Source organism: Blastomyces dermatitidis (genome assembly GCF_000003525.1).
Source record: "Blastomyces dermatitidis ER-3 genomic scaffold supercont1.1, whole genome shotgun sequence".
Taxonomy (NCBI): Eukaryota; Fungi; Ascomycota; class Eurotiomycetes; order Onygenales; family Ajellomycetaceae; genus Blastomyces; species Blastomyces dermatitidis.
In genome coordinates this window covers 8,728,365-8,789,509 of record NW_025544774.1, presented here as the reverse complement: position 1 = coordinate 8,789,509, position 61,145 = coordinate 8,728,365, and the positions used below count along the sequence as shown (strand labels likewise).

Here is a 61,145-nt window from a genome sequence, read left to right as displayed (position 1 = left end):
CATAGAAAAAACCCTGAGAACTAAAGTTCTCAGGTAGATGTCATAGTCTCTGACTGCATACATCTATAATTGAAGAATAATAATAATAATAAATCATGAAATCATTTCTCACTTACATAATATCATAACATAGTGCTCATTTATTGAAAATTCAACAGAAAGTGTTATTAAATATCATTACTTTTCTGAACATAGATTATAATTAATATCATTTTAATTAAAAAAAAATGTAAAATACAAAAAATAACAAAAAAACAAAAAATAAAACAACAAGAAAAAATCACAATAAAAAAAAAAAAAAAAAAAAAAAAAAAAGAGAAAGAAAAAAAGAAGAGAAAGAAAAAGACAGAAAGAGAAAGAAAAATAAAAAATAAAAAATAAAAGAAAAAGAAAAAAATAAAAAATAAAAATAAAAAAAAATCAAGATCACAGAGTCACAGTACTCTTAAAATACTCACTCTTCAGAGTCTTTACAATGTTTATCATCAACTATGTATCTCTCACAGTGAGAATAACACAGCTGTGATAAGTTATTATCTTAACATTATCTAATAAATAATCAGTATATATCTATATAAATGTGAATAATTAGAAAATATACACTTAAAAAGTGTGACTAGAATGAACTCTGCTATCACTTGAATAATATCAAGAACAGAACACTGAAATCAATGATTTCTCTTATCAATTTCACAGACAAGGCATGTGAAGATGATCTTGAGAAATATAAGATTCTCTAACTTCTGATAGAAATGAATCTCACAGAGAGACTCTATTTTCATCATATCAGAGACTGAGTGTTATCAAAAAGCATTACTTCAATACATATACACTTACTGTAGTAATTCACTCTCTGTGTATGTGACTGAGAGTTGCAGCTTTCTCACATCACACAGCTCTCTCTGAAATACTGTCATCAGTTTGCAACTCACACAGTCTCTCAGTTCAGTATACACTGTGTATATACAGTTCTGCATGCTGAGACTGTGTTGATCATTATGATCTGATATGATACTTGCTTTTCACAGGTCATGTTTCATTTGATTGAGAGAGAAAAGAGAATATAACTGCTGTTTTATTTGAGAGAGAATGAGTAATTGAATCTGTAGAAGATAATTTAATTTCTTCTGCATTTGAAATTTGATTAGTTTATACTCTTCAATTTGAGAATTTCTGAGAGTGTTTTAATAGTTTTCATACCAGCTTGAAATTAGTGATTGATTGAAGAAGAGAAAAGAGAGAAGAAAGAAATAAGAATAACTTATCTTTATAATATAAAAACAGAGAATTACTGCAATCATTTATTCTAGTAATAAAGATCTGTTTTCTGCATGTATCTCTGATACAGATTATATAATAACTGTATATAAAGAATATCAACAGTGCATGTATTGAATGAAGATGATACTGCTATATAACACTGTAGCTGTTTCTGTACATTGCTGAAAGCTGTTAATATTTTCTTTAAGTCTCTTTATATTTGATAAGTTAGTAATATATTTCAATGCACTCTCTCTTTCATTATCATCATTATTATTATCATCATCATCATCATTATTATCATTATTATTATCACTATTATTACTATTATTATCATTATTATTATCATCATCATCATCATCATTATTATTATTATTATTATATCATTTCTGACTGTCTCTTCTGTCTTCACCTCTTTTCAATACTCACTGAAATTAATTATGTCATCTCTCTTCAAATATTCTGCAGTTCTGTGAACCATCAAGGCACGTGAACACTGTCACAGATTGAAGAGAGAGAAGAAGAAGATATTCAAGTGAGAAGAGACAGATTGCAAGACATATTATAATGCCTTGAAGAGACTTTATAAGAGAGTAGAATAATAATGATTTTAAGTAATACTTCTGATAGATTTAGACTGAACTAAGTATAGAAATAATACAGATAACATCATCTGTAAGAGATTGAAGAAGAAGATAGTGAAGAGTCTCATACAGCAGCAGTGAGATCAGAAGAAGTCTCAAGAATAATTTAAAACTAAGATGAAGAGAGAGAGAGAGAAGAAGAGTATTACTATAAATAAGCAGCAGCAGAAGAAGATTGAGAGAATGTTGAAGTGAGAGATAAAGAAGTTAAAACTGATAAGTTTTTTATTTATTAAGAGATAACAATTTTTGATAATACTTCTGTTCTCTAATTGATTAGCAGAAGCTGACAGAGAAGAAGAGAATTGAGGCCTTGTTCAGGTCTCAAATGCACTTCATAATTCAGAATATTGAGAAGACAGCTCTGCTCTCTGAGCATGTTAATCTGCTTATCACTGAGATGGAACCTGAGATAGCAGATCAGAAAATGCGGGATTTTGAGACACAGGTTAATCTGGCTAAGAGAGAGCAGTGAGAACTCTTCTCTGAGAAGGCAGTGAAGAGAGATTTTGAGATGATTATCATCTCAGATGAGAAGAAGAAGAAGAAGAAGAAGAAGAATAAGAAATGAATTGTGAAGAATGATAAGAAGAATGAGAAAGAGAAGAAAGATAATAAGTAGAAAAAGTTTTTTTCTTTTTATATTAGTTAGTTTAGTTGTAAGTTCATAATTATTAATAATTGAAATTAATTTTGAGTTTTTAAAAATTATTGTACAAGTTGTAATCAAGTCAGAAATAATATATATATATATATATATATTTAACTATTATGATTCACAAATCACTATAATGTATAAGTATCAACATTTTTTCAACATTGATATTTATAATATTAATATATTTTTAATAATATTATCTGATAATATAATTTAGTAACACTCTCTTTTATAATATTAATATATTTCAAGAAATATGACAGAGATTAATCAAGATTGTTTATTTACTTTTATATATTGATAATATTCAATCTGAGTTAGTACTAAAATTATAACTAAGCTAAGAAATAAGATTATTTTCTCTTATATTAATTCTTCATACACACATCAGTAATCAGTTATTGAAAATAAATTATTATCTTTCTTAAATTATTATCATATCTTCTGAATTCACTTCTTTTACTTCTATTGAAGATTCATAAACTCTTTAAGAAATCACTGTGAATTACAAAGTCTATGTTATTTACAATTTAACACAGAATACTCTCTTTCAATTATAATGAATAATTACTTCATTCTTCATATCTGATTTCAGATCATGAAATTTATGAAAAACTCAACATAAACATTGAGATGAACTATGAAATAATTATTAACAGATTGTATTATAGATTACTGAAGAGTCATCTCTCTGCTATAATAACTGTAACTTTATTCTGAAATATTTATCATAAACTGATCATGACTCTGAAGAAATTTTCTGACATCTAAAGTCATTAGAATACAGACAATAAAAGAAAAATAATCAGAAAATTACTACTAAGCTGATAAGTTACTCTATCAGATAATAATTTTTAATAATACTAACTTTCTAATTTGAAGAAAATCATGTAAAAACAACTCTGTATCAGTACTCTGATTTTATAACTCTTATCTAATAACTTCTGTGAATAATTACTTTGTATGTATATATCTCTGAATCTTTCTCTTTAATTAATTGAAAACTCTGAATTCTGAACACTTCTTTAAATGCTTAATTTAAATCTTCATATTCTACATCAATTCTGTCTTTGATTCAATCTTGAGATACACTACAAAGTCAATATGTAATATCTAGAATCAGAGTTAAAGAATCATTGAAGAGTGTCTCTCACAGTGAATATATAAACTAGTACAAATAATCTTACATTTATAGAAGTTATATATTATTACATTAATAAGAACTGAAATTATTAAGAGATATTAATTGAATTTGAATCATTGATCAGTAGTCATACTGAGAATTATATAGCAGAAATATTAATAACTGTGATTAAAAATGACTATTAAGATATTAGTCTCAGTTTTCTTACAATTACAACTGATAATGCTGCAAATAACTATACTATGATGAAGAGCTTAAAGTAAAAATTGACTTTACATTTCTGAAATAGTAAACAAGATTATATTCTCTGCATTACTCATGTGATTCAACTTGTAATATAAACACTGATAAAGAATCTTAACATTGAGATAAAGAATAATGAGATAACTGATTCTTGAGATGAGAATGAGATGAAAGTAATTACTCAAGTAACTTTTATATTCACTTTGTAAAAGATAATATTTTTTAATAACACTTTTTAATATTACTTTTTAATAATGCTTTTTAATAATGCTACTATTAATTTTGAATAGATTGACTAATAATTTAAATATTATAGATTTGAAACATTGTTAATATAATTTATATCTTTTTTAAACAATAACAACAATTCTATAATATTTAATAAATAAATAAATCAGTCACATCACTGAATATGATACAGAATATTAAAATATAATAAAGTTCAATATATAAGATAACTATTCAGACTCTTCAATTATATCAGATGATTGATTATTAAGTGTAATACTCTGATTGAGAAAAGATTCAGATATTGAAACTTTCTGATATGAAGTGAACTCAGTTAAAATATATGATTGATTTACTGTTTCAGTTTTATAAGATAATAAAGACAGTCTTAATCACTTATACATCAATACTGTAGTCAGTCTGATAAGTATATAACAGTTTATTTACTCATCTTAAGAAGCAGTTGAATCACTTAAAAAGAAATTCAGTCTGAGATAATACTATAGCACAGACTATTATTACTGTAAGAAATAAACTGATATATTACTGCAGTAAAATGAAACAATCTTTTACAGAGTACTATGCTATAGCAGCTCTACTAGATTTCTTTCATTAAGTTAATATCTACACTTCTCAAGATTGAACAGAGAAGAAATGAGACTTATATATTAAATTAATCTGAGACTACTACAATGTCAACTATCAGAGATTTGAACAAGTAGATATTCAAGATATGAAGACAGTGAAATATAATTCTCTAATAAGTAACAATCTTTGATAACACTTCATATTATATAGAACTATAATACTAACTTTGAAATAGAACTTATATACATTAATTGCAACTGAAAATCAGACAAAACTACAGACTTATAAAACTGAATTTAACTGCTATCTTTAAGATAATCTGATGAATTTACATACTAAATCAATTCTAGAGTTATAAAAAATTATTGAGAGTATATATTCAACTGTTACACTGATAATATATAATATTCTAACAATTTCATTGACAGAGGTGAGAATGAAGTGAAAGTTCAACTCAAGTCAAGATATTTATTACTATTACTGAGAACAATTATAAGAAGAAATAATCAAGAAACTCATGATTATAAAACATAAAATTATCAGACAGTTTAATACCTCTAATCACAGTATATCAGAGAAGTATAGTTATCATAAGAAAGTAAAGAATAAACTTATACAAGAATGTATTTAGTTGTTTCATAAGTGTTATTAATAATTATTATCAAATTCTGATTATATAAGTAATCACTGAATAAACTGAATAAGACTGATTTTAATCTTCAGTCTCAGTCTTATTCTGATTTTGAAAGAATAATTATCTTTCACAGTTTATTCTGAAAAATTACTCTCATTTCACTGTTCTTAAATTAAATCTAGTCATTTTTCACATCATTTCTCTCAGAAATGATTCATTTTCAGATTTTTTTAAGACTTGATTCTGATGAGACTTATATCAAGAAATGTATAGAATCAGATCAAATGAGATCAAATGTGAAATTCATGGTCCCAGCGGCCAGTCTATGTGTGATGTTAAATACAGGCCAAGTGTTGATTATACAGGAGGAAATACAGGTGTTGAGACCATGCCAAGATAACAAGAACATAGGAAATACAAAGGAGTGACAATTAGATACATGCGATAATAACTTCCCAGCCCAGGAACATAGAGCGATTTATTGAAGTGATTTATACACCTCTGTATGTATTAGAAACCTGAGGTGCTTGAGTTCTGGATTTAATGTATCCCCTGCGGGTTTCAAACTCACATGCCTTGGTTTCTCATGCCAAGGCGCTACCGGGTGGCCGCATTAACCATTCGGCTACCGGGGCTCTTTTTTTTTAAAAAAAAAGGATGGTATTTCGCATCACTCAGTGGTAGTGTAAGACCGAGGACACGGTGCGAACAGCCATGCGCAAGCACAGAGGGCCGAAGGCGGGATTCAAAAATGAGATTAATCAATGTTGTTATTATTATTATTATTCTTCCATTATACTCATATGCAAGCGGAGCTTATGATGAGTCCTTGCGTGATGTTAAATACAGGCCAAGTGTTGGTTATACAGGAGGAAATACAGGTGTTGAGACCACACCAAGATAACAAGAACATAGGAAATACAAAGGAGTGACAATTAGATACATGCAATAATAACTTCCAGCCCAGGAACATAGAGCGATTTATTGAAGTGATTTGTACACCTCTGTATGTATTAGAAACCTGAGGTGCTTGAGTTCTGGATTTAATGTATCCCCTGCGGGTTTCAAACTCACATGCCTTGGTTTCTCATGCCAAGGCACTACCGGGTGGCCGCATTAACCATTCGGCCACCGGGGCTAAACAATGTTGTATTCCTTAGAATACTTTCAGAGATTAAACTGAAAAGAACAGATACTACACTTAATCTTAGCCTTACGGCAAAGAGAGCTGTTATGTCTAAGAAACTAAGTTCTGCTGAATACAATTATAAGATCTGTGATAAGAAACTTCTTATAATTATATACTATCTAGAAGAATGAGACTCTGAACTCTGAAGTATCTTTAAATTTAAGATAATCACAGATTATAAAAATCTTAAATACTTCACTATCACTTATAAGCTTACTGAATAATAAATGTGATAATCTGAGCTATTAAGCTGTTTTTATTTTATAATATACTACTGTTCTGACAGTCAGAACTTAATAACACATACTCTCTTATAATAAGAGTAAGATATACTATTTAATATAATAGATACTCACTGAATAAACTGAGAGCACTGACTCTTAAATCTGAAGATATTAGTTTATTAAGATGAAATAACTTATAATATTATACACACTTTTCTGATTAGAATTATTACTGATATCTTAACTTCTTTCAAATCTATACTGAATAAAATGTAATATATAATAGTCTGAACTGATAAACTTCTTTAAACACTCACTGAAGTAGTATATCAAGAAGTATTCTAATTCTTCTCAGAACTATGTATAAGAACTGATATCTCAGAGTGCTTAATTAATAATAATAATACTTTGTAATTCTGTGAATAATACTAAGTCTCTCACTCTGAACTCTTATACATCTGAATAATATAAGAAATATATAATTTATATATAACTAAATATCTGAGTTATGAATAACTATACTGAATAATCTCTTGAGAATTCTACTGCTCTGAGATATTGAACAGTATTAAACACTTTATCTGAAACTGTAATCACTATTTCTCTATCATCTTATAAAAGAACTGTAGAAAAGATTGACTAAAACTGCTTAATATCTTTAATAGAATCTGATAAGATATGATAATTAACTTCACTATCAATCTCTTTAAAATTAAGAATTATAAGAACATTCTGATTATTATTAACTGATTAAGTAAAGATATAATATTAAAATCTTATAATAAGATAAATACTGAATAAGTTACTAAAGTCTTTCTATAAAGTTTATTTTATCAGATATATGAATTACTGAGATCTATAGTATCAGATTAAAACTGTTGATTTATAAGTACTCTCTAAATAAGAATCTATTAAGTTTTTAAGACTATACACTGTTTATCAACTATCTATTACTCTGAGACTGATAATGTATTAGAATGAATAATTCAGATAATGAAGAATTATCTTTATAAGTTCTGTAACTATTTATAAGATGACTGATATAATTATCTTCTATATACTGAAGTTACTTATCAATAACTGAGATGCTATTTTAACAGATATAAGTCTGTTCTTTCTTATATATAATTAATATATGAAGATATTGAATCTTCTAGAGACTATACATTTTATACTAAATCTCTACAGTTTAATTCAGATCACTGATAATATAGTAATAAAGTTTTAAGATATCTATAACTGAGTAAAAGTCTTTATAGTGAATACTAAACAGAATTAAGAAGATTAAACTAATATTCACTGAGATTCTACTCAGTAATATAAGATAGAAGATCTGATATAATTGCATCTTAAAAATATATAAATTACATACTTATCTCATACACTGAATTATTATTATGTTAAATATAAAATAATAGAAGTTCTAGATAGTTATAATTACTATTTTAACATATTATCAGAGATTTATAATATCTTTTATATAAGCTTACTCTACTATGTTATCACTGATCTATTCTCTTCTCAACTAAGTTTCAACTGATAGTTATTAGAAATTATAGAAGAAGATAATAAACTTAAGTAAGAGATTAAAGATATTCTTGATAAGATACTATATAATTATAACTAATAATATCTTATAAAATAAGTTAGTTATAATTATTTATTCTAAACTCTGAGCTGTGTGTTATTTAAAACAGCAGCTCTTGATTAATAAGAACTATATATAATCTTATTTCTGAAAAGAGAGAGTTAATATAACAGGCTGCATCTGATTAATTATATAGATTATTTTATTACACTTTATAGATTTTATTAAAAGCTTTAATTCTCAGTCTACTAAAAAGCTCTGATTCTCAGTTATTAATTCTCAGCTGAAAAACTCATGAAATTTCTATTCTTCTGTTTTAAAGCTTTATTATGTATATAAAGTCTCTATTCTTTCACTCTGAAACTTTATTATATATATATATAAATATTTACTCTAATTATTAATTTTCATACTTTCTCTTTCTTTTTTTCTCTAATATTTTTCACTTTTATATTATAAAATCTATATATTATATTACTCTATTTAGTATAGATCTTTTATAATATTAAATTTAATTTTCATATTTATATTAATTTATATTAAAATAAATAAATAATATTGAAAATTAAAAATTTATATTAAAATATTTAATAAAATTAATAAAAACTTTTATTATTTAATAACTTTTAAAATAAACTATTATTAATTTAAATTAAATTAATTATTAAAATTATAAATTTTATATTTAATTTTATTTAATTTAATTATATTTTTTAAAACAAGTTTTTATTAGAAGTAAAATATTAAAAATATATAAAAAATAATCAGATTTTTACATTTTAAAATAAAATTACTATTTTTAATACTTTTTTAAAAAAATAATTTTTAATAATATTTAAATAATATTTCAAATTATTTAAAGTAATGAAAAATATGTTATAATTTTATTTAATAAATAGAATTAAATATATAAAGTATAATTAGAATTAAATAAAATTATTACTTTTATAATATATTTAATATTAATATTAATATTTTATAATATTAAATTATATTAAATTTTAATTTTGATTTTAAATATAGTTATATATAATATAATTAATTTATTTTAAATACAATTAAAATAAAATATATTTTTATAAATAAAAATTTTAAAATAATTATTTAATTTTATAAATTTTTAATATATTTTAAATTATACTTTTAAATTATATTTTATTTAATTTCAATTATATTTATAATTTCTTTTTTTTATATATTACTTTAAATAATTGTATTTTAATAATATTAATTGAAATTAAATTAAATTAATATACTAATTAGTAATGTATATGTTAAAAAATACATTAATTGTATTTTTAGATAAGAGAATTAACTTCTGTACTAATAATAGTTACTCTTTATTCAATTAACCTGTATATATTGTTTTCTCAGCCATGTTTCCTACTTCACAAAACATGCATGTACCTTGCTTATTACCTGATGAAGAACCATGAATATGAATGAACATGATATGAAGTATGAATAAAAATGCCAGTGTATCTTCACCCTCTGAAGAATTCAGTTAATTCATCATGTCACTGAGATAAAGTGTCTCTATCTCTATCTCTGTTTCAATCAGTTTACATTCAATATACTCACATCAAAAATGTCTGAAATGGCCCCCCCACTCTGAGGTCTATTATGACACGCTCTACATAGCGGCAAGGGACAGCACCTGTCCCACCTGCTACCCAGCCTATTCACACCTTCTACCATGGATAAACCAAGTTCAAGTGAAAGGGAAAGGCTGCGAGCTCCTATGTCTAGCTGCCGGTATACAAGGAAAGGGAAACACCTCAAAGCCAACTGAATAAGTTGACGCGTCAACTGTGTTGCTGTTACCCTTCACTACCATTTCATCAGCAATCATGATCAGCATATAAAGAAGGAGAGAGAGTGTGTGTGGGGTTTCAACATCACTCACAGGAAAGGGGAAAGTCCTATTGAAAACCAATTTCTATTTTGTACAGTGTTCTTCTCGATCGTCAACCTTGTCTTCATATATTTCTACTTCTTCTGCCCTTTCATTTTCACCCTCTCTTGTTTTATGGACCTGATTCTCCATAGATTTGGCTCGTTGCGTCAAAATACAACCCAACGCCTCTCCCGCGTGTGCGTCACCTTCTTTTTCTCACATTTTCTTTCTTTTTCCTCCTTTTTCCTCCTTTTTCCTTTTTTTTTTTTCCTTTTTTCTTTTCCTCAGTACCTGCTGTAAAGCTCAATTGCAGCAGGGAGAGTCATGGGACCCTATCACCAGGAATTCCAAAATGACAAGGATGGCGATAAACAGGAATCTGCACGGTCTGAGCATGACAAAATGACCCAGCTACCGCTACCACTCCATTTGCCACGCGTAGAGGAGCAGGAGGACGGCCTCCACGCTGGCAGCCGCCGCAGATGTTTATATATGAAACATCGCGCACACTGCCACTCAATGCTTTGCTTCTACCTTGGCGTGTTGCTGTTCAGTGCTGTTGGTGCAGTTTACTACGAACCCGCCGAACCTGCTCCTGAATCCCATCAGATTTACCTCGACCCGACTACCGTTTGGAAAACATCCATGATAACTGTTTCTGTTCCTGCCGCTCCTACTGCTACTCCTGGTTCTGGTGGTGCCGATTCTTCTGTCTTCGAGACTAGCATTTTGCCATCCTCGGGGAGTATAAATCCCTCCTTCTACAAAAGCACTTGCCCCCCTCCACCGGATCCTAGCCCATCTAGCCCCAGCCCGCCCAGCCCAGAACCACCCGGTCCCAGCCCACCAGGTAACATGTCGAATCCGGATGGGTTTAGGTCTATTGTGTACTTTGTCAATTGGGTATGTGATTGCCAAAAAATGGTTTCAAACTTTTGATTAGTTGTTTTTCATTATGTGAAACCTCTCGCAAGAAGTTTGAGGTTGATATTGGTTTGTATAACGACAATTGGTTTGTATAACGGAACCCAGGGATCTCAACTTAGCGCCATTGTTTAAACGGGTTATATGGGGAGAATTATACCCCCAACGAAAACACGGAACGTTTTATCTTTTTATATCTTGTTGATTGATTGTTTATTGTATCTTTGATATACTGTAATTTTCTTTTACTGTTTTGGCTTCCAACTGACTTCATGGTATAGGCAATCTATGGGCGTAATTACAACCCCCAAGATTTGCCAGCAGCAAAGCTGACGCATGTTATCTATGCATTTGCCAACGTTCACCCCGAAACCGGAGAAGTGTACGTTTTCTTCATCATGGTTACTCGTGTATCCTTTCGTTGCGTAAAGTTATATCTTACCTGACATCCGATCGACTTTTCCTTTAGCTATCTGTCCGATCCCTGGTCTGATACCGACAAGCATTACCCAGATGATTCCTGGGACGAAGTGGGAAACAACGTCTATGGTTGTGTCAAGCAACTTTTCTTGCTCAAAAAGAAGCATCGACATATGAAGGTCCTACTTTCCATTGGTGGATGGACCTATTCTTCTAATTTGGCCAAACCCGCGAGTACGCCAGGTGGCAGGACCAAATTTGCTGACACTGCCACAAAGTTGATGCTTGATATGGGTTTTGATGGTAAGTTGCCACTGTTATGCACAGGGGAGAAGATACCAAGGGGAACTCATGTGCAGGGGCTAACCTGGCTTCTTGGGGCCGACAGGGCTTGACGTTGACTGGGAATATCCTAAAAGTATGTAACCCATGTCCCATTTCTCAGAACTGGGTAGTGTTCGCTAATCGCTATTATTAGATGACGACGAAGCGAAGAACTTTGTCGAGCTTCTTAAGATTACGAGAGAGGTAGGATTGTTCGATGTTTCTGACCTCAGCCACCCCATTGCCATACTAATAATAATATTGTTTCTCTAGAAGCTTGATGCAGTAGCCAAGGATCGCAGGTTCTTTCTAACCGTCGCTTCCCCAGCGGGTATGTATTATTTACTCAGTTACTAAAAAATCTCCACTTGACTTATTATTGTTGGGTACATTATTTAGGTCCGCAAAATTTTGAGAAGCTCCGCCTCCAAGAAATGACCACCCTTGTGGACTTCTACAATTTAATGGCATATGACTACTCTGGAAGCTGGGACGAGATAGCTGGTCATCAATCAAACATTGACGGTTCCAAGTCCAATCCTAAATCCACCCCTTTCTCCACCGAGGCAGCCTTAGAGTATTACACTGGTGTTGGTGGAGTACCACCCTCTAAAATAGTTTTGGGCATGCCATTATATGGGCGCGCATTCGCCAACACCGATGGCCCTGGAACTCCCTTCCATGGAAATGGGGGTGGCGGCAGCTTTGAGCCAGGGATTTGGGACTACAAAGTGCTCCCAAAGTCGGGAGCAGTGGAATATTTGGACTCCCTTGAGAAAGACGGCTGCGGTGCATCATGGAGCTATGATTTATCTACTCGCACGATGATTTCGTACGATACCGTGGCGATGGTGGAGGAGAAGACGAAATATATCATTAAAAAGGGGCTCGGTGGCGGCATGTGGTGGGAGGCGAGCGGTGATCGGGATCCCAGGAGCGCGGAGAAGGACAAAGGAAGTCTTATAGGCACTTTTGTCGAAGGGGTTAGCGGGAATTTGGATACACAGGAAAATGCTCTATCATATCCGGAGAGTCAGTATGACAACCTAAGGGCCCAGTTCCCACATGATTAGACGGAGGCGTGTTATATGACCATTGAGAGATATCCTTCACTCTATCTAGAGGAACATGTTACGAATGGCTTTGTATTTTCCCCTAATGTTAGGCATTTATTAACTTTCCTTTCAGGTTCTGCGAGCATTTTGTGAAGATTTCTTGAGGGGTTGTGATGACCAAGGATGATGAGATATTGTGTTGGAGCATGTTCCTTACGTTTTATTCATGAGACCTCATGCCTATTTTTTTGTGTATAGCGATAAATCGGGGAGAAAACAAGACCCGGAGTGTATGATAGCAATGATATATATACGTTTGCGATTACTTACACTTTGTTCGATGGATAGGTGCAGCTGAAACAAGCAAAAACATAGAAGTAGTTAAAAGTATCTGAATTCGATTGTTCAATAATCTTAAATACAGGGCCAGGTAAAATTATTATTCCCCAGTCTTAGCTCCCAAAATCCCCATCGATTTATTTGGACTCGTCAAAGACGTAGGTGAGATGGCACTTTCCGCAGTACTGGCGGTTGTGCATGGCAGCCATGAAAACACCGGCTCCGCACTATTTGTTACAACAACAGATCAGCAAAACTGCAAAGGAGGAAAACTTTTCAAATATAGCCCATGTAGGAAAATATAAAAAAACATACCTCAGGAGTAGGGCACTCGCGGCGCAGACGCTCGATCTTCCCATCGCCATCGACCTTGTAGTATTTGAGAACAGCAAGCTTGGTCTTCTTGCGCTTGTGCTTGATTTTCTTCGGGGTGGTGTAGACCTTCTTCTTGCGCTTCTTGGCACCACCGCGCAGACGCAGGACGAGGTGAAGGGTCGACTCCTTCTGGATGTTGTAGTCAGAAAGGGTACGGCCATCCTCGAGCTGCTTGCCGGCGAAGATCAGGCGTTGCTGGTCGGGGGGGATTCCCTCTTTGTCTGTTCGGGGTGGTGAGGTGTTAGTGGTTTTACGATTTGGTTAGACGGAGGGGGTGGTGTATGCTGAACTTACCCTGGATTTTACTCTTGACATTGTCGATGGTGTCGGACGACTCCACTTCAAGGGTAATAGTCTTGCCCGTAAGGGTCTTTACGAAGATCTGCATTTTGACGGAGGCCTGTGGTTGGGAGGTGGTTAGTTGTTGAACGTTTTTGTGGTATTCTTTTGGGGGGGGATGAAGTGGGTTTTGTGAGCACTGCTGCAACTCAGGGCAGTGATGTGTGAATGCTAGGAAGTATGAGAGCACTAATAATGACTCGGTTCAACATACCTCGACAAGTTGTCTTCCTCAACCTTCCTGTGCAAATCGTTGCTTGATGATGTTCTTCTCCCAAAGTACTGGACTGGATTTGTTCAACTTGGAGATATGGATCGAAGCGAGGGTTGTGTGGCTCACGTGATATTCTTTCGGGACGGAGCGAAATATCACGTGATTAATAACCCACAGGGCTGAAGTACGCTAAACCCCGATCAGGCGTTGCTAGGCCAACAATCTTTTGTTTTGGAGTAGCACCGATCTCAGATCTCAGATCGCTCTGTACGGCGACACCCAGACAACGACATTGCTCAATGGCAACGGAGCTGTTCAATTCAATTCCCATTGTCAGTCTCCTGCATTTTTAATCCGTTTTTTTTTTCTTTTCCATTTTCATACACTATTACCGAATTACACCAATACTACTCTACCACCTCGTATAGTCTGCTTCATCGCGCTCCAGTATACTACTACAGCTTGTGAGTACTTGGAAGGGTGAACCTCTCTTGCATCCCCGTTTGGTCCCGTCCTAGAGACCCATTTATATTCTCCCCATCTCGATTCAGAGTTTGTGGGTGGGATATTCGATATATTAAGTATTATGATTATGGATAATCGCGCCCTAACATTGTTAACTCTCTCAGCTTAAACTTCTTCAAATCTTTCTCAGGTCATGGTTGTTCAAACCTACTCCCTCCCCGTTTGCCTCTGTATGTTGTTTAATTGAAAGGTTGTATGCAAAAGCATTTGGGCCCACTGAATACCTTGAATTCATCAGTCGGTACAATAGATATCCTGCTGCAATCTGGAAATAACTATAAATCGAGCAGGGCGGAGAGGCAGCATATACAAAACACAGAAAAGTCGGGATTTCTAGCATTTCTAGCTTTCATGCGGTCGAGACAAATATGCGGGAATATCACTCACATCGAAGAGGCTCAAGTATCGACGCCGGTGTGTTAGGACGACGTCATTATGCACCTCCATCTAGACAGCTTGTAATGAGCCCTAGCCTGCCGCAGTTAGATATCGCCCATCAGCATCACGAACGCCCTGCAGCCCAACGACCAAGCACTCCAAAGAAGCAGACAGGGCCAGGTGAGCCTTCTTGCTTGTTTTATACTATAAAGTAAGGGAATAAGGCTAACATCAGAAAGATTCACTTCCATTGACGCCGGCAACTACGCCCTTTCGGCGATCAAAAGATTTTTTCCAAAATGCCAAGAGTGCTCAGCTATCGCCAACTAGAAGACATGCCAGGCGCAGTGTAGACTTGGGCGGTTCCTCGTCTATGCAACGTACGAGGTCACTGCAAGGGGTCGTTGGAAGCAATTTCACCCAGCAGAGAGACCATGCTCCCTGTACAACCAATCCTGTATTCTTCAACTCCTTCGATAGCTTTACCACTCCTTTACCAGACTTTGGAGATGACGTATTCTCCGATTTCACTTTCCACCATAATGAGGATTCAAAAAGCTCCGCGGTCACTTTTAACTTACCGTCTTCTCCTGTCCACTCCTCTTTTAGCTCACAGAATCAGGCTACCGGCGGCACGCAGTGCGAAGGAGCCGACAAAAGCTCCGCTCGGCCAAAAGTGCCAATTATGCCAGCTATTCCTCTCATTCCCGCATATAATCAAACTGCCAACTCAAGTCCACGTTCATCACCACTGAAGGCGCCTTTGTCGCCGAGACCCGTATCGATTGCTGATTTGAATTTGGATGCCAACATTGACGCTTCAATTGAGGAGACCGGTATCACCCTTGACGACATTGCTGCGTTTATTGAGGGTCCAGATGTCGACAAAAAGTGGGTGTGTACGTATGGAGGTTGTAACAAAAGGTTTGGCAGGAAAGAAAACATTAAATCTCATGTCCAGACCCATCTCGGGGATAGACAGTTCAAGTGCAACCACTGCAACAAATGTTTTGTCCGCGGCCACGATCTAAAACGACATGCCAAAATCCATACGGGAATTAAGCCCTACCCGTGCGAGTGTGGTAATAGCTTTGCCCGTCAGGATGCCCTAACAAGACATAAACAACGAGGCATGTGCAGCGGTGCGTTTAAGGGTGCTATAAGAAAAGTGGTCAAACGTGGGAGACCACGAAAGCACAGACCAGGGCAGGACGAAGCTACCAGGTCGCGCATTGCGGCAAGCGAGAAGTCCTATGCCAACTCGATTTCCGAATCTTGCCTTTCGTTAGCTTCTCCCCCAAGTGAAAGCAACGATACAGGAAGTGTACGTGAGTCGAGTATCGGTGATGACATGCAATACCTACACAGTGATGGATTCGGCTTACCTCCCGACGTCTTCACTTTCACACCTCCTGCCTCTCCCGGATTCAGTACCGGAAATGTTCCATCGCCCACTAGAAGCTTCCGTTCAATGACGCCTACCATGGACCGTAACTTTCTGTCTCTGTCCCCAACGAAAAGACCCCTCGATGATATCCCAGAAGAAATCCCAGATATCTCGCTTCTTTGCCCAGGCTCTCCAACTCCAGTTAAAAAAGAACGCCCAATCTCTTCCCAGTTTTTGCTTCTGTCGCCGGCAGAACCCACTTTCGCCGCTGCTCACGGTTTAGAATTTGACGTCTTCACCTGCAGCCAGGATACCACCCCTCCTTCTCTGTCCACAACCTTTGAAGAGAATGACCTTGCTTCACTCCAAATTCCGTCCATGATCGGAAGTCTTCCAATGGAGCCAGGGAACTCTACCTCCTCGGGATATGAATCTGACCTCTTCCTCGCTACTACTCCTACCCAATGTGATAACGTTGCCGATCTTGGCCTTAGTAACCAATTTTTCTCAGGATCATTCTCACAGTATTCTGAGGATTTTTTTAGCAGTTTTTCTTCGGAGGTGGATAATGAACTGTGATACGTTTTATGATATGGTAAGAACTAGTCCTATTCTTCCCACTCGCCGATATGGTGGTGCTAGCTTATTAGGGTGCTGACTAGTTCGTTTTCGTGGGGAAAGCTTGAAATGACTTTTAACACGGTCCACGGGTAATGTGTAAAACTTACTATAATTGGGTGGGAACGCTTGTTACGATAGATAATGATTGATTAAGCCTCCTTTTCGCTGGGTTTTCTGGACGTTGGAATTTGCAAACTTGATTTTACTTGATCCTCAAAATATTTTGGCACCTGACCCCGCTGCCTACATGCTTTCTCCATTTGGGCTTTTTATGTTTGTCCCTCGCTTTTTGTTTTTTTTATTTACTTTTCATATGTTTCTAGGATGAAGCTTTGGGATATGATTTCTTTTGTCCTATTTTTCCTACTTTTTCCCTTATCTCATATTTCTCTAGTTTCACTATTTTCCATCTTTAGGGACCATTTTATAATGACCTTGTACAACACAACAATAGCGTGTGAGCTTTGCAATTCTGCTTTCTTGTTTTTTTGGTTTGTTTTTAAAAATGCAATGTATTTGGAAAAGGTCTTGCAAGATTGAATGATTTTTATTTTTGTTGCTTTCGATAGTTACAAGTTTGGTGGCAAAGAAAATTTCCCCTTTTTCGGATGATGTTCAACTTGGTGGTTTTAATTTTCATTTATTGGTGTTTTTTGTTCAATTCAGCTCTGTTTTTCTTTTAATGTTTTGATTTGTGCATGACAGTGTCATCATCTGTACTCCAGCATCTGGCTACTAAAGGCCTAATTATCCATGTTGGAAGAAGAATTCGCACAAATTCATATCTTGTAGCAAAGGTGCATCAAGCTAAATAAAAATGAGAAGATAGCCACAACAATAAAATCAAGCGCTCCCATATATTACCTAATATAAAATTACGTTAACTAGGTTAACTAACTTATTCTAATCTATATCGATTATCTCTATAGAGCCAACACACTGAAGGCACCGAAACGCCGTTCCTACCTGGCGACATGTAAAACACAAACGCTGTAGGAAAAAAGGTAAGCCATCATGGATGGCTTATCTGTAAAACGCCGCAGCAAAATCGCCTAGCATTAAACGAAACGGGGCTGGCAGAAGTAAATGACGGCTTAAACGCCGCGCCAGTGAATTTCCAACGATAATGGATGTCCACGTGAAGATTCGTATATTATGCTCTGGCCTCGGCGTCTCGGGACGGCATCTGAGTAAAATACAGTTTGTTCGTTGAGGGATAATTTTTCGCCAATCGCCTAGGGTGATGGCTTCAAGTTAGGATATGTATTACTTATTGGAAACGAGATTCCGCAGGAGTTTAAGGGGCAGACATTAGGAGTGGAAAAGTATCGCTTACTGTAAATGCCGTTGGTTCGTCGATATCTGCGCCGCAAATAAAGTTATCGTCGTCATCAAAACCGCAGAGGCCTTTGCTTGATTTGAGGTAGAGGTCATCTGTACGAAACATGAGGTCAGATACATGAGAACCGTAGCAAACATATGATATAGGTATGTAGACCTTCAGTGTATGGGAAGGCGCGGAACGTCGCGCATGTCCCAGCAGCAAACCAACTTCCACGGCTGATGATACAACCGTGCTGCCTTCCTGAGTATTGCACCATTAGGTTTCCCTTGCCGACAAACGGGGTTCCCGTTGGAGGAGTTTCGGTTGGCTTCGGGAGTGTCCTTGTACTAGATGGCTTTCGAGGTGACGAATTCTTGGGCTTGTAGCGAATTCCATTTCGAGGGCAGTTGGATGGTCCACCGACTGTATACCATGTGAGTGGGAGAAATGACATGATCCCGCGTGTTTTGGTGTGCCACTAGGCAGACGAACCTGGAATTGCTGGGACAAATTTGCCCGACTCAAGTGGTCCTGCAACGTTGAAATGATACCATATCTCGTTGAGCGCACCGTTCCGACACCTAACTACCACATTGTGGCCATGTGCCTTTTTTAATGCATACTCAACAGCATCAAGGTCGTAAGTTTGTGTATCTGATGGCACGATCCCAGCGACGGAAAGAATCTAGGTGGATGTGCTTAACAGTGTCAGCCACGGTTCGCATCCTTAAACCCATCCGCCACGTCCCCCCTCAATATAGATGTATACATATATGTATGCATATATGTATACATCTAAACATTTATTTGAGCTTACGCACCTCATAAGAAGGCAATCCGAGAAACAAATCAACTGTTTTCTGAAAGTAAGTCACGACCTCCTGCTGGGGAACGTAATTCGGGTAACATCGAGGTTCCAGAGTACTAATGCAAGTCCCGTGTTTATTCCACTCATGTTCCCATAGGTCCTCATCATCACCGCGAAAATCCTTCCAGTGCATCCTCATCAAGTCCAATAGCTCCAGCTGACCACTTTCCTCTATAATGGAGGATATATTCTGAAAGCGGCGATTGGAGTCGCAGTATTGATCGTAGCTCCCATCGCAATGGTCAGGCCTGGGAGAGGATGGCAAGAATCTTAGATCCGACATCCCTTCATATAAATGAGGAAGATACGGGATGCTCACCATAACCCATGGATTGTCCAGCCTTCCTCCGGCCCCGTGGGTGGATCGGCATCCCAGAACTGCGTCTGTAAAAGTTGCCCACCCGGATAATTGAAGCAACACCTATCCTGCGAATTGAACTCAACTTTGCAGCTCAGCTGCGGACTTGGACAAGAAAAGAATTCAGCCACTTCTGACTCTTGCTGAACGGGCTGGTTATTCCAGAGTGGAATTTGGGATGTTCCTAGTGACGCAAAACGCAAGACTGATTTTGGAGAGGGAAGTTTGAGTTTCAGCGGTCTTGCCACCGCGATGAATGCTTCCCGCAACGTCTCTTTCGTCATCATGTTGATGACTGCGAATACCCTATGCGCGATAGGGAGGTGATGGGAATTATGCGGATATGATGAGCTTGTTCTGAGGTTGAGGTTGCCCAAGGTCAGCAGCGCAGCCACTAAGCTCCCTAAGCCGCCTGTATCGGCAAACCCAGGGACTTCCATTGGCACGAGCTCAACAGCCAATCAACATCTGATCACATTCCAACACTTGCATGAAAGAAGAGCCTATCTTCACACACAAACTGACAGAGTAACGTTGTTTATGGTTGCCAGGATGCACATCTTGCACTTAGGCCATGATACCATCTGCCCCTGACCCATTGCCGGGGATTTGTCTGTGGCGCCCGCTGTTAAACAGGAGTACGTACCGAACAAGGTTTCCAATATATTGGCTAACTTGCCGCGCATTAGCGACACAAACGCATCCCTAGCCGAGGCGACCCACAGACAATGCCGGAACATGACCGGTAAAGCTAAGGAGCTTTGTATAACAACCATGGGCCTGATAGCGGACTTTTACCGAGTCTAATACTCATGTGCTTCCGATAACCGCCTAGCTTGCGATTTGGAATATTATAAATCTCGCCTCGCAACTGGATTTCAAATTACTCACTTGAATTTACTGGATATATCAAACAAAAGCAAACAGGCTTCTCGTAGGTGCTCTTGGAGAAATCTACAACGCTCACAAAGCGTTTACGAGAATTTACAATAAGAGCGTTTCAAGATGACTGCCCCTGCCCATACCCAAGAATTCGAGGATGCGATCAAGATTACGCCCTTATCCTCGCATACCTACTCGGCGGATTTGGTTACGCAGTGGTCTGTTGGGAGCGGTATGTCTCCCCAAGCACGAATCTCGAAATTGAGTTATATACAGATTATACCATAAGCCTACTTGGTGTCAAAAATAAGATAAATTAGGACTACAGCTAACTGAGCTTTTTTGTAGCTCCTAATGGAGGGTATCTAACTGCGATTCTCTACCGGCTTGCAACAACCCACTTCCAAAACACACATCCAACCCGACACTCCTCCCAGCCGATGCCAATCAGTATGCAATTGACCTTCATCCGGCGGTCAGCTATAGGATCTGCTTTATTGGCAGTGCGCGATGTGAAACTGGGGTTAAGGACGTCAGCAATCCAAGTTACGTTGAGTCAGCTGAGCTCGTCAAACTCGCCTGAGAAATATATTGAGAAGGTGACTGGATACATCACAATCTCTGATCCAATATCAGAAGTAGGTGTATCCACCCCTTGTAGCTGGACGCTATATCCCCCGCCCCCAGACTCCAAGCCACCGCAACTTCGTGATGGACATCCTGTTCCAAACAGTCCTTGGAAGAAAACGATAATGAGAGACCCAGACTTTCGACGAGCAACGAACAACTCAGAATTCTGGGAACCGGTAGATCCCCGACTAGATGAACGACGAGGGATTGTAGATCAATGGGGTAGGCTGCGACCTCTTGGACCGAAAGGTGGATTAGGAAGGTGGACCAACGAAGCCGTTGCATACTTGGTCGATATTTTCCCTGTGGTTTTGGAAAATTTAGAATATGCTACTGCAAAGGAGATGGGAAGCCCGCCGCCGTACTGGTTTCCCACTATTGCATTGAATATAGATTTCAAGAAACCTCTTCCCAAGGGTGGAGTGGAGTGGCTTTACAGCCGAATCGCGACAAAATCCGTTCGCAATGGAAGGACAGACATTGAGGTGATAGTGCTGGATGAGGCGGGTGAGATAGTTGCTCTTGCGACACAGTTAGGGCTGGTGCTGGGATCAAGTCGCAACACCGGTGAGAAACAAGGCGCCGGACAGCGAAAGAATTCAAATCTTTGAGTAAGACTAGCGCTCCCCTCACGCTGGGATTTTGCATAGAGGTAGAAATATACAAGTAATGTGTTCGTTCCACCGCCATAGTCATCCACTGCCCCACAGATCCCCAACTGGTCACCTCCATTCCGTTATATCCAAAAGAAAAGTGAATGAGATGCAAAAATGTGGAGTGGTATCATTGAAACAAAGGAGATCTCCATCCATAAAACGCCTACCATGCAAAATTGAGCTAAAACTTTGCTACCCCTTACAATTCACCGGCTAGTTTGTTCCGTCAGCTCCATAGTTTCGAGCTCATGCTGCCTTTTTTCTTTCCATAGTCTCAGAACTTCAAATCCCACTTCAACAGCAATGAGCGCAATGATAATCCACTCAAGTCGTAAACCGTGAGTTTCACTTAGCCGTTCGCGGAGGACGCTTGCAATCTCTTGCGCGTAATCCATCTTTTCATTAAGTACTCTAATTCGGATCCCTACGTCCAGGGCTCTTCCAACCTGGTCATAGTATCCCTCCAGACCAAGTTCGTGGCGACTATCCCAGAAAATATCTGGCAGTGAGTCTGTGAGCTCAGAGTATAGGTTCAACTGGGCCCTCACGCTAAGGAGCTGTCCAGTTTTCTGCAGTACGAAACGCCGGGTAAATGGTAGGCGAGTACCTTTAGAAAGGAGGGTTGGGATGTTGCGGGTTGATTCAAAGTAATTCGAAAGGAGCGTTTCTAGAACAGCCAACTTGGTGCTCCGTGCAAGCCCAGATGAAAAGGCAATTTTAGTTAAAACATTATCCACACCTTCCTTGCCTTCAGCCCGCAAATCACGGTTATCTGGGCTAATTTTTGTGCCGAGAGTTATCGTATCGCCCTTGATAGTACTGTATTCCCTATTGGGGTCTTCGATATAGTCCAGATCTTCTGTTTCCATAGAATTGACGTGCGGATTTTCTGCGGCCGAGAGAAGCACAGATGTAGCTAGATAGGAAGTAAAGCTATCAGGGAGTGCCCAAGCCACAACAGTGCCGGAAGGAAATATGAATATATCACCAGCCTCGTCCGGCGGGAGATTAGAGGCTGACGGACTGGATGTCCTCCGGAGAGAGTCTAGCGGTACTTGCACATGGACAACATGAGGATACAAATCTGTTTTGAAAGGGTCCGGTTCGTATCCTTTGGCTAGGAGGATTTGAACGACCTTGGCCAGATTAAATGTCTCCGCTACAGCGTAGGCTGTCACAGTCTGAAAGGGAAAATCAATAATTGGCGAACAATTTCACAAAATCAGAAATAGATACCTTGGATTTTGCTAGATCTTCATCAGCTGTCTGAGTTTTCTGGCGCATCCCATCCTTTGATCGCTGTGCTTCGACAGCAACACGCCGTAGCGATATTTTGGCACCTGGTGACCTGGAAGGCTTCCGTTTGGCTTTTCTTGTCACATTGGCGGCGGGTTCAGGCTCTGGTGGTGTTTCCGACTTAGCATGCTGGAGGTCAATTTTAGACGAGAAAAACTCTTTCCTCCATTGAGTGGATCTCGTAGGACATGAATGAAAAGTAGGTTCGAATCGTGAGAAGACCGGCGTTATTCGAGGCGTTCTGTAGACTGAACTTAAAAAGCAACGTGCAAACATGGCGATGGGTATGGTATATCGAACGGCAATGGCAGAAATATTGCCCAGCGCGCGCATTGATACGGAGTAATATGCCGATCGGCATGCAAATTTAATCTTCCGGAAGAAGCGGGTCCGCTGAGTCAGCAGATCTCCAGTGGACCCCAATCAACCTTGGAGCCTCCGTCCTTAGATGAGGCCGCTGGCACCGTGTCGTGTTATCTTGTTAGGATCGATTAAAGCTGCCGGTATGGAGGTGGACGACACAAAGGATTCTGAGAGTGATGGTGTAGGGCTGAAGCCGACAGGGCAGGCGGCGGGCCGCCCTCGGTCATTGAGCCCAGCCGCTGAGCCATCATCGAAGGACGTTGAGGATAATTATAGCCAACAATCAGACGAAGAAGCTGGGGATGAGGATGAGGATGATGAGGAAGAGGAGCCGCGCCTCAAATATGCTTCATTGACCAAAAGCATTGGCTCCGTATATCGAAATGGAGATGCTACAAGCTCCTTCCTGACTGCGGGAGACAAAATGGTCCGTTGTTTTTTATCCATTCGAACTGCCCTCTTGAACAGCAGCTGACTGTTATAGATCGTTGGGACACATAATGGAAATATTGTATGTAGCATTCCGTAACCAATAGCTCTATTAGGTTTTTGCTGATCTTGTATAGCATGTTTTATCCGTCCCTTCTTTCCAGATTCTTCGTGTTTACCATGCGCACTCCGCAACCGTTTCCTCCATATCAATATCACCCTTTCCACCTTCACTCCCCATGCCCCAGCTGGATACATTTCGGCAATTTTCCAGTGATAGTAATAGCATCAAATCGCAATCTACTACCCAGAAAAATAAAAACTCGACGAAAGCCCAACCTGCAATCCCAGCGACCCCCTCGAACTCTATCTATATTGCGTCGTCCTCCATAGACGGAAATGTCTGTGTATCATCGTTAGTGGACCCAAGAGATGTCCTCCTACGTAACTTCGGACGACCAGTCCAAGCTGTAGCTCTCTCACCTGAATACAAAAATGACAAAAGCTACATTTCAGGAGGACTAGCTGGTACATTGGTCCTTACAACTGGGGGCAAGGTTGGGACGAAATCAAATTCTACAGTTATGGGAGTCTCTGCCCCCAATACTTCGGGTTGGTTGGGCTCTCTTGGTTTAGGCGGAAATTCCGGCAAAGACGTTGTTCTGCATAGCGGAGAGGGAACCATTAGTACCATAAAATGGTCACTATCAGGGAAGTATGTAATGTGGGTAAACGAAGAAGGAATCAAAATAATGCGGACAAATTTACACCTCGAGAATGCGGATTCTGAATTCGCCTGGAAACGCATGAGCCATATCGACCGACCTAATCGTCCCGGGTGGGAGGAAATGGCAAGCGTTTGGAAACCGCGAGCAGAGTGGGTGGACGAAAATTCCGTGGATGTCGACGACGATCCTGGAAAATTACAGTCACAAAAACAGTCCCCAGCTGCTAACGCGAGCAACTGCCGAAGTCGAAGCTCAGTCGAAAAACTCGTGGTGGGCTGGGGTGGCACTGTTTGGATTATCAATGTCTTTCCAGGTGGATCCAGTACGGGAAAGGATGTTGGAGAACGGAAAATTGGATCCGTAGGAGTTGCAACTATGTTAGTAGTAGCCAAGCCCTGGATTGCCCTAATGAAAAATACTAATTATCCCACAGATTACGCACTGACTGTATTATTTCCGGAGTTTCGCTATATACCCCAAATTTGCTTCTTGTACTTTCTTATCTGATACCTGAGGACGAAAACGACGAGTCCAACGCGAAGCAGGCAGGCCCTCGACGCGGAATTCGTCATCGACAAAATGGCCTTGAGCCTGAACTTAGATTGATTGACATCGAAACCAAAGAGGAACTTAGTGCGGATACCCTGAGTGTCAAAAAGTACCAAACGTTTTCCGCATCGGATTACCATTTAGGTGTTCTACCTCCAATTCGAGCACCTACAGCAGCAGTACAGCGAGGCGCACTCGAGGCTATAGGGACTGGACTCTGGGACGCAACCCTATATCCTACCCGCCTTTTTAGCTCCGCTGCTAGCGTACGGAGCAACGGCAGCAGCGGCGACAAAGGTTCAAGCATCCGTGGAGGGAGTTCAATAAACTCGATGGGTTTATCAGCCAGCGACAAACAGGCCAAGGAGCTAGCTATTACAGCTACCGGCGGAATCAAGATATTCATCCACAGCCCTTATGACTGTATAATTGCAATAAAAAGAGGCATTGTAGATCGTTTAGCTTGGCTAGATAGTCATGAAAAGTATGAAGAAGCATGGGAGTTAATTGTCCAGCACCCAGAAGCTGCTGCCGCTACCTTGGAGAGGGCGGAGAGCCTGCCTTCGACCCCGACTAAGCCACAGAGTACCCTCGCGGATTTTTTCTCTGATGACAATGCATCGGTCAAGACTGCTATCCAGGCCGCAAACTCCGCGCCAGAAATGGAAAAGCGCCGTATTGGAGAACGTTGGCTAGAGCAGCTTCTTAGTCAAGAAAACTGGGAGAGAGCTGGGCAAGTGTGCGGCAAAGTCCTCAGGACAACATCCAGATGGGAACACTGGATATGGATTTTTGCGCGCAACAATAAGTTCGATGAAATAACGCCCCACGTCCCAATTGAGATTAGCCCCCCGCTTCCCTCTTTGATATACGAAGTTATTCTTGGGCATTATGTTTCCCGAGATCGTATCAGATTTAAGGAACTACTCGAACTATGGCCTACCGATCTTTTCGATATTACAAGTGTAACCGCTGTCATAGAAGACCAGCTCCAATCGAAAGTTGTCACGTCCGGCTCGGATGACTGGAAGATTTTGATGGATAGTCTAGCGAAATTGTTCCTAGCAGGGAGGCATTACAGGGAAGCTCTCCATTGCTACATCAGTCTCCAGGATGATGAGGCCGCAATGCGATTAATTCGTGAATATCATTTGTTGGATGCTATAGCCGATGATATTCCCGGCTTCATTCTCATTCGCGTCTCGAAAGATCAATTGAAATCAGCGTCTATACCCGAGTTGGATGCTGCCACAGTAGATCCCATCAAAGTTTTGGTGAGGGAAGCGGCCAATGGTGTCGTTGGCCCTGAAGCTGTTGTTTCACAGTTACAGGCCACAAACCGCCGACTGTTTCTTTTCTTCTATCTACGGACTCTCTGGAGAGGTGATGCAACATCAACCGCTATAGAGAAGCCTTCCAGATTTCGACACCAGAAGATGGATGCTGCAGAGAAGCTTGTCGTTGATGAAAGACGCGCTCTGATTGATGGCCTCTCAGATATCGTCATCGAATTATTCGCAGAGTACGATCGTCAATTATTAATGGAGTTCCTCCAGTCAAGCACATCTTATTCATATAGCGCAGCCAGCTCAATATGTGAATCTCGCCGTTATATCCCTGAGCTTATTTATCTCCTATCCAAAACTGGCCAAACAAAACGAGCACTCAACCTCATCCTGTCAGATCTTAAAGATGTCTCATACGCCATCTCATTTGCCAAGTCACAAGATGACCCTGATCTTTGGGAAGATCTCTTGTCCTTCTCGATGGATAAACCCGAATATATCCGCGGCTTGCTTGCCGAGGCGGGAACTTCAATTGACCCGATAAACCTTGTCCGGCGTATACCAAGCGGCCTGGAAATAGAAGGGCTAAGAGAAGGCCTTACTAGAATGATTCGGGAACATGACATCCAAGCCTCCATCAGTCAAGGCGTCGCGAAAGTTTTGGAAGGAGAGGTCGCGACGCGAATGGACATCTTACGTCAGGGACAACGGCGAGGCATTAAATTCGATATCGTCACTCCCAGCTCGGGCCTAAGTCAGAAGCAGCAAGATACTCAGGAAACTGAGGAGTTGGGCAGAGGACGTTGCGCTGGATGCCGTAAGCTGTTCAGTGAGCAAGGTATGTCGATATCTACACCCAAGCATTATTCCTTCTGCTCAATGTACCCCCCCACTTGCATATATAAAACCCCTTTTCAAAATCCCTCCGTCTCCCACCCGGGAAAAAGAAAACAAGCAATCACTTTCCATGTCTTATCAGTCTCATAATTAATCACATCCATTTCCTCACTATCCCTCCAGAAACCGAAACCCTCATCGGCTTCGCCTGCGGCCACATCTTCCACGTCTCCCACCTACACCTCGACCACTACCACCACCAACAGCCTCCCACAACTACCTCCAATACAACAACAGATCATGAACAACGTCCCACCTCCCCAACCCCAACTCTCCGCCCACCACCACCACCACCACAAACCTCATCGCGACCACACACAGCCTCAACTTCATCCCCATCCCACCCAGACTATGCAACGACTCAATTCTCCCCTCTATTTTCCCGCACAGTCGGCCCCAAAGTGACCAATGCACGTCTCTTACGAGACAAAGTTGGCGACGGATGCGGCATTTGTACAGCGAAGAGTAATATCGATGAAGCGGCACAGGGAGGAATTGTGGTGTTGCGAGGGAAGTGAAAACTAGGAAACTACTAACTCTCTTGGCTTTTTCCCCTGTGGGGGCTTATTTTTTTGAGGGGGTCCGGGGAACTTAGGGCATCCTAGTGCGGAAAGAGAGGATGAGAAAGGAGAGAATATTACCAGTAATAGTACTGGGAAGTAACTAACTAATAATCATAAAGTAATCACGGGGTTTAAAAGAGTTGAATTGAGGGGTCTCCTTTGATTTTCTTTTTCGCCGGGGGCCCTGCTGCTAATAAATGTCTGGAGATGGGGGAGATGATATCATGTTCCATGGATGCCCCTCTTCCCTCGTCTACCACCTCTTCCACACCCTACCTATTCTTCTATTTTACAAGATGAATACCAAGGCTTCTTGACAGGAACCAGTTTCTCACATATATAGGTGTGTTTGCTATGTTAATAAGGATTGGGGTAATAAGGACATGGAAATTATTCGACTTGTCCGGTTTCCTCCAGAACAGATGGCAGAGTTGCCCGAACGGAATGCCTTCTCTCCTCGTCAAGCTATAGTTCCAGTACGAATACCTCTTGGTTCCCCAGGCGACCACCGCTCAGCTTGCTATGTCATCTTCTTTACCACCCAGTCGAGTATACCGCCGACCCGCTATCTACTTCATTTTTCTAGGAATAACGTGTTATCGATCTGAGGATAGGTTAGGGAATTTTACAAGACGGGCACATCTCTAGTCACTTTTAGGTCGTGAGAACATCAAACAATACACTACGTAGGTGTATCTTAAGAGTTCAATGACCAGATCTTTTTGTGATGAATATGAACGAAGAATGCTGCGTCTGATTTTTAGTTGAATCTACCTCGAGTATGACCCCATTAAACCCTCCTAGGTATGCAATACCTCTCCCAAATAACATACATTCCAATCACCTCCGGCAGCATTAAAAAAAGCATTTCCACGAACAGAAATCTGGAAAAAAAGATAAAAGATAAAAAATAAAAAATCATTTCAAGTCGTATTACATACATACGATGATGACTATGTGGCTAATCATGCAAACAGCTAACCCGCGATTTCCTCAACTTACGAAGGAGCCATGTGAACGTTGTACTGCCACATCGTCGGGTGTTTACAACGCCACAAGAGCAGCAAATCCCGCAGCACCAACAAGGATTGCACCCTCGAGGCCACCGTTGCGAACCGCAAAGTTGGTTTCGATAGGCGGGGCGATACCGGTCTCAGAGGCAACAGGGGTCGATGCAGAAGGAGTAACTGAAACAGCGGGGTTGCTGCTGACCGCCGTAGAGGATATCGCAATTGGATCAACAGAAGACCCTAGAGCCTCAGAGGCAGAAGAAACTGCCACGCTGCTGGAGACCGGAGCAAGGACTGGAGACGTCGTGGACTGAATTTCAGAAACTTGGGATGGATCAGATGTGACCGGGTCGAAAGCATCACAGCTCTCAGCGGTGGCGGTGGCAGTGACAGTGATTGTTTCTATACGTGTTAGTGGTCGTAACTTGGAAGTTTCCACCACCCGTGGATAGTATGATAAAGGAAAGGGAAGGAGTCCGAGGACAAATCTACCATCATCAGGAGGTCAGAGGGTTGCACTTACCCTGACGAGCAACAATCTTGCCAAAGAAGCCCTGGCTTCCCAATCCACGAGGAGAGTCGACGACTATTGCGTGGTGTTAGTTAGAGGGCATCAACGCTACAAAGATACTGGGTTCCTCTTTGCTACAACTCACCAGCTTTCTCGGCGGCAGCACGAGGGAGGTCTACAAGACAATAAAGGTCAGCACAATCATCGTCCAACGTTGGGCTCTCTCTACGATGAGATGGGGCCAGGGCGGTGACGAAAACACCGGAACCATGTAGGAAACCAGAAACAGAGCGTTGCGAAGACTTACTTGCAGCAGTTGCCATGATGGCAAAGACCATAGAGGCCAGAAAAACGATGAACTTGACAGACATTGTGATGGAACTGAACTTTGAGCGAAAGTTGAGCAGCAGCTGAAAACGAAGGTTTTGAGATGTTCAGGGGCAGAGATTGAATGGATAATTTTTCAGATAGTGTATCTGGAACGAGTGAGATGTTACTGGGACGGTGAAATTGATGAAAAAGGGCTGGAAATGATGGGGATGATGGACGAAACGGCAATGCGTGGGATGGGGAGAGAAGAAGAAGAAGAGAAGAGGGGGGAGTCGGAGAATTTAAATGAACAGTGTGGACAAGCGAGAAGCGAGAAGCAAGAACAGGAACAGGAACAGGAACAGGAACAGAACAGAGAGCAGGTGCCTGGCAACCGCCTCCTTCGGGAAAGAGTCAGGCGCGGTGTGTTCCAATGTTCCAAGGTTGTCTTGCTGCTTCCCAAAGAGGAAGAAGCCCTGGTGAATGCATTCGTCACTCACCAAAACACCAACCCGGGAAAATCACGCCATTCGAAGATGTACGCTACCCAGCAGCTGCCCGGCAACAGAGTACCTCGTCCATATAAAGGCTCATCTGATAGCTGTTAGTTACCATAGTTGTTTTGCAGGATTCACCGAACCTCCGCCGGAAACAATCACAGCGGAACCCAATTTCCCGCCCTCTTGGCGACGGCGGAACTCCTAATGGGATGATCAGGTTCGGCACAAAAGATGCTGGGGGCAGGCTCCTCTTGCCTAACTAGAGGGCTGCAGTGTCAATACCTAGGTAGCTACGCCTTTTTCTCCTACTTCGACATATCCTGCCATACATTCTGGATTTTGGAAAGCGAAAAATGCCTTCCTGCCCATGTACGTACGTGTACGTTTTATCCCTTAGGGGTAATAACAGCATCAACGATCCTACTCCGGTCTGAACTTGCGGAGTGCCTGCCGGGAAACACACAATCATACCTGAGCCCATCAAACTTTGGCACGAAGCTTCAATCGGTTGTGCATGTATAAGGTGCAATTTGTGTGAGTTTTGTCCTGTTATTTTTTTTTTTTTTTTTTTTTTTTTTTTTTATTGAATAGTTATTCCTTGGTTTCAAATTCAATATGAATCTGGCCCCTAATCTTTTAGAAGACAAGCCTGATGCAAATAGATATCTATTACATTTAATATAAAGCTACAAGACATTTTTCTCCTAAAATCCCACTACCAGAAACTTCCTGTGATAAAAACTCAACAATTCACATAATCATCACATTTTTCTACATGAAATAAGCAGCTTAGATATAGCTACGTAACTCTATAAAAGAATAACATTGAGACAAAAGCTAAGTGCAAAGAAGAACTGAATCTCAAGAAAGAATAATATTGATGACCAAGTATGAGAGCGCAACGTCTAGATATTAAGAAAGCCACACTTGTTGGGCATTATCATAGGGGTTGACGGCCGTATCTGTATAGGGGCTTCGCCGTGGGGCAAATCTCCTTAAATCAATTGGCATTGCTATCCTCTGCAAGTAAGGAAAACTGCTTCCAACGCTGGAAATCTATGTTATATATGCATAGCACATCCGACATAAAGTAATCTCTGTCAAATGCCCTAGGGGACCCTATCCATCGTAATTTAGGTGATAGGAGGGTCAACCCTGAAGTAGAGGAGGGCCATACCAACCGATGTACCCTAAGGAAATACGAAAATTTGGTAGGCCCCTGAACCATTACTATTTTCCATCATCGGAATTTCTTACTGCCGAAGGCTTATTTGATTCCCCCTTTTTTCCCAGTCTTGACACTCATCGTCCTAGCAGACCAAAAACGTCATCGTGATGTCATGCAGTGCACAAATAACGGCCAACGAGCCAAAAAGGGCCCACCCCACATTTGCGCCAGGGAAGGCGCAGCCTACATTTGAACCCACACCCACCTGCTCCTCCAACGGTTACAGATATAATTCGCAGCTAAAACCAGAGACTCACCACTCCAGGCTAGCTTGGGGTAAAAAGAAATCTGAGTTCGTTCCACAATAAGGTTCGCAGTTGTCCATGTTTTGACTTTTCGAAGGGATAAGTTAGTTAACCATTCCGTTCGACGTACATAACCCAGGTCCTTTTCTATCTGCTTGCTGTGCCCCAATTTGCGAGATATGCAGAATATCATTCTACCGTTTGCTCAAATCTAAGACATGCATCTCCCATCACCCACGGCTTGCGGTATGCTATACACACAGTCCCGTAGCCATTTACGGGATGGTAATATGAGGGAGGGTTGGGGGGGAAGAAGGGAATAGCATCGAAGGGTAACTATTTATAGGCGCCCTCAAGGGGAGCACAGCCTATCATCATTACGCAACGGCAATCATAACGGCTGAAAATCCTCCCCCTTCCCCCTCCTTCGCCAGATGTGGGGCCTGTGTAGGTGTAGTTTCGCACCAGCAGACAAAACGATAATTTCAGCATCCCAATGTCACGGCCGAGATTCCACTACCCCAGGTCCCCGGAACCCATGTTCACGATGATTATTAGGTTTTCCATTGAGCGGAAGCCAGCTCAAGCCCAGCCGTCAGAACCACGTACGTCATAAGGTTCTCGCCTACAGTCCCCGTTCCACTCGTAGCCATTGAAGTGTTAATGAATAATGCGCCGCACAGCTCGGAGCTACCATGCAAACGGCTCTTCTTTCAATTTCAACTCGCGTGCTGAATGCCCAGTTATATACTGACGAGTTGTAGTGATGACATCCGTAGCAGTGACAGACACGAACGAAAATTCTAATTGTTCCAAGTAGCCTTTGTAGATATCAACTCATTTTTGTGCATGTTATATGCAGCAATCAAAAAGAAGCGTTTACGATGAAATGCCCTTCCACCCCGGATAGGTCGAATGAGCCTCACCGGTTAAAGCAGCTTTAGATATGAAGGAAATCAACCTTGGAAACTTAGATAGGTAACCTAAAGTTAATCTAAGCTTTACCCGAGGCAAACCATATACCCGGGTTTGAACTGCCCGGTGCACAAGCCCGGGATCAAGTAGAAAAGATGTTTGATAGAGAGTTGAGACATGATAAACATAATAAGACGTGTAACTCGTTTTAATTGCGCCATTGTGTAGTTGCGTCAGGCAGCAGAAGGACAGGGAGGGTTGGTTGGGTTGAACAGCGCAGTCCGAATCGATGAAAAATTAACTTAAGCCAATAATAATAAGCCGTCATAACCTCACCCGGGGGCAAAAAAAGAAATATCAACAATTATACACAGCTCTCACCTTACCTACCTACATGCCGATGTCGTCATTGTCCAACCCAACACCGCACCCTCCACAGTCAAGAAAGGCAAAAGGTCAGCCACGCGTTCATCAATATCGCGAGGTTGAATATCCCGAATAATCTCCACAGTAACTACGTCTGTGATCCCTGCACAATCCCTACATACACCCGAAACTTATCACAACTGCCGGTCGGTCCAGTACCTGGAACACGGCTGGTACAGCTTTTGACATGTACAGTACCTACGTATGCACATAGATAATTAGGTATTATTGAAAGTATTAACTAAGATTCGTAGTTATCTCTCCGCTCCTAACTTAGCCTAGCTTGGCCTACTGGGCCCATGCATGCCATCATTCTTCACACTGCAAGTCTAGAGCTACCTACACAGGTAGGGACCCATATGTACATGTACATGTACATACCCCCGTGTACGGGTGGATATCGAATTGCGTCTCAGCCCGTGTTCGATGCATGAGAGAGCGATCTTTTGGTCTAGGTGTAAGATCAATTGATGGGGGTGGAAGGGGGTTATCATCATTGATGACGATGAGGGTATTTGCAGGGTATTTGCCATTGTTTTACTCTCTCTTAAAGATTTAGCAGGGGTGTTTTATGGTGCCGCGCCTATGGGTAAGGGTAAGGGTAAGGGTAAGGTAAGTAAGTTAGCGTCGTTTTAATGCAGAGAGAAGCACGTAGGGGTGCATAGTGCACATTGCCAGTGTATAGATAATGTCCAGCTTTTACTCCGAGCAAAATCTATCTATCTATTGTGATTAATACGGAGCGAGGGTAATTACAAGCAAATCAAGTGCTCTTTTAGACAGTTCCAACTGTTTGGGTTTTATAATGTACCCAAAGAAAAGGGTCTCTCCTGATAGAATACACCAATTCAACGACGTATATTGATTAGGAACTGAGATAACTAACTACCTATGCGTAAGAGTAGACACTACACACTGCTGTTGTACAGGGGGGATATGTCAATCCATAAATTATGGAAGATAATAATTAGAATATCAACCTCCAAATCTTCTCAGAAAACTAACAGTACTGAAGAAAAGTGCCATCCGCCCATCATTGTCATGTTAATTTGCAATTAGCTTTGTTCGTTTGTTACTGCTCTCCCTTACAAGCATTAAGGACAAGAGAAAAAGACAGAGAGGGAGAAACGGAAAGACATTTTCACGAAAGTTAACGGAAAACTAATATTAACGAAAAATAGCACTGTACAATGGATAGATGGCTCCATTGTTTCATAAACAGAAAAGGGAGAGTTCAAAGCACCTCCTCGGATACAAAATTAGAAGAAGGGCAAAAGAAGAATCGAAAAAGATATTCAAATCTAACACCGGGAATAAAAAGCAATTAAAAGGCGAAGAGGATACGCCAGTCGACCAAAAGAAGAGTCGATCAAAAAAAGAATCAATCGAAAAAAAAGGAAAAAAGAAACAAAGAAAAAAAGAAAATTATCGACCAAACGCTCTTTCTTCAAAGCAAAAAGCCGACGCCCTGGTGTATAGGGTATGTACTCCGTAATGACAGTGGGAATATTCGTATATGAAAAATAAATAGAACACAAGTAAAAGCCAAAAGATAAGAATACAAAAAAAAAGGAAAAAAGGAGAAAAGAAAAGGAGAAAAGAAGAAAAGAAGGAAAGAAGAAAACAAGAGAGAGAGAAATTCGACCTTTCCAAAAATAAAATAAATGAATAAATAAATATTGAAAAGGAAGTAACAAAACCAACTGAGCAAACCAGCCACCCAGAAGAGAAGAAGATTCATCGTTTCTTCATCAATCTTCAATTCATGTTTTTCTAAGACTCCTTTTCCACACACATCCTTTTTCCTTTTGTATCGTGATTGGCATTTTGGGGGTTCACCCCAACAGAGCATGAGCAGCCGGGTTCATTAGCAAATAGCCTCCTTGAGGAGTACCAACTCAGACTCAAGGGCAAGAGCAAAATAAAAAGCAAAGGTGACAACAAGACCACAACGCCAGACAGAATTCAATGAGAAATAACCGAGAGATTGAGCAAGGCCGTTCGCGCCGCAAGTATAGGAAGGCAAATCGAAGGAAAAGGAAAGAAACCCGAAATCGGACAGTTAAAAAAAAAAAAAAACAAGGCCAGGGGGAAGAAGAAGGTGTAGCGGAGAGAATATATTGATTAAAAGATCAATTTCACTTCGATTCCAGAGGATGTTGATGGTGTCGACGAGTCACCGTTAGTGCTAGCGTCTAGCGAGCAATCGCGAACCTCAGAAATCTCAGCCGCCATATCCTGTCCTTCAGGGAGTTCATTCACGATATCATCATCTAGAATAACATGAAGCCCATTTCCACGGAGGCAGAGCGCTCGAACGACGCGTGACGCATCGATTTTGCATTTCTTGGAGATGACATGTACCAGGTCCTTAGCTGTGCGCTGTGTGAGATAGACGGCATGATAGTAGCCATCTGGGACCTGGTTGCCACAGGATTGCCGTATTTGGACATAGAAGCAGGAAGCTGCCGCTAAACGTTAGACCTATTTATGGAGCGTGGGCGATAGGGTGGTACAATAGGGAGGATGGAGGTTACGTACTGGGCTTCTTTGGGGCGGCCAACGGCGGCTGATAGGTGGCGTCGACATCCATCGCTTCGATCCAACCGTCGTGACCAGCGCGGCCGCCAGCAGAAACCTTTTGGATCTTCACTGGGTGGCTTAAGAACCGACCATTCCTAATTTGCTGTTGGCTATCAGAATCCTGTTGGGAAATGCTGGACCAATCCATCGAGTCGTGACGGGAGCCGTCATAGACTTGTGGTTGGTGAGGAAAACCTGTGTTGGGGTCAAAGGAGTTATGAGAGGAGCTGAGCGAATGGTTGCTAGTTGCGGGTGATAAGACATGCTGAGATGCTATGGAGGATCCCTCTGCGTTATTTCGGGACTCCCATCCTATTGAGTGTGAGAATCCCTCGTCAGTAATTCCCAGGTGGACTGGGAAGAGATCTGGGTCATCATGGGCATCGCCTTTCAAATTGAGAGCACTGAAAGGGCGAGTAGATGAAAACATGTCTTTCAATGTGCGGAGCTTGATTTGAAGATCCTCTTCTAAAGTTGATTTCCCAGAATCATTGCTTGATTCACCTGACCAGGCTCTTTTATGCTTTGTGATCTTTCCTTTGACAAATGAGCCGCTTCTTTTTCTCCTGTTGAAACCAGACCCGAGTTCAGCTTGGCTGATTTGCTGTTTCAGCTTGTCAATGAGCTTTTTGACATGTGCAACATCATTGGAAAGCTTTCGCTCGGCACCATGATCTCGAAACAACTTGACCTTGCAATAGCACACCTCAGGCCGGTCTTCAAGGGGTGGATTTCCATGGCCAGTAGATATAACCTCTGTTTTGGCACATAGACGAACAGGAATTCCCTTGACACCTTTGGAATGACTAAAATCGGTGGAGAGGAAATTGAAACGAACTGATATCGAGCAGCATGGGTTTCCATTGGGGTTCGGGGACCAAATAACAGAGAAACCATCGAAATTAGCAGTTTCTAGATGAACTTGAGATGGCCTGATATCTCCATCTCCGCCTTGGTTGGGGTCAACATGTTCTACCGCCAAGAGCTTTCCATCGCGGTGATGGGCTTCGTTGGAACCACGGCCCTCCTTCCATAGCTGCCAGCAGCTGGCTGGCTTTGAGCGTTGTTCATCATCCTCAAAAGAAACGCGGATAAAAGTGCGATATTTCAAAGGCTGTGCCCCTGATGTCATTGGCCCAGTATCCAAAACCGACATTGTATAGGCTTGGCCTTTGTTAAGATATGTAATTGGTATCTCATCAGGGTCTTTTACCATTGCTGTGGCTGCCTTGAGCGTGACATTGAACCGAAAGCTAAAACGGGACATGTCAGCATGATGGTCTGTCTTTTAAAAAAAAAAAAAAAAAAAAAAAAAAAAAAAAAAAAAAAAAAAAAAAAAAAAAAAAAACACACGGCAAGTTACAACAGTGTAAAACCTTACTTTTCACTCCCTGGGTTCGGACGATTGTCAACAGGGGTTGATAAGCCTATACCGTGAGGGAGTAAACCAATGTGATTATTCGCATTTACCCCATTAATAGGAGAATTCTCGACATGTAGCGGATTGTATCTTGGGTCTCGATTTACAAAACTGCTCGGAGCATACGCTGGTGCATGATGGAAAGAGTCGACGCCGTTTCCTGCCTGGGGAGCGAAAGAATGGTGAAATGAATTCATGTCAATGGCAGATTGCATTGCAGCAGCATCGGTAGCAGAAGTACTGGGAGGGATTGAAAGCGGGCTCAGTAAATTAAGTGTCATTCCCGGAGTAGATAAGTCGGGTACTTGTGTATGGCAGGGCATGCCCATCCCAGTCGGTGTCGCGGTATAGTAGGTGGAAGGCTGGTTTGCGAGCGACGTGAATGCATAAGAGTTAGGGTCCATTATAGAAGGAGTAAATCGCCAGTGATCCGGGAGGCCTTTTGATGTTTGCTCTGTGCCTTTGTTTTCCTCAGAGTCCATCGTTGGTCTATACCCATTACTTCTCAATCAGCAACCACGTCAAAACCAGCATAATCTGAAAAGATCGCAATTTATAGTTTTGTATGAATAAGAATTAAAACTCACCTTTGTTGCTGTACACCCTGTTTCACGGGCGCATCGGCTAAATTTTTGTCCGGGTGGCCTTCAGCCGTTGTTGTTGAACCAATTCCGGGGCAAATCTCGGGAAATTTTTGTTTGAAGTTAGAGTAAAGCTCCTCTCCCGGCTTCTGTGAACTTTTCCTGTATACCGCAGAGAGCTTAAGCAAAGGGGGCCATGTAATTGCGCCTGGAGTAAAGAACCGTGCTGGAATCGACTGGCTGTTATCTATTCCACGTACCGGTTACGAAACATTGGGATTGATTGATGGAACGAATGACAATGGTGGTAAGAAACGAAAGGCGCCAGGGGCAATGGCAAGACCAAGAAGCAATTGCTATAGTTCGCGATTAACGGGTATCCAGGCAAGAAACGTATCACACTTGGGGAAGGCACAAAAGCTTGGGAAATTTGTCGTAGCTCGGCGCTCAGTCCTTGACATGCGAAATGCTGTGCAACTAAATAGATTGATAGCGTCGGCCAGATCAAGAAAAGTTTTGAGAAGGGAAAAGGGGAAGGGAATATACAGAGAGCCAGGGAAAAGTTGTATTAAGAGGTGTATATAGTTTACAAGGAAAAGAGGGTAAAAGAATTATGGTGACGAGAGAATTTCTCTTATTTAATCTGAGTTCAAGGTAGGAGGAGATGCGTAAATATAACGATAAGATCCGAGGGGGGCGATGTTGTTACCACCACAAAGTTAACTAGCAACCCGCGATCTGAAATTATTTTTTTCGGTGGGCAAAGTGGTGACGACTATCTGAATAATAGCCTCTCTTATGCCACACTAGCCTAGACATAGGTCGGCGAGAGATGAGATGGACCATCGTAGTAAAGGATCCTCTGGGACTGTATCAATTGTCTGATTGGACAAGCCTTCTGAATTTGCGGGAGTCTCGCACCTCTCCACGGTACAGGATCAGGGGTGGTGTGGTGGGTGGTTTAGAAGGGAGGATCGCTTTTGGGATTATCGTTCCCTTAGGTACAGTACATGATGGATACATTTATTTGACTGTGGGTTTCGAAGTGAAGTGGGTTTAGGATGGAGCAGGCCAGGTTCCATGCCTGAAGACGCCATCAGATGGGCTAAGTGAGGATCCACGGGAGTTGTAATGGTGGGGGGGGGGGAAACAAGCCAGGCCCGCCACAGGTACGCTTGGCGGCAAGCCTCAAGTCGCAGCTAGCAAGGGCTCGACGGCTCCAGCTTGGCCCCTTGTAAAAAGTAGTCGTCAGGACTGAGAAGAGAGGGATAATGGGTTTAGGGTTATGACGGCGGGCGGAACTCTGAAAGGAAGATACCAGATACAATTGATAGCTATGACGAAACATTGAAACAGTGATCCCGGTGATATCTCAATTGGCTTTGGGACTTACCACCCACTCTCTCTATCTCTCTCTCCCTTCCTCAGCGTCGGCCTCATCCTTTCTTCATTGAGTTCATCGGATTCAAGCTGTCAAAGAAGCTACCGATAGCCACACATGAACCAATCACTGAGAATTCATATGGGGTACTTCCCACCACACAGCAAACATTTTGCGCCCTTCCTCTCCTCCCCGCACTTCTATTATTTCATAGGTAATCTACCAGTTGGTTGTTCAGACCCACCTACCTTTGCTGGATATTTCGTCTTTCGTCGGTGAAGTTCGCCTCCTAATCTGGCAATATCCGAGGTTAACCTAGGTAGCTATTAGAGCGCCACAAGTGCTCAATGCGCCACACTGATAAAGATCACCAGCCACTGAATGACGTAATCCCTAGCCTACTTCCTAGGCTCCTCACATCGCCCAGTTTCCCCACTTCTGCAGGCCGAGCTGTGCTCATCCGCGCCACACAAGCACCCTGCAGCACTCGGTGACCTAAAATATCTGCGCAGTGTAAATGGCAAAGGATGAATTCTTCAACACTGTCTGTCTTCTCCTCAGCGTTGGTGAATGGTTCCATTTCAGTAAGTCACTTGCAGAGAGGAGTGAGGAGTACACGCACGTGCATTTTTGAATCTGCTTACTACAGTTGGTCACCAATTTACGCGGTTTCAACCACGATATAGAAGTGTCAAACACACTACACTGGCCCCTGTACCCCAGCAGGTTCATTTTGCCTCCTCGGGCCCTGCTTCCGACGAATAAGAAAAATCATACCTAGGGACTATGTACTGTACATACTTGTACGGTCCCAATAGAAAAATAAATAGAATAAAATAAACCGGAAATGCATCCACACAACTTATTTTGGTCAAAAGGAGCAAAAAGGTTTAAAGGCTTAAAAAAATAAAATTAAATTAAATTAAATTAATAAAAACGATCAATCAATTCTTATCGTCTTAGCGCGATGTGGCTTTTATCCATTATCCGTCGTCCTCCTACTGAATGCTCGGTTTGATAGGCTGGTAGACTAAACTCTCACTCCACTTCCTGTGCACAATGCGGCACAACAGGTCCGTAATGATGTGTTCTGGCCCAAAGCGCGAAAGGGGTCAATGCTAAGCTCATCCTGTTAGTACTGTATATACATACCGGGGAGGTAGGTACGTGTGATGTACGTCGATGATATTTCCCCACCCCGCCTGCATACATGGTCTGGTTGGCCTCGGATGTGGAAACTATCGGAGGGAGAAATGTTGAGATAAGTACTGTACATATACATATTCATATCAAATAGCTGTGAAGGGGGCGGGCTGAGCACTCGGTGCTTCTCATTTCCCCCCTTTTGGATCTTCATGCCAGTCCATGTACCGTACAGTACCCATCGTGTTCTCCGTAGGATCTACAACGTCTGGATCGTGCGCGTATCCCGATCTCTCTCGATCCTAGATCGGGTGGGGGAAGAACAGTCCAAAGTGCAAGGGCAAGGAAGAGTATGGCCCCCCCGCTCTCCCACCTAGGCCTGGACAAGCAAACCGCACCACAAAAAATATATATATCAATTTTTATCTCCGTAGAAATGTGCGACGTTACCCAGGGTTTGTAGCGCAAACGGCAGAGCCTGAAGCATCCAATATCAATTAAGCTCAAGGCACCATCTCAGCCTCCGTGTTTCTGTGCTACTGCTTGAATTGGGCGTCCGAGAACAGGGCTATTTTTGACTGATAACACTTGTTGGTTGCTAGCGGAATAGATTCCGGAACAGACCGAAGCCACTGGAAAGTATAGTACATAGTTGCATATCTCTAGGGACTTTGGCTGCCGCCGCTCGATATATTGTTCGTCATAGCTGGCGAAACCATTAGCTAAGTCATTGAACTTCATCATTGTGACCAGGTCAGCGAATTCTTGGGCGGAGAAAGGTATTTTGCCTGCCCAGATACCTAGGGGCAGTCGACTAGGGGGTTGCCGAAATGCGCGATCAAGGAGCTCATCACATCGGCCTCTGCGGCCCCAGGGATCCTTGCCTGACACTCAATTGCACGCCGAACGGATTGCCTCCAACATCGTAACAGAATAGGAGATAGGTCCCACAGTTCATCGCAAGGGTTGGGGAGTGTTGGAGCGTATCCTATTCTCGCCTGGTAAATCTACAATCAAGCGTCATTCATTAAAACCATCAGCGTTTTGATCTTTCTTTAATCACAACTGATATTGAAGGGTGCTGATCCTCTAGACCGCAGTTATTAAACGAGTTGTCGCACGTACATGGCTTTTGGCCGTTCCTTCTGATAGCGCCGAGCAATTGAATTTCAAAATCCAATCATAACAAAAAAAAGGACTTATTAATCCTTCCCCATTATTAACGTCTAGCCTCTCGCCGGACATGGGCTAGCTGGTGGGCTTTTGGGCGGGGGAGGTCTGGGCAGAATGTCGTTCAGCGCTCTGTCGTCAAGCCCCTACGTTTGGGGCAGTTGATCCCCTGCGGCCAAACAACTATAGGCTAATTCTACCAGGGTAGGATTTAGTTCAGCCTGGGTTCCTCATTCTGATGACATCACCATCCGCTCCTGGGACCTGGGGGTGGACGATCCTTTTCTCGCCGCATCCATCCATTGGCACTGGCAGTAATTCCAATCTTCGTTCTGAGTCGTTGCCCTGCCTCGAGTTGCGAAGCGGGGCTGTAAATGATTAAAGAGATCCCGCGCCCCGCTAGCCATGTTATTTATTGGGAGGGGGACATTTCGTCATCACAGTAAGGACTCGCCTAGACCCCTAACCCATTATCAAGACACTTACGTCGTGTCGTATGCTGGCAGATAAGATTGCTATTTCTCACGGCAACACGGCTAGAGAAATCAAACACTATGTCTGCATGGCAGTAATGATGATGGCGCCGCCATTTTATGGGAACTATCTGTCAGGAATCGTTAGTTACCCTAACTTTAGCTAAAGGAAACCAGAAGCAAACCAAAAATAAAAAATAAAGAAATATAAACAAAGAGGTGATGGAAGCAGGGTTCAAGTCCGGGGGCCAAGAGGGCTGAGAGGAGTTAACCCATCGCCTGGGGGATATACAGAAGTTTGACCCACTTTTCTGGACACATCTTCGCAACTTTATTAGTGCTTCCTCTAAAATACACAACCCACAACACGCATAGTACACAAAAATTACTAATACAGTGTGACTGTCTCTCATAATTTTCATATTTCGCTCATTTTAGCTCTTTCTGCCCCCACCAACACCAGCCACAACTTCTCAAAAATAGGTACCTTTTGTATGAAGATCTCATACAAAAGGTACCTGTCAACTCATATATCCACAACATCAGGTACGAGTAGAATATTAAAAAAAAAAAAAAATAAATAAATAAATACATCAATTATTCTTATTTTGCATAATGGCTATAATTTAGTAGCAAATTTACTGGTGATTTTGAAGTTAGTAGTAAAACTTTAATATATTTAAATTCTTACTATATTCTCTGCTCAATATACATATCATGAATCTGATGTTGTGTTGAAGATATTAATTTTTTTAGGTATCTTTTATATGGTGAGCCCATACAAAAGATACATTGGTCATAGCGCTGTAACCCGCCATCTCCTCGAAACTCAAACAAACCAAGGATTGCTACCCCATACTACCATTAAATGCTCGTACGAATTCTTCAGGCTATCAGACATCCCGGATTCCAATTGTATTGCCACTTCTTTTTTGTAGAGAGCCACCCTCGATCCCATGAGAAGGCATCATTCATTATCGGCTTGACTCACTTCCATCTCATATTAGAAAATGTCGAGGGCAACAATAACAAGGCAGAAGGAGGTTTGGACGATCAGAGAGCTTCTCCACAAACGCAAGGAACCCCGTCCCAAGCCTGTCGAGTAAGATTTTCTTTGATCTATCTTTTCTGTGTCTTCCAGGGTTGGCATGTCTGGTCTGACTAATCATCTATCAAGAACCAATCGACCGTTGATAACACTCTGCGCTCATGTTTTCATACAACGAAACGTCGTTGCTTTCGGACTTAGTGCTTCTGACAGAGTAGCACAGAAAAAAATATATGTAAATACAAATAATTCTTTTGGCCTTCAATTGCTGAGCAGAGTTGACAGCCTGGAACCCTTTGGGTCACAGAGCATTATCTAATTTGCCATCTGTTGACAAAAGTGGAATGGCTCGGCCCGTTAAAGGCAGCGGTGGTGACCAAGCTCTTTTGCTTAGTAGTTGCACCATCGAAGTAAACTTCACCTTAATTTTTAGCCTCGTCCTTCTACTTCTACATGATTGTACTTTGTATTGATATCAATATGGATATGGAGTCTAATATGACGGGGGAACTCCCTTTGTCATATCATATACTGAGTATATAGCGGAGAGAATACGGACTTTGAGATCTCTCAAAAGGAAATATAAATATTCCCAGGATAACTCAGGTGGGTTTCCCCATCTGTAGACTTTGCTGAAACCTTGCCCAAATCCGCCTCCGATCGGCAGCCACAAATCGTGGCAGGAATGAACCTCCCAGAGCTAGTGAGTTGAAGACTAAAGCGTTCATGCAGGACAAAAATGAAGGCTGGCATGGTAAAAGGTGCAGACCTGTAGAACAGAAAAGGACATCAAGGTTGGTACGTATCCTAATTGGGAAGTTTTCCGATCATCCTCCGCAGATCCACGGAGCTTCTTGATCTCACTCCACACCATTCGGCCATCATACATGACTTGGTGTTGATCGTGAGGCGCTTCTTGCATACCCGCGACCTTTTCTTTTCCTTCTTTTGCTTTTTCTGTTCCTTTCCTATCCAATCTCGTTCCGGTTGGTCGTTTTGGGAAGAATGATCATGGCTAAAATGGGCCGGGTCAGTCGGCAACCGAAAAGGAAGGGAAACTAAGTACATTACATGATTAGACTGAAGTCCGCTACGCCGCACTGATCCCTAAGACCTTGGGTCTTTACTAAACAGCGAGTGGGGAAAATAAAGTTACCTACCTAGTTAAACTTGTGGATGAACTGGGAAAAATGATTGTCAAGTTGATTCATTCTCTTTGTCTACAAGTTATGGCTCGTTTTCGCCCCTGAAAAGAAGCAACTCAAACCAGAGGGTAGTTCACTACCTAACGGAGTACGGATGCCCCCGGAAGAAGTTTTGTCTCGCCTCACACTAAGAATTTAAACTGAAATAAATACTGATCCTAGCATTAAGTATTGCCGTTCCATCTCACATCAAGAGAGTTTGACTCTTAGAATTAGAGACCAATACCCCCTGGCTTGCTCACTAGCTCACCGCCCAAATCTCAGATGGTCTGGCCTACCGAGAGATTCGTTGCATTAGAAACCATATTTCAATATAATTTCTTAGCGTGAGGCAAAATTTTCCACAGAGGCCTCTGTAGGTGGCTGGCCAATGGTCCAGACTAATCGGTATGGTATCTGAGAGGACTCCTTGCTGAGTTGCGGTCTTGATTCCGCCCCTGAGTGTCATGAGGTATCAAACGTACTGTACCTCGCACTTTGCCTTCCCCAGACACCATCCCTGGGATAGCGATATTCGAATTTCTATTCGTCACCGTCGGCAACTACGACAAAACTCTCCATCACGCTGGAAACCAATGGCCAACTTCAACCAAGTGGGAGAATCGAGGCGCGTGGGCAAACAAGGGTCCTTAACCTTTTCCCAACGGTCAGCCAGCACTGCAGATCAGCTGGAAAAAGCAAATTAAATAAACGACTGGTTTGAATGCTGAATATTTTTCCCGGTTCGTTGATCAGGAGAGGGAGGGCTGGCCGATTCAGAACTGAAGGAAAGGCGCCCCCTCGGGGCGCGGAACACCCCTCCCCTCCCCCAACCCCCTTCTTTCCACCTCATGCTCCTCTTTGATTGATCGATCCTGATGGCGGAGGCTGTTTTAGTGCAAGTTCCTCCAGTCCAAACTCCTCAAAGGGAACCAAGATTTTCCCAGGAACGTGTTTTTATAGATTATCAAGTGGGGTTCTCAATTCATCTCACAATGCGTGAGGTCCAGCTCGCCCGGCTCGTTTTCTTTTCTTTTTTACCCCAGATGAGCTGCAGAAAAAACAATTATTCGCAGAGACAGAATCAGGGTGATTCAGTGGCTGATGTACTCTGTATGGGTTGAGCGACAGGCGCTAAGAGCAGCCAAGATTGCTAGGGGTTACCTTGACGATTACATTGTGGCTTCTCTTAGGGCCCTGGAAGGAAGTACCTTCCATGTTACTCTGTACTTCGTCTAGATTTTGCTTATTTTCCATTTTCCTGGTCTCCTCTGTCCTGGCTGCAAAGAATGGGGGGAATAATGTTTTGCTTCGACCGCGGATAACATATGGTTCTTGTTCCCTTTTTGGGCCAGCCAGAATCCCTGCCAACAGCCCGACAACTTGGTTCTGCAGATGTGACGGCAAAGCAAAATAAAATAATAAAATAAAATGAGTCAAAGGCAGCATGGGCGAAACACATATACGCAGTAGCATCTCCTTTCAGGGAATCCTGTCAAAGCATCTTCGGGGTGGACGCGCCGTTCTGTTCTTTCGCCTGGGCATCCAAAATAAGCCACAAGTGATAGCCGGTGGTATTACAGGCTTCGAGCCTAACTTAACACCGACTCATTCACAAGGCCCAACAATCCTTGCATTCTGCATACAAAATCGCCACCTCCTCATTTTCCAGCGCATCTTCATCCCCCCTTCCGCATCAATCCATAATCGAAGGATACAGACCAGCCTTTTACGGAGGTTGTTCCGCGCAATAAGAGGGCTAGGCCAAAGAAGCTCTTTTTTGCGATCCTCACATCCACAACAACGCAAGAGCATCTGCAAATTGAAGGCTTCCCCTTTTCTCACGGAGTTTCAGTGTCTTCGACTGTCTCGGCCCAGCCCCGATAAATTCTGGACCGAATGAAGACGTTCCCGAAAAGCTAAAGGCCATCCAGCCACACCCCCAAGACTTTGAGGCTCCAGGGTCTGTTCCCTATTCCACTCTGATTCTGTGAATCCAGCCGCGCAAAGACTACATACAAGGGGGCAGAAGAGAACGACAAGTCAATAAAATTAAGCAAAAAAAATAAAAAAAAATAAATGGACCTAGACCAAGCCACAGGCAGAGAAGAAAAGAAGAGCACTGCTCGACTCTGTGCTCGACCGGTGATGAATCATGGATCCTCTACTCCTACTCCACTGTTATCATGAAGAGCACTCGTGATGTCTCGCTCTCTAGTTCATTCAATTAATTGATTCAAAGGGCGGCGGACAAGAGGGGCAAAAGAAATCGAGGACGCGTCAGTCGAGCGCACCATGCAGTGCTAGTAGCTGCCAATTATGCTGCTGATTAGCGGCGAGGAGTTCTGATTTGCGCTCTCCCATTCCTTAAGCGCTCTGCAGTTTGCAGAGATGAACAGAGCGCATGGGCGGAATGCGGCCTTACAGTGAGAGCATCCATTTATTAATTCATTCATTTCACATTTTTATCAGATGTTTGTGGCACACAGAGAGAGGTACACTTTTCAAAAGGCCCAGCTTGAACAACGTTGTATGAAGTAGTTCATCACATCCTTTCCACGGACACCTTTGCGCCTAAGAACAACTTGAACAGGGGAAATTTCCAGATTCATGATCTATTATACTTTTTCTTGGCCCAGGCCTGTTTCTCAAATGTCCTCGAGAGCAAAAAGGAACCTGCACTCGCACTGTTAACTCTATGCGACCTGCAGTACGGGATGCGCACGGACCTCTGGATGAGGATAGCCTCGAGAGAAGCAGGGACCATGTGCAGCTTTCTCGGTGGTACAGCTCTTAAGGTTCGGGAGGATACCAGCCCTTACCTGAATCTACTCTGTAAAAGTGCCTAGGGGGACCCGAATACAGACAAGTTGATGAGGTCATCGTACATCTATATGTACAGATCGGGAACGGCCACTCAACTTGTGTCTTGGAGGATAACATTGTTGTGTTGTAATCTAACTACGCGAGTTACACTAAATAGGTTGGGGTGGCACGTGACTAGGGTAGGTGTAGTAATCACCAACAATCCCTTGCTATGCTGTGGCCTATAAGCCGCCACCTGGGGCCTCTCTCATTCTCAAATCTTTCAAAAAATGTAATAATAATTAATTACATTAATTAGATGCTGATTTCCTTATTAGAAAAGACATCTATACAGCAATAACTGTAAAAATCAAGAAATACATGTAAAATTCATTGATTCACTGTATTATTATTATCATTCAATTATTCATTCTTCTTAATTTTCTGATTATTAATTCTTTTAATAAAATCTTCAAATACAGGCTTTATTAGTGACTTGATAAGACTATCAGCTATATTCACTGTAGAATTAATATATTTTATCATAATTTTTTCTTTTTTAATCAGATTATAAAGAATATAATATTTAATCTTAATATAATATAATTATTATTATTATTATTATTCTTTCATTATACTTATATACAAGCAGAGCTTATAATAAGTTCTTGTATAATGTTAAATACAGGTCAAGTATTGATTATACAGAAGAAAAATACAGATGTTAAGATTATATTAAGATAATAAGAATATAGAAAAATACAAAGAAGTTACAATTAAATACATGTGATAATAACTTCTCAGCTCAGAAACATAGAGCAATTCATTGAAGTAATTTATACATCTCTGTATTTATTAGAAATCTGAGATGCTTGAGTTTCAGATTTAATGTATTCTCTGCAGGTTTCAAACTTACATGCCTTGATTTCTCATGTCAAGACACTATCAGATAACTGTATTAATTATTCAGTCAGAGCAATACAATGTAATCTTTATATTAAGAATTTCTTCTTTGCTAGATTAATTACTCTCTTAATATCAACTTATAGATATAAGTATATTTTTACTTTTTCATTATTTATTAATCTGATATTATATAATATATTATTCAATCAGATTATTTTATAAGCTGTTTTACTAGTTATAATATACTCAGCTTTTATAATTGATTTAATAATAAATATCTGTCTTTATAACTGTTATGAGATCAGTGACCTATTAACTAATATAATATAGTTAATAGTTAATGTGACGGGCTGCGCCTGATCAATTATATAGACTATTTCATTACACTTCACAGATTTCAACTGCTTTAGTCTTGAATGTATATGCTTCAATTCTCAGCTATTCTTAATCATCAATTCTTAACTGCTATGAATATGTACACTCTGATTCTCAGTCATTCTTAATCATCAATTCTCAGCTGCTATGAATATGTATAGATTCTTTCACTCTGAAGCCTCACTATATACATAATTATATATGTATATAAATATTCACTCTAATTGCTGATTTTCACACTTTCTCTTTCTTTTCTTCTTGTAAGAGGCCTATGCTGAATAGATTGATATAATATTATAGATCTTATATAACAAAGATAAAAACATTAGAGAAGGAAAGAAAGAGAAAGTGTGAGAATCAGCAATTAAGATGAATATTTATACATGTATGTGATGATGTACATGATGAAGCTTCAGAGTGAAAGAATATACATGTGTTTATAGTGATCAAGAATCAGTGATCAGAAATGACTGAGAATCAGAGTGTATACTACACATGTTTGTAGCAGCTGAGAATCAGTGATCAGAAATGACTGAGAATTGAAGTGTATACTACATATGTTCATAGCAGCTGCAGATCAGAGATCAGAAATGAAAGAATCTATAAAGTGTAATGAAATTGTCTATATGATTGATTAGATGTAGTCTGTCACATTAGCTTCTTCTTTTTAGAAGCAGTTCTCATTGATCAAGAGCTGCTGTTTCAGATAATATGAGACTCAGAGTTCAGATCAGTTGATCATAGCTGACTCATTTCACAAGATATTATCAGTTATGACTGTGAGATTTCTTATCAAGAATATCTTCAATCTCTTACTCAAGCTCATTATCTTCTTCTATGATGTCTGACAGCTGTTAGTCAGATGTCAGCTGAGAAGAGAATGAATCAGTGATAATACAGTGAAGTAAGCTTGTATAAAATACATCATGAATTTCTGATGATGTGTTAAGATAGTAGTTGTAACTATCTAGAACTTCTATCACTTTATATCTAACATGGTGATAGTCTAGCATATGAGATGAATGTGTGATTTATATATTCTTGAGATTCAATTATACAAGATCTTCTATCTTATACTGCTCTGCAGAATCTTATCAGATATTAATTTAATCTTCTTAATCTTGTTTCACAGTTGTTATGAAGATCTCTGCTCAGTCACAGACATCTCAGAGCTTTATTACTATATTATTAGTAATCTGAATTGAACTGCAGAGATTCAGTGTGAACTGTGTAATCTCTAGAAGATTCAACACTTTTATATGATATTTATATGTAAGAAAGAATGAGCTTATATCTGTTAAAATAACATCTCAACTGTTGATAGTAATCTCTGTGTGTAGAAGAAGATTATACTAATTATCTTATAAGTGATTACAGAACTTATAAAGATAATTCTTTACAGTCTGAATTATCTATTCTGATACATCATCAGTCTCAGAGTGATAGATAGTTAATAGATGATATATAATCTTGAGAACTTGATCAATTCTTATTCAGAGAGTGCTTATGAATTAATAATCTTAATCTGATACTATCAATCTCAGCAACTCATACATTCAATAGAATGAACTTTATAAGAAGGCTTCAGTGACTTATTCAGCATTTATCTTATTATAAGATTTCAATATTACACTCTTACTTAGTTAATTAACAATGATCAGAATGTTTCTACAGCTCTTACTCTTAGATAGATTAACAGCAAAGTCAATTATTACATCTCATCAGATTCTATCAGAGATATTAAGTGATTTCAGTAGATCTTTTCTACAGTTCTTTCATAAGATAATAGAAGAACAGTGATTACAGTTTCAGATAAAGTATCTGATACTATTTAATATCTTAGATTAGTAGAATTCTTAGAAGATCATTCTATACAGTTGTTTACAGTCTGAGTGACTAGTTATACATGAATCATACATCTCTTATATTATCTGAGTGTGTAAGAATTCAGAGTGAAAGACTCAGCATCATTTACAGAATTGTAGAGTATTATTATTATCAATTAAGTATTCTGAGATATCAGTTCTTATATATAGTTCTGAGAAAAATTGAGATACTTTCTAATATACTGCTTTAGTGAGAATCTGAAGAAGTTCATCAGTGTAAGCTGCTGTATGCTATAGTTCATTCAGTGTAGAGAAAGTGAAGATATAAATATCAGTTCTAATTGAAGAAGTATATATAATACTGTATATTGTTTTATCTTAATCAATTAATATCTTCAGATTCAAGAGCTGATGCTCTCAGTTCATTCAGTGAGTATCTATTACATCAGATGATATATCTTACTCTTATTATGAGAGAGTATCTGTCATTGAGTTCTGACTGCCAGAATGATAGTGTATTATAAAATAAAAGCAGCTTAGAAACTCAGATCATTATATCTATTATTCAGTAAGTTTATAGATAGTTATAAAGTATTTGAGATTTTTATAATCTGTGAGACTGTGACTATCTCAAATTCAGAGATACTTCAGAGTTCAGAGTCTCATTCTTCTAAACAGTGTATAATTGTAAGAAGTTTCTTGTTATAGATCTTATAATTGCATTCAGTGAGACTCAGTTTCTTAGATATAAAGACATATAATCATAGAATATCTTCATCATTATATTATAATATTACTTCTTCTATTATATAGTCAGAGAAATCAGCTTCAATAACTGTCTCATAATCAGAATTAAATGTTATCAGTAGAGAGATATTAATGAACATCTTCTTTATCTGTATAAATGCAGCTTCAGTATTCACTGATCATTGAAATACTGAGTCTTTCTTAGTGAGATCTGTAAGTGATCTTGTGATATCTAAGAAGTTTCATATAAATTACTGATAGAAGTTAGCAAATCTGATGAAGCTTTATACATCTTTCACAGTATGTGAAGCTTCTCATTCAAGAATGATGAAGACTTTCTCAGAATTCATTCAAATCCTCTTATCAGCTTCTATAATAAAACTCAGATACTTGATACTCTTGACTTTAAAATCACACTTATTAATATCTATCAGTAGTTCTGCTTCTCATAGCTGTTGTAATATCTTTTACATATATTCTTGATATTCTTTTCTGAATTCATCAGTGAAGATGAGAATGTCATTCAGATAAGCAGATACAAACTCATTAAGAAAATCTCAGAGTACTCAGTTGATATACTTCTGAAATGTACTGAGAGTGTTAGTCAGTTCAAAGAATGTGACTATTCATTCAAAGAGATTATAATATGTTTAAAATACTATAAGCCATTCATCTTCTTTAGTAATACAAATCTTATGAAATGCGATGATGACATCTAATTTTATAAATCATTGAGCTCACTCAATCTGTGCTAGAGTTTCATTGATGAGAGATAAGAAATATTAATCTTTCTTTGTCAATCTATTCAGATCTCAGTAGTTCACACAGAATCAGAGTTCTTCATCTGATTTCTTTGCAAAGAGAATAGAGACTGCAGTGAAAGAGTTGCTAATGTATATAAATTCTTTATTCAATAGATCATTGAGTGTCTTTCAAAGAAGAAGAAGTTCATCTTGAGATATGTTATAAAGAGAGTCTCATGATGATTCAGAGTTCTTATCATTCTTTTTTTCTAACTTGATACTGTGATTCACTTCAGAACCTTGTAAGAGAGATATATTTATAATATTATCTTATCAAAAGACATCTAGGTATTCATGATATCATTGAGAGAGTTTTGTATGAGAATCTGTTGTTGTAACACAGAATAACTTTTCTAAAGCCTTTTTAATATTGGCCAGACTGACAGAATAGATTGATATATAATTCTGCTATCAGTGAACTTATCAGCAACTCTGTCAGTGATTTTGATGATGACTTCTTTTTCAGAGTATTTCATACATGTTGACAGAGATCTGTGTTAGATTCATGATCTTGTGAATATTATCTTTGTAAACTCTATCATTGTTAGAAAATATCAAGCTTCTGTTTCAAGCATTTAACAAGATACCTTGTTCAAATAGGCAGACAAGTTCTAACATAAGATCATAATCAAGATTATCAACTTTATATGTGTAGACATTCTCACATTGATGTTCTTTCACATCTATAATCAGCTTCATTATGTAACAGATACAAACATCTTTCAGATCATCAAATTCTGCAAGAAGTCAGAGTTTTGATAAAGAAATACACTGAAGATTATAATATCTTACAACTGAAGATTTTATCATTGCATAGTAGCATAGATCACTGTCTATCATGACTTTCATATTATATATGTTATCAATCACAGTAGATACAAGAATTGCATTCATTATTATCTTCTCTTCAAATTGCTGTTGTTTAATCTCTTCAAGCTTCTGTTTGTGAATTTAAACAGAAGCTAATCTTTTTTCTGTTTCACTGAGACATTCTCATAGTTATTCTCTGAATCTTTCTCTAATGTAATGTGATTGATGTGAACAGATGCTGATTCATTCTTTAAACAAAAAGATGCTAATCTTTCTCTCAAGTATGAAGACACATAGATTGATTAGCAGTTGAAAGTAATATGTTCTGATTAGTTACAGTTGATGCACACTTCACATTATCATTGATCAGTGACTTCTTTGAGAGTGATTTCAGAGACTTGAAAGCCTGTTTGAATGGCAGAAACTCTTGCTTATGTATAGATATTTAAATCTATTCAGTTCATGATCTCTGCATCATTATTCTTCAATGTGAATATATAAGTGACTGAAGTGTAACATCTTCTGCCACTGTTCTGTATACTCTTGAGCTTGGTAAGACAGTCATTTAATATCTGAAGCTGTGTGCAGAAGTCTTTATAAGTTGAGTCTTTATCTGCACTTATAAGAATCTGTAAGAGTTTAAAAGTTAATGTCTTCTTAAGCATACTAATCTTCATTCAATTCTCTCAAGACTGATCACCTGCTTCTAGAATCTTAGTGTTGAAGTCAGAGATGAATGTTGTAAGAGAAGTATTTCTCTGTTAGATACTCTGTAATCAATCTAATACTTTCTGTTGCATGACAGTGTCTCAGAACAGAATATCAAGATATTTTATAATATTATCAGATATTCATAACACTGATTTACATACTTTCATTCATGAATGAAACTTCTGTTTCATGTAATCTTTCAATCATTCATTGATATATCAATCTTGATTGATTAATAAATCAATGACATCTTTATCTACACTCAGTTTTATGAGCATTTTCATTCTTCATAATAAGTAGAGAGTGAGATCAGAAGTATTGAAATATACAGAAGTATCTAAGTGTTCTTTCAGTGCTTTTGTATTCAATTCTGTAGATGTTGAAATTGCATGAGTTAATTGTTGAATCTCTTTATATTGAAGTTGTTAAGTTGCATGCATATCAGCTATTTATTGTTATTGTAGTTTCAACATTACTTGAAGTCACTGTGACACTGTATCTATACTCACACTCGAGAATTCTATATTATTATTAGATGTGATTATATCAATCATTAAATGTGTAGTTGTATGAATATCTCATACATCTGAGTGTCAGAACTCTTAGGTCTTTCACTGATATTCTCTTATAAGATTTTACTCTCTTCATAAGATCTTATTGTGAGATCAGGGCAACTGATGAGTAAGCTTCTATCTGAGAACTCAGTGTCTGCTTAACTGTGTTTCTCTTTCTTACATATTGTTACATATTCAGATATCTCTCAATGAATAATTGTTTCTGATGAGAATACAATGTGTGAATAATTATTTTCTAATAAGAAGATGATGAACATTTTTATAGTGTAAGAGGCCTACACTGAATAGATCAGTATAATATTATAGGTCTTATATAACAAAGATAAAAATGTTAGAGAAGGAAAGAAAGAGAAAGTGTGAGAATCAGTGATTAAGATGAATATTTATATGTGTATGTGATGGCATATGTGGTGGAGCTTCGGGGTGAAAGAATATACACATGTTCATAGCAGCTGAGGATCAGTGATCAGAAATGGCTGAGAATCGGAGTGTACACTAACCGTGCCATACTTACTCACTCTCTGTAGTGAGTGCGCCACAGCGTACGGAAAACCACACTGTAAAGAAAATATTTTGAATATAGTGATCTTCAAAAATTAATTAATAATCATCATCACATCTATCTATAATATAAAGATTATCTATATACTTATTAGAAGGTGTAGAATTCACTGTAGATTGAGATTCTATAGAATTATCTTATTGTGATTGAGTGACTATAGATTTTGTAGATATGATTTCAATCAATTAAAGAGTCTTATTGAACATCTTTTTCATCTCATCTGCTCTACAGATCATAATCTTGCAATTGACATTCTTAATAGTGAGGACTTCATCTACTTGCATGTGTCTGTGAGAGAATTTGACAATTTAACATCTATTTGCTTAATAATGATCTGTAAGTTCATTCTTACAGTGCATGTTCAATTTCACCTGAATCATGCTACTCTTGAAGATCTTGTTCAATCATCTTGTCAAATCAGATATAAGAGTATTCTTCACATCTTCTAAGATCTTGACTGCTGTATTGATTTAATGATATAGTTTTGCAATCATCTCTGAGAAGGTTAATTGCAAGAAGACAGTGACAGAGTAAAGTGATTGTATACATCATTATTATCATCATATATGTTGAGATTCAGAGCATCATCAATGGTAAGAGGTCTCAATCAATTGAGAATTATATTGTGATTAACTGAATACATTTCACAGTCAGCAAAGCCAGCTCTCAAAGTGTCAGTTTTGAATGCTTACAGTCAGACACTCTTCAGATTAGCAAGGAATTGTCTGTTATTATACTGCTTATATCTGTAGCAGACAGTCTCATTAATAATATTCAACTTATGAATTCATATCTTAATTGCCTCTTTCTAACTGTCATTCAATGCTCAATTCAGTGAAACTCTCATAGTTCTTGATTTCTTCCTGTTGATTCTCTCATACAAGGTAGTATATAAGACATTGAATTCTCATGATAGAGACATGATTTTTAATTTTGAATTGCTTTTTTACACATCAACAGCTCTTTGCAACTGCTTCTCAGTGTAATTAGAAGATTTAGACATGGTTATAATTAATAATGATTATTTGAAGATAAAGAATGAAGATATTGAAAATATTTTCTATATAGTGTGGTTTTCTGTACACTGTGGCGCACTCACTACAGAGAGTGAGTAAGTATGACACGGTTACGCGCGTTCATAGCGGCCGCGGATCGGCGATCGGGAATGAAAGAATCTATGAAGTGTAATGAAATAATCTATATAATTGATCAGATGCAGTCTGTCACACTTCTCTAACATTTTTATCTTTGTTATATAAGACCTATTAATATAATATTAATCTATTCAGTATAGGCCTCTTATACTATAAAAATATTTATTATCTTCTTATTAGAAATGATTATTCACATATTATCTTCTCATTAGAAATAATTATTTATCAAGAGATATCTGAACATGTAATAACATGTAAGAAAGAGAAACAGTTAAATGAACACTGAGTTCTCAGATAGAAGCTTACTTATCAGTCACTCTGACTCTGTAGCAAAATCTTATAAAGAGAGTAAGATTTTATAAAAGAATATCAGTGAAAGATCTGAGAGTTCTGATACTCAGATATATGAGATATTTATACAATTACATATCTGATAATTGATATAATCATGTTTAATAATAATATAAAACTCTTGAATACAAGTATAGACACAATGTTACAGTGACTCTGAGCAATGCTGAAATTATAATAATAATAAATAGCTGATATGCATGTAACTTAACAACTTTAATACAAAGAGATTCAATAATTAATTCATGTAATTTCAATATTTACAGAATTAAATATAAAAGCACTGAAGAAATGTCTAGATGCTTCTATATATTTCAATACTTTCAATCTCACTCTCTACTTATTATAAAGAATGGAAATGCTCATGAAACTAAGTGTAGATAAAGATATCATTAGTTTATTAATTAATTAAGATTGATATATCAATGAATAATTAAAGAATTGCATAAAACAGAAGTTTTATTCATGAATAAAAGTATATGAATCAGTGTTGTGAATATCTGATAATATTATAAGATATCTTGATATTCTGTTTCAAGACACTATTATATAATAGAAAGTGTGATTCAAAGATTGCTTAAGTCAGTGTATAATTACAGGCGTACGCCGGCTTCTTATATATTGAATCTCATACACTAAATTAATTAGTGGCCACTAGGGCTCTCTTTACATTCATACACTAGTAGTTCAGAAGCAGCTGCGTTATTATCTGACAGTCATACATTCTTCTGAATCACATTCTCTCTCATCAGATTCAGTCACACTCATGTGATCATGTTATACACTCTAGCTTCATGCAGATTAGCTTATCACTAGTGTTTTACAATTATATGATCTATTGTAACGTGGCGGAACCGAAGAGGTGACTAGTCAGCAGCGTCATGTAGAAGTAGTTGTTTTAAGAAGCTGTATGAGTGAGCTTGACTATCTTGCTTGAATAGTGAGCTCATAGGCTACAGGGTTATTGTGAGAATATCACAGATATAGTACTTAGTATACTAAGAAGATTGTATGAGACATGCAGTAACTCTTGTATATATTTCAGTAGAAGAAAAAGATGAATCACTGACTTCTTTGATGAGAAGTCAGCATCTAGCTATTCTATATAGATAATAAGCGGATACTCTTCTTTCATTTCATAAGTGAGAATAGCCAGAGTGATATCTCAGCAGCATCTCATTACTAAGAAAGAGTAATCTGCTGACCTTATATAGAAGTGAGGTTCTTATATTCATCAATCAGATCTTTCTATGATATATCTGAATAATATCATAGAGCAGTTGAAAATCAGTTCAGTCAGTCTGTGAGATGAATGAAATTATCTGCATGAAAGTGATGAGCTGTGTGAAACTGCAGTGAGGTCTTGATACAGTCAGAGATGTGACAATGCTCTTCTCTTTAAGAGTATAGTTCTGATATTCTCAAGATTACTGAATTAGAAATTATCTTTGTTGTATAGCAATGATTGTCAACTGATTTGACAGTGTATATACTGTATGTGATACAAAGAAATAGATGAGTTTTTCTACTGACTATGTAGATCTTTCTTTCTCATCTTTATTCAAATCAAATATGTGATAAGTGAGTTTCTTATATATTGATTTGAAATGTGAAAAATATAGTTAATAAGTGACTTACAGATCTCTCATTATATACTGTTCTATATATAAAATTCTCTGCAAAAGTGATGTATTTTAGAGACAAAGTTAACAGTAGTGATAGAATTTTTTAAAAAGATTCTTCTCTTCTGTAAAACATTTTTCTTTTCTCTCTCTTAATTGCATCAGTGAGTGCATAAGAGTATTATTCTTGAAGAATAATAAAGAGCTTATTCTGATATTTTCTAGTAAGTAAATGTCTTTATGATGCAGCTGCAGTCTCTGTGACTGTAAAGAAAGTCAGATTGAAGGTGAAGACAGTGTCAATGAGCTGTGAAAGCTCTGCTTCTATTGTCACACCTTCTTCTACTTCTCTTGCAGCTGCAGCAGTTCTGCCGGTCAGTGCATCTGCATTCAGTCTGTCCTCTGTCTCTCTCATCACTGTTGCGACGCTGCCCCCCTCCCCTCCAGTCAATACAGTGATGTATGACCCCGTGTGGTCATTTGAAGAGAAACCTGAAGAGAGCTTGGTTTCAGAGACAGTGACTCTGAGAAGCCTAATCTGTAGTTTCTCTCCCGCAGCATGCCTGAGCCCTGCTCAGAATGCTGCTGAGTTAAGTCTGCAGAATCTCACAGTTTCTTTATCTTCTTTCTGTGAGAAGGCTCTGATGTAGTCTCTGACTGATATCACTACTTGTCTGCACTATATTAAGCAGCTGAAGAAGAGAGAAATTCTGTGCACTTATCTCTTCTCTTACTTCTATTATTTCTGTTGTATCTGTAACAATGACTTCTATCTCTCTGTAAGTATTATCTACTCTACAAGAAGATGTTATGTCAGCTCTGATAAGAAGTTCAGATGCTCAAGCAGTACAGAGTGAGAGTCTCAGAGCTTCAAGTGTTGATAGATTCTATTAAGACTGAGAAGATTTCTCTTACTCATCTATAAAAAGAGATGAAAGTATAAATCTCTGAGATGAAAAAACATCTCAGAATAACTGACTCTAAGAAGAGATTAGTCAGTGCTGCTGCTGAAAGTACTGCAGAAATCAATCACTGATTAAAGAGAATCTTGCTTTAATTGAAGCAGATGACTGAGATGCTTTATAAGTTGATAAATTGATATTTCATGTATTTCTCATACTCTTCTACAGCATACTTCTCTGCAGCACTGCAGTGCTAACTTCTCAGTAGATAAAGATGCTGATACTGAAGACTTTAACAGTGAAGAATAAGTTTGATAAAGATGTGATTATTAATAAGTAGACTCTGATCTCTCTTTTTACTTTTTCAGTGAGCTGTGATCTTATTAGAATAGCAGCAGTTCACAGATCAATAATATTAATCTTTTTATTAATTTTAAATATTTCTTTTCTTTTAACTGCTTTAGAAATGTTATACTTGTATAATCTCATTAAACTTCTAAAAACTCTTTGAGAGAAAATAGAAGAAGAGTGCTACAGAGTCTATAAGATATCAGCTCATCACTATGAGATTATCTCTAAAAAACTCTTTAAGAAAAATGAGAAATCTTAAGTGATATTTCTTACTCAATGTCTCTGATGTGTAATGAGATGATCTCTACTAGCTGTCTTATAGCTTGCAATCTCTTTCTCAGCATTTTTCAAATACTCAAGTGATTCTTATAAATTCTCTGATGATAAATAATCTTCTTATTTAATAAGATATTGAAGCTTGCTGTAATATATTTACTTATTCAATATTTTCTTCATAAGATATTCAGTATTATTCTTAATTTTAATATCATTCAGCTGAGACAGCTTCACTCTGAAGTATTATTTATAGAGCTTTAAATAGAAAATGTGAAAAACAGAATGAATTGATTTCAATTCTGTGAGTAATTTCAACTTATATATCTGCTTACTCATCACTCTTGTTACTGAAAAAGATTCTAGTTATCACTCACTGAGCTTCTTATATAATCTCATTGTCTTAATATTCTTTACTGAAAGTAGTACTTGATTCTCTATTGAGAACTTTATTGAAAGATGTTTTTAATTATAGTATTTCATCTGCTGCTTCTGAGTGCAGTGAATACTTTTCATCACTTTCTTATAAATTTTATTCAAAAGTTTCAATCTTGCTTTTACTTCTGATACTGAGAAATACTTCATTCTCTGTACCTGTCTGACATTCTGACTGTCTATTCTCTTCTTTGAAATGTCATTCATGATGTCACTGAGTAATGAAGAATTATATCTATAATAAGTATAGAAAGAAGATATCTTTAAGATTACATTCTTTGCATTATTATATATGAATTCAGTGATCAGAAGATGTTTAGGTCAATCATTCTGATAATATGAATAGAATGCTTAAAGATGCTGTTCTAGTGTCTGATTCTGATGTTCAGTCTGATCATCTGTCTGTGAATGAAATGCAGTACTGAGAAGATATCTTATTATAAGATAATAGTAAAAAGCTGATCAGTATTTGCTGATAAAGAGAGATTCTTAATCTGTTATCAATGATTTTGAAGCACTGTGATCATGAATAATGATATCTAAAAACAGGTCAGTCAATTCAGAGGCTTTAATCTTTTTATAAGTAGAAATATATCTGATCATCTTCATGAAGTGATTAATAATGATTAAAATTAAGTCATATTCTTTGACTCTTGTTGACTTCAGCAGGTCAACTATGAAATTCATCAATAGATTCTGTCATGAGTTCTTTGAAACAGGCAGTGATATCAACTCACTGTATTACTTATACTGTGAAATCTTTATTCTTTGATAGATATTGTAAGTCTCAATATACTCTTTGATATCTGTTCAGAGCTTGTCTCAAATATATTTATATTTTAGAAGCTTCTCAGTCTTCTCTAATCTGAAGTGCTCTGTATGAGAATCATTATGATGAATTTTTAATAACTTCTGATACATCACTCTACTATGAGAGATGAAGACTGAATCATTCAGCAGTAGAAGTTCATATTCTTCTAGTTATCAGTGACTTGATTTCTTAGCAGCACTGTCCTGCTCAGAGTCTGTCTCTTTCAAGTTCAAACTGAATTCTTTCTTCTTCAACTTCTGAATTTAAGCTGTAGTAGAGATGTTCTTCTTCTGTAACTTATCAATGAATTTCAAAAGTAGTTGAGTTAAAAGATTATAGACTGTTTTATTCTTTATCAATTCAATGATTGTAAGATATGATATAAGAAGCTTATAATCTTCAGTGTCAGTTCTCTGTGAGAATCTGAATTCTCTTTCATCTTCTATACTGAGTCATGCAGCTGCCTCTTCAGCACTGTTTCTGAGCTTTAGAGAATCTCAACTCTCTGCAGTCAGCTTCTTCTGCAGTGATGACAGAGATTCTTTTGTAGAATTCTTCTCTGTATCAATGATATTATAATTGAGTTATCTAGACAGTGTATCAGCAGGATTAAGCTGACCTGAACAGTATTGAATATAGAAATCATACTCTGAAAGCAGCTTCACTTATCTGGCTTGATGTTCTATCAAGCTCTTTATTGTCAAGAAGTAATGCAGATTTGCATGATCAGTGAGAACTTACACTGAGTACTTACTACTCTGAAGATAATATTGCCAGATCTTAAAGAATTTAATAATTACTAACATCTTCTGATCATGAGTATTATACCTTCTCTGCATGAGTGATAACTTCTTGAAGAAGAAGATCACTGATCTTTATTCACAGTATCTTATAGACTCTGTGAAAAAGTCTTCTCTCACAGATAATTTATTATCTGTTTTCTCAGAAGTGATTATTCTCTGATTCTTTCAA

At 39.0% G+C, this 61,145-nt stretch overlaps 12 protein-coding genes across 16 annotated transcripts; 6 read left to right on the top strand and 6 right to left on the bottom strand.

Annotated features, from left to right (window-relative positions):
* The first annotated feature begins 9,796 nt into the window (after window positions 1-9,796).
* BDCG_01172 (chitinase) lies at window positions 9,797-13,408 on the top strand. The gene is made up of 7 exons (XM_045416678.1): window positions 9,797-11,200; window positions 11,503-11,603; window positions 11,691-11,944; window positions 12,030-12,059; window positions 12,120-12,169; window positions 12,239-12,296; window positions 12,365-13,408. Exons 1-7 carry the CDS (start codon window positions 10,622-10,624, stop codon window positions 13,036-13,038), a joined length of 1,746 nt encoding a protein of 581 aa, XP_045272346.1. The 5' UTR covers window positions 9,797-10,621; the 3' UTR covers window positions 13,039-13,408.
* BDCG_01171 lies at window positions 12,190-17,258 on the bottom strand. Of its 2 annotated transcripts, none has more exons than XM_045416676.1 (5): window positions 16,555-17,258; window positions 14,288-16,464; window positions 14,029-14,134; window positions 13,675-13,955; window positions 12,190-13,586 (listed from the first exon to the last, which is right to left on the bottom strand). In XM_045416676.1, the coding sequence occupies exons 3-5, from the start codon at window positions 14,120-14,122 to the stop codon at window positions 13,497-13,499; spliced, it is 465 nt and encodes a 154-aa protein (XP_045279478.1). In that variant the 5' UTR covers window positions 14,123-14,134; window positions 14,288-16,464; window positions 16,555-17,258; the 3' UTR covers window positions 12,190-13,496. The 2 variants fall into 2 exon arrangements, with proteins under 2 accessions (XP_045279478.1, XP_045272345.1); XM_045416677.1 differs by having other exon boundaries at window positions 13,201-13,586; window positions 16,576-17,258.
* Window positions 14,558-18,116, top strand: BDCG_01170. 2 transcript variants are annotated; one of them, XM_045416674.1, is made up of 4 exons: window positions 14,558-14,751; window positions 14,917-15,370; window positions 15,430-17,172; window positions 17,259-18,116. In XM_045416674.1, exons 2-3 carry the CDS (start codon window positions 15,181-15,183, stop codon window positions 17,154-17,156), a joined length of 1,917 nt encoding a protein of 638 aa, XP_045272344.1. In that variant the 5' UTR covers window positions 14,558-14,751; window positions 14,917-15,180; the 3' UTR covers window positions 17,157-17,172; window positions 17,259-18,116. The 2 variants fall into 2 exon arrangements, with proteins under 2 accessions (XP_045272344.1, XP_045279477.1); XM_045416675.1 differs by having other exon boundaries at window positions 14,558-14,767; window positions 17,259-18,066.
* On the bottom strand, window positions 17,784-20,370 carry BDCG_01169. Of its 2 annotated transcripts, none has more exons than XM_045416672.1 (6): window positions 19,710-20,370; window positions 19,344-19,638; window positions 19,015-19,207; window positions 18,697-18,945; window positions 18,535-18,632; window positions 17,784-18,433 (listed from the first exon to the last, which is right to left on the bottom strand). In XM_045416672.1, the coding sequence occupies exons 1-6, from the start codon at window positions 20,186-20,188 to the stop codon at window positions 18,293-18,295; spliced, it is 1,455 nt and encodes a 484-aa protein (XP_045279475.1). In that variant the 5' UTR covers window positions 20,189-20,370; the 3' UTR covers window positions 17,784-18,292. The 2 variants fall into 2 exon arrangements, with proteins under 2 accessions (XP_045279475.1, XP_045279476.1); XM_045416673.1 differs by having other exon boundaries at window positions 17,813-18,433; window positions 18,509-18,632.
* BDCG_01168 (uncharacterized protein) lies at window positions 19,028-22,728 on the top strand. Its single transcript, XM_045416671.1, has 2 exons — window positions 19,028-20,862; window positions 20,979-22,728. Exons 1-2 carry the CDS (start codon window positions 20,754-20,756, stop codon window positions 21,869-21,871), a joined length of 1,002 nt encoding a protein of 333 aa, XP_045272343.1. The 5' UTR covers window positions 19,028-20,753; the 3' UTR covers window positions 21,872-22,728.
* A 932-nt stretch (window positions 22,729-23,660) lies between these two features.
* BDCG_01166 (vacuolar assembly protein) lies at window positions 23,661-27,982 on the top strand (the record flags this gene model as incomplete). The annotated part of the gene is made up of 5 exons (XM_045416670.1): window positions 23,661-24,002; window positions 24,060-24,086; window positions 24,142-25,109; window positions 25,166-27,405; window positions 27,588-27,982. The coding sequence occupies 5 exons, from the start codon at window positions 23,661-23,663 to the stop codon at window positions 27,980-27,982; spliced, it is 3,972 nt and encodes a 1,323-aa protein (XP_045272342.1).
* Window positions 27,983-29,071: 1,089 nt separating this feature from the next.
* On the bottom strand, window positions 29,072-29,919 carry BDCG_01165 (uncharacterized protein; the record flags this gene model as incomplete). Its single annotated transcript, XM_045416669.1, has 4 exons — window positions 29,072-29,439; window positions 29,561-29,623; window positions 29,694-29,723; window positions 29,856-29,919. The coding sequence occupies 4 exons, from the start codon at window positions 29,917-29,919 to the stop codon at window positions 29,072-29,074; spliced, it is 525 nt and encodes a 174-aa protein (XP_045272341.1).
* Window positions 29,920-33,691: 3,772 nt separating this feature from the next.
* BDCG_01164 lies at window positions 33,692-38,924 on the bottom strand (the record flags this gene model as incomplete). Of its 2 annotated transcripts, XM_045416667.1 has the most annotated exons (5): window positions 38,016-38,062; window positions 37,762-37,917; window positions 37,136-37,663; window positions 35,713-37,007; window positions 35,296-35,636 (listed from the first exon to the last, which is right to left on the bottom strand). In XM_045416667.1, the coding sequence occupies exons 1-5, from the start codon at window positions 38,027-38,029 to the stop codon at window positions 35,296-35,298; spliced, it is 2,334 nt and encodes a 777-aa protein (XP_045272340.1). In that variant the 5' UTR covers window positions 38,030-38,062. The 2 variants fall into 2 exon arrangements, with proteins under 2 accessions (XP_045279474.1, XP_045272340.1); XM_045416668.1 differs by having other exon boundaries at window positions 33,692-35,636; window positions 37,762-38,924.
* A 444-nt stretch (window positions 38,925-39,368) lies between these two features.
* Window positions 39,369-39,716, bottom strand: BDCG_16295 (uncharacterized protein; the record flags this gene model as incomplete). Its single annotated transcript, XM_045425545.1, has 1 exon — window positions 39,369-39,716. The coding sequence occupies one exon, from the start codon at window positions 39,714-39,716 to the stop codon at window positions 39,504-39,506; it is 213 nt and encodes a 70-aa protein (XP_045279473.1). The 3' UTR covers window positions 39,369-39,503.
* A 378-nt stretch (window positions 39,717-40,094) lies between these two features.
* On the bottom strand, window positions 40,095-42,119 carry BDCG_16294 (uncharacterized protein). Its single transcript, XM_045425544.1, has 2 exons — window positions 41,405-42,119; window positions 40,095-41,286 (listed from the first exon to the last, which is right to left on the bottom strand). The coding sequence occupies exons 1-2, from the start codon at window positions 41,522-41,524 to the stop codon at window positions 41,080-41,082; spliced, it is 327 nt and encodes a 108-aa protein (XP_045272339.1). The 5' UTR covers window positions 41,525-42,119; the 3' UTR covers window positions 40,095-41,079.
* Window positions 42,120-42,790: 671 nt separating this feature from the next.
* BDCG_16293 (uncharacterized protein) lies at window positions 42,791-43,408 on the top strand (the record flags this gene model as incomplete). The annotated part of the gene is made up of 2 exons (XM_045425543.1): window positions 42,791-43,024; window positions 43,100-43,408. 2 exons carry the CDS (start codon window positions 42,791-42,793, stop codon window positions 43,169-43,171), a joined length of 306 nt encoding a protein of 101 aa, XP_045279472.1. The 3' UTR covers window positions 43,172-43,408.
* A 7-nt stretch (window positions 43,409-43,415) lies between these two features.
* On the top strand, window positions 43,416-47,372 carry BDCG_16292 (uncharacterized protein). The gene is made up of 3 exons (XM_045425542.1): window positions 43,416-43,576; window positions 43,703-43,768; window positions 44,050-47,372. Exon 3 carries the CDS (start codon window positions 45,602-45,604, stop codon window positions 46,055-46,057), a length of 456 nt encoding a protein of 151 aa, XP_045279471.1. The 5' UTR covers window positions 43,416-43,576; window positions 43,703-43,768; window positions 44,050-45,601; the 3' UTR covers window positions 46,058-47,372.
* Window positions 47,373-61,145: the final 13,773 nt, after the last annotated feature.

What these genes read in the sequence shown, in the direction of transcription:
- BDCG_01172 (XM_045416678.1), top strand. Translation starts at nt 10,622, where the DNA reads ATGGGACCCTATCACCAGGAATTCCAAAATGACAAGGATGGCGATAAA. An exon ending in GCTTGATATGGGTTTTGATG is followed by an intron (nt 11,945 to 12,029) that starts GTAAGTTGCCAC and finishes TGGGGCCGACAG; the next exon opens with GGCTTGACGTTGACTGGGAA. An exon ending in TGACTGGGAATATCCTAAAA is followed by an intron (nt 12,060 to 12,119) that starts GTATGTAACCCA and finishes CGCTATTATTAG; the next exon opens with ATGACGACGAAGCGAAGAAC.
- BDCG_01171 (XM_045416676.1), bottom strand. Translation starts at nt 14,122, where the DNA reads ATGCAGATCTTCGTAAAGACCCTTACGGGCAAGACTATTACCCTTGAA. An exon ending in TGTCAAGAGTAAAATCCAGG is followed by an intron (nt 13,956 to 14,028) that starts GTAAGTTCAGCA and finishes CACCCCGAACAG; the next exon opens with ACAAAGAGGGAATCCCCCCC. An exon ending in GCGAGTGCCCTACTCCTGAG is followed by an intron (nt 13,587 to 13,674) that starts GTATGTTTTTTT and finishes TGTAACAAATAG; the next exon opens with TGCGGAGCCGGTGTTTTCAT.
- BDCG_01170 (XM_045416674.1), top strand. Translation starts at nt 15,181, where the DNA reads ATGCGGGAATATCACTCACATCGAAGAGGCTCAAGTATCGACGCCGGT. An exon ending in AAAGAAGCAGACAGGGCCAG is followed by an intron (nt 15,371 to 15,429) that starts GTGAGCCTTCTT and finishes AACATCAGAAAG; the next exon opens with ATTCACTTCCATTGACGCCG.
- BDCG_01169 (XM_045416672.1), bottom strand. Translation starts at nt 20,188, where the DNA reads ATGGAAGTCCCTGGGTTTGCCGATACAGGCGGCTTAGGGAGCTTAGTG. An exon ending in CGCCTTCCCATACACTGAAG is followed by an intron (nt 18,633 to 18,696) that starts GTCTACATACCT and finishes TGTTTCGTACAG; the next exon opens with ATGACCTCTACCTCAAATCA. An exon ending in ACGAACCAACGGCATTTACA is followed by an intron (nt 18,434 to 18,534) that starts GTAAGCGATACT and finishes CCATCACCCTAG; the next exon opens with GCGATTGGCGAAAAATTATC.
- BDCG_01168 (XM_045416671.1), top strand. Translation starts at nt 20,754, where the DNA reads ATGACTGCCCCTGCCCATACCCAAGAATTCGAGGATGCGATCAAGATT. An exon ending in GCAGTGGTCTGTTGGGAGCG is followed by an intron (nt 20,863 to 20,978) that starts GTATGTCTCCCC and finishes GCTTTTTTGTAG; the next exon opens with CTCCTAATGGAGGGTATCTA.
- BDCG_16294 (XM_045425544.1), bottom strand. Translation starts at nt 41,524, where the DNA reads ATGTCCGGCGAGAGGCTAGACGTTAATAATGGGGAAGGATTAATAAGT. An exon ending in AAGGAACGGCCAAAAGCCAT is followed by an intron (nt 41,287 to 41,404) that starts GTACGTGCGACA and finishes GCTTGATTGTAG; the next exon opens with ATTTACCAGGCGAGAATAGG.
- BDCG_16292 (XM_045425542.1), top strand. Translation starts at nt 45,602, where the DNA reads ATGGGCGAAACACATATACGCAGTAGCATCTCCTTTCAGGGAATCCTG.